Source organism: Colius striatus, chromosome 6 (genome assembly GCF_028858725.1).
Source record: "Colius striatus isolate bColStr4 chromosome 6, bColStr4.1.hap1, whole genome shotgun sequence".
Taxonomy (NCBI): Eukaryota; Metazoa; Chordata; class Aves; order Coliiformes; family Coliidae; genus Colius; species Colius striatus.
This window is the reverse complement of record NC_084764.1, coordinates 31,512,387-31,584,475: the sequence shown is the minus strand read 5'-3', so window position 1 is coordinate 31,584,475 and position 72,089 is coordinate 31,512,387.

Below are 72,089 nucleotides of genomic sequence, written 5' to 3'. Positions count from 1 at the left end.
GTGGAAAAATCTTCTCTCAATAAAGAAAACTCAACACTTAAACTACACAGGTCACTCCCATGGAGAATCAGTATCAAGTGTCTCACAACAAGGTCCAGCATAGGTTGCACCTTTATACTGAAGGCTTAATGAGAACAACTCCTAAGGACTTTCACTGGTGTTCATAAGCTGAGCCCTGGGAATTGTGCTGCTGATGAACTTTTGAGCTGTAAGTGGTAATTGGGTAAGAGATTCAGCAGAAGCAGGTGCTGTGGGGAACAATCCAATAGCAAACATGGTATCAGACAAATGAGGAAAATGCCTCTCCTAAGACCAAATCTTGAGTTAATGTTTTTCTAAGTGACGCCACCCATCAACTCTCATTAGCTCTTAGAGACCCTCAACTTTTCCCAGCCCTCTGTCTATTAAAACATTAATTACCTAAAAAGGAAACATACAGGCAAAGACCTTGGTGAAGGAGACACTTGCATACCTGATACATCATTCATTTTCCCATTTACATGAAAAGGAGAAAACAATGGGAACCAAGTGAATAAGGTTTTGTCTTTTATAGCTGAATTAATACAGCTGTGCCAGTAAGGCCTCGTTGGACTAACTGAGCAGTTTCCCAGCCGTTTGATGAGCTCTTGATAAAGTGCTTGATAAAGGATTGAGTTTGTCTGCTGCTGGCTGATTAACTGCCCCTAAACAGTTGATAGATAATAAGCAAGCAGCAGCAGAATCTGAAACAACCCAGAAGACGGTACCTGTTAAAGCAAAATAGACAATCTTTTTGTTACCAAAAATTCATCATAATATAAGGATGTTTTAAGATTCAAATACTGGTTATGACACTTAAAACATTTCCTTTAAAAATCAGACAGAAATTCACTTGTGGCTTCAATTTCCTTGTTCTCCTCTGCCCCTAAGAATTCTAAAAATTGCCATTATGCAAAATATCAGCCTTATTTATTTTGAAAAATATTCCTGATTTTTTGAAAATGTGTTTAATATTGAAAATTAATTTAAAATCATTAAATCATGAGACTGCTAAAATATCAGTGGAATTTCAAGACAGATTGTATGAAGGAAAAATTAAGTTTCCATAATTGTTAATATAGTTAGATGTAAATAACATTTCATTTTTCAGCAATTGCTTTATGAATCTCTAAGTCTTATTTAATTAATCAGTACACTTTGCATCAGTGACAAACCACATATTCAGCAGATTTAAAGATGCATATTCTATTATGGGAGCATTAAGTGCAGCTTTATCAGGGATTTAATAAATAACAGCAATATTCTAATATGAAAAACTCATAAAGATCTGAGCGCAAGGGGGTATAAATTGTGACACAAGGGCATTTTTAAATCAGAGCATGCATATTTCTTAGAGTCTTAGGAGACAAAAGTACTGCCTAATTTCACTTTTTAAAGCCAAAAAAATGCATTGTTTTTCACAATGCAAGGTGGAACAGAATGAACCCCAGGAGAGCTCTCTTGGAGAAGGGACAAGTAGAATTGGTGTCACGTTTTGACCCTGCTCTGCTGCACTTCCAAGGAGGACAGTACCTGACACTCCACCTATGTCCTAAAAGCAATATGAACGCAAAAATGGCTAAAAAAAAATCACACTGAGACAAGTGGAAGCAGATTAGTGTAGCAGCAAGACCTCTTTTAGTAAAGGAGTATATATATCATTACAGAAACAGGGAACAGATTTGCAGGAAATCAAAGCAAGCTCCTAAGTCAAGAGATGAGGGACATTGCTAACAGTGGGGACAGAAGTGCCAGGATCAATTATGTATCTCTTATTTAGATGCTTTTGAACAGCTCAGATTGTCAGCATGGTGCAACCTCAAAAAGAAGCCCATGAATGTGTGTTCATCTTGCTCATGCTGTAATTCAGCTCTGAAAATCAGCAATGGAGTCAAGAGCACATCACTGTGCAGGACACGCTGCACTCACCGAGAGCACAAGGAGCGGGTAGCCCATCCAGCAGCACACTTCACATCCCAAGAACTAGAGGCAATACTGACAGGGCAAAGTACCTCTGAACTATGAGAAGTTTGGGTTCCTCATTTGTAGCGTCCCAGTATTAAATACAGTGAGACATTCATCAGTGCAATGACGGCATTTCAGTTCATGCCTCGCTCTAGATGTTGACCTCCAGCACAACACACGGTGTGCCTGCAGGATACCAAACCCCACAACCACACAGGCTCTTACAGAGATTTCCTTCCCCATTATCTGAGCAGCTCACAAATACCAACTTAAGTGTCTAGGAAACAAAAGGCAATGCCATTTCACAGGAGGGAATTGAGTTCATAATGGGATTTCTTGACCATTGATACTGGGTATGGCCACCATCAGGTCACCTATCAAACCTGTAATGACCTATATATAAAATGAGACCTAAATTACATTGTTGGAAACGTACCCAAGGTGCAACAGGCACAGGCTTTACTGTGACTGCAGAAACCCCACAACTCATTACCTGGCCATGGCCATCCAACACTGTCCACTGCAGAGGAAACTTTGGACAAACAAACAAAACACCTGTTGTAGGCGTCCGGAAGATCTCGGGTTGTAACGAGGTGGGCACAGGGTGGAGTGAAAGGAGGTGCTTGTGTTAGCAGATAAAAGCACATGGTATTAACAATTAGTTGGAATAAAACATCATCCATACTGAGTATGTAGTGATCTTGTCCCCTCAGCGGGGGTGGGCTGAGCGATCCGTGATGGCAGCCTGGTGATGTTGCCAGTAGCAGAAACAACACCCCTCCCTTCCATCATTGGAAGTAGAGACATCTGGGTCTAGAAAAGAAGATTATGTACTTTAATCATCACTAATCAGTCATAGTTGCTGATTTTTATAAATGACATTAAAATAAGAGAATGTTTCAGCAATAATGTCATATTATGACAAGTCATTGGTTTGACTGCTATCTCATAAAATAATATGAATAACAAAAAGCATGTAAAACAAACCCTCTGAAAGATTAGAAATAATTTTTTTTAAGTCTGAAAATATTTATAATAGAATTTCAGAACTTGTAAATGCCTCAGCTCATTGTAGCCTCCTTGCATCCTCAGAGGTCTCCTGTGAAGTGGAGAAAAAAAGAGATTTCCTTCCATCTGTTAAACAGATGCTGGGACATCAAATGTCATTACAGACGAGACCCCTCAGGTTACCTACCCTGAAGGAGGAAGAGGCCACCCAAAACATATGCCAAAAAGTCCCCTTGCCAAGTGCTCCAAGTTGCACCTATGGGTACCCTCCTACAGTGCTTGTACAAGTGACAGGCTGCTGACAAGCCCCACTTGGTCAGTAACACCAGTGACACTCATCCCTGGAGTCGGGCTTGCAGTGAATAAGGCAGGCACACTGGGGTGGTTATCTCAGCCCAGACAGTGCCCTGAATGGCATATTTACAGACTACGTCTGTGTGATGTGGATATAGTCACTTCCACCTTGAAGGTCTGGGTAGAAAACTGTTGGTTCCATCTGTCTCCCAGCTGTGACTTCAAGGCAGTATCAAACACCCAGCATGAACTGGCCTCTTTTGCTCACTGGCTGGGCAGAAGCGTTTTCTAGTGCCATTAAATAATCCCTGCTTGACCCTAGTTTGGACACAGTGAAGCATGGACAGTTACTGAAAGCCCTTTCTCTGAGTTTGAGATACACACTCCAAACTCCCACTCACTGCGCTGCTTTGATAGCACTGGGTGTCTCTGGGAGAATGCACACAGCACCTCTGGGAGAGAAAATTACTCAGGCCTGCAAGACAGTCATGCTGTGGACAAATACAGGTGCAATCACACCAAAACCAGAGCTGCAAGTACCAACAGTAGCACTGTCTGGCAGTATTTATTGCTGCTGATTTTGGGTTTAAATTTGAAAGTTTCCAGCCTGGGAGCTGCAGTATGCTGTCAGCATGTTGCTGTTTAAAAATATAGACATTTGCAGTGCATGTTAAGCACATGTGACAAACTGCTAACAATAAGGTTCCTCCTGTTCGCTGCAAGAGGCTTAAAAGCAGTGTCCACAAACAGTATGCCCATCCAGCTGGCTGGGCTCCCAGCTGCTCTTCCAGGCCTCTAGATCCAAATCTGAGAGTTTAGTCAATTCTGTGCCAGTTGTTGTGCCACTGGTGAGCCATGCTGTGCCAGGGCTCTGCTGCCACGGTGCTTCACTGACCTTTTGATAATGGTGCAACAGTAGATGATCTCTTCTGCATTTTAGCAGTGTTGCTGTTTTCCATGCCTTTTGGCCATAAAATGTTCCAATACAGAAGAGATCATCTACTATTGAAAAATGTAGTTGAAGTGAGAGCTTTGTTGGGGACAGTTGTAGATTTGTGGTTTAACCTCTACATGGATTCCCCCTCTGCATTTACCAAGCGTTTTCCTACTACTGAAAAGTCATTCTCCATGCTGGTAAACTGCAAACAAGGTACATACTAAATACCCCTCAGACAAACTAGGTAGGTCAAGTTTTGTAAGTCCCTCCTTTGAAGATAACTTTGACGATTAGTGTTTTTATGAACCCCGCCCAATTTACTAACAGTGTTTTTAAGGAGCAGCAGCATGTCCACTACATAGCTGGTACAGCTCTGATGGCAGCGGAGACAAAAGCTTCCAGGGAAGGTAGCATGTTTTGTTAGGCCAGATGGTGTACCTGGGAAAAGTAGAAAAGCTTTTGGATATCCCAGGTTTTTTCATGTCTATGTAACAGATTTGAGACGGATAAAAGATGCCACCTTCCTCCACAAATCTAGCCTCTTTTAAAGCCTAATATCATCCCAGCTGCAGCAGCAAACTACAACTACTGATGTGGTATTCAAACAAAATGGTTACCTCTGTGGTACCATTCAATATTTATTTACAGATCAAATATCATCTCTCTTAACCCCAATTTGTGTAGGACACTGTCAAAGCCCTGTTCTACCATCAGGCCTCCCAGACTTCAAAACCCAAATATGTGCTTGTGCACCTTGACTCCTACATCATAGATTCCCAAATTCCTTTAGAGTTCAAGAGAGAGGAGACTCTGAAAACTTCCAAGTACAAGTCAGTATAAGTCTTTCCAAAATGTTATCCCCAGTTTGCAAGCCTCACCTGCACCTCTCCTTCCTATATCTACTGTCTTACAGTCTCCCATTAATACAACATTGATCATTAAAACTGGACTAGTTATCAAGGAACAAAACCTTTCCCTTCCCAAGGGTGATTGAAAGAGTAACCTTATTTGCAGTACAAGTAAACTGCTTCACTTTAGGTCTTTTCCCAGAGATGTGTGCCCAAGCTGGTTGTTGAAATAACTGGGTATGAGCAATGCTCAGCATCATCGACTCGATATGAGTGTGATCAGTGACTCTTGTACCGACACTGGTCTCTTCTGTGAACAATGCACACCTACAGTCTCATTTTAAAAACTACAAGTAACAGCCCTACTCCTTCAAACTTTACATAGTTAAATGCATCAGCACAAATCCTGTATCAAAACATTTCTACTGTAGTGAAGAATCCCTGTTTTCCAAATGGACTCTTGGTCCCCAAGTTTTGCAGAGCCATTTTGCAGGCTGCAGCTGTCAGTACTACCAAGTAACACCACTCTTTTATTTCCTATTTCCTCAGCTGTACAAATCTTAACATTTATTTCGGTCTGCCTTGCAGACAGACCCATATGTTTTCTTTCCCTTCTGTGGTATTTCTCACTACTTTACTGCAGAGGTTATTTTCATGGAAGTTATGAGTTATTCTGCACGGTTCATCTCCTATGGAGGAAAACTCTGCTCTAAAGGTAGGTACTGGTGATTTGTAGTCTATGTTGTTAAAACAAACAAAAGTCTTACAAAGAACACCATAAATACAATTTGACCAGGAAAAAGAATAACAGGTTTTAAAATATGGACTTTTATATTGTGACTTCAAGGCTGTACTCCCTCCTCATGTAACTAATAGGCACAGGAGGCACTGGAAAGCCCCAAAGTTCCCAGTACAGCAGCATCACAACCAACTAGGAAAAACAGTGAAATTCCAAACAAAGCAAATCTGGCTTCCTTTACAATTCCTGTAAAGAAAATGCAAAACAGTTATTGCTGCTCCTCTGAGCATAGTGTCTTACATCAAGAGGTAAGTTTGGCAGCTCCTCACTGCAATTGCATGGAAACTTTTCTTTTAAAACATGAACTCCAGCCAAGATGGTTTCTCTCTTGAACAATAATTCTACTGCAGGGAAATTATTTGCAAACAAGTGCCTTAGAAAAGCTGCTCTCCAGGTGATGAATAAAAGACTCAGAAAGGTAAGTCATGGCCACAGAGAGATGACACGGTCACATTTATCTCTTCCTCCTATGCTATGGGTAACAGTGTATCTTACCTTCCTTGAGTTTGTCATGATCCCCAGCCTCTAAAATTATACTTGTTAGCTTTGTAATGAAGAACAAAAACAAGGGGTAAAATGCAAAAAAACCCCTGTGAGTTTCAAACATGTCACTTTGAATTAGAAATTAGTCTGAAAACATCCTCAGCCAGAGAAGTCAAAGTCCTGCTTGCTCAGTGTAAATTACAGTAACTCTCTGGCCTGGCCACCCCCTCATCCTTCTGTTTTGTCAGGTGCAAGTGAAAAGTGAAGGAAATTTTACGGGCAACAAGCTGAAGTGTTTATAGACTTCTTTAGAAAATCAGCACCCATCTGTCCTCACATTCACTGAGGATGCTCAGTCCACAGTTTACTCATTTTCCCAAATTGCTCACAGAGGCTTTTTTCTCACCCTACTCATGGCCTCCTCTCAGAGGACATTAGCAGTTGCTCACTCTTGGGAAATATATTGACTTACCACCACCACCACATTCGTTCTTCTGGATTCACATAATCCAGGTCAACTGCACAAGACAGTCAAGCTCTGGACCAAGAAACTGGAGTAACACCTCCTGGAAACTCATATGCTACCAGGAACTAACAGCAGCATCCCAGAGACCTGTCCCCAGTAAAGCTCATGCAGCACAAAGTACTCCATAAAACCCTCTACTCCATCCCTAACAGAATCCAAAACACAGGAACACCAGTAGGGGACTGTGGCACCAGGAATGCTCATCCCAGTTCATGCTTTCAGAACACATTATGTGGAGAAATAGTAACATGAAAACTAAAGCCAAAACCTACATGGATACCGAGTCCACCCAAGTTGGCCACAGCCACAGCCCACACTGTCTATTCATCCATTGGCTCGCTGGCCATAGGGCTCCCCTGGTTGGGCCAGAGTGGTGAGGCAATGCAGGAGGAAAAAGGCTGTTTCCCTAAAGCTTGTCACTTTTCTGCCATCTAACTGTGCCTCCATATGGACTCTGTGTGTGTACGGGGCTCTTAGTCCCTTACCATTCCCGTGGATCTTTGCAGTCATAAAGATTGCCTCAGAAGTGATGCAAGCACAGGAGCGGGGCCTGCGGCTACTGAATCTCCAGGAGTAGAAAAAAAAAAAAAAAAAAAGAAGAATGAAATGATTGTCACAGATGTAACAGTAGTGAATAATGAGACAAGTATGTGATAAACTGACCTGGGTAATACCATCAAGATCAGCAGCCACATGAGATGTATCACTAATCCTATTACAGTCAGAACATAGGTGACAAGCAAAAGCACCTATTTTTTAAACAGACTGCTTAATTGAAAAAGAAAACCAGACACCTCAGACAAGCAACAAAATGACAGAGACGAAGCCATGCTGAAGGAAAGAAGGATGTCCCAATGTGAGCTGAGTTGCAAGTGGTACCCCAGAGATGGTGCTCACTCTCCAAAGCTTCAAATGCACTGTCAGCACTCTCCCAGCACAGCATCCTCAGGGAAGAGCTGGCAAGCTAAGCACACTGGAGGGCTTTTTATTGGGGTTAATGCATTCAAAATTGGCCTCCAAAGAAAGATGTTGCAGTGCTTTGCCCTCTCTCTGCTGCAGGAGCACGATACCTGCACCACAGCGAGGATGCGTGCTTGGAGAGAGCAGCCAGACAGCAGTGCTGGTGCCTCCATGCATTTTCAGCACAACTTTGTATTGGAAAAGACACTGCAGATCTACTGTCACATCTCCATGCCATTGAAACCAAACAAGCTTGCTGAAGTGCATGAACTCATGTCTCGGTGTGCTCGGATCTTCCCTAACAGCCGCCTATGACCTGACGCTGCCCTCACTGATGGTTTGCCTAGAGTCTCACATGCTGTGCCATGTAAGCTCTGATGGAAGCAATATGATGGGAGTTTTGAAGCAATCATGCTAAAAACAGCGGCAGATGTGGGAAAAAAGTTGCTCTATCAGTCCCAGCTTCATGGATAATGCTGTCCTGTTTGGTCTTTATGTAAAGCTCACAGTGAAGTGTGGTTTAAGACTGCTTCTTGAGGTGTCTAATTTAAAAGCTTTACCTATCCTACTGTTGTTAAAATCAATGAAACACACGTAAATAAAAAATCCTTGGGGAGCAAGGTGAGAAACGTCCCTATTCCTGACATTAGTATGTTCATGATAATGAGCTGGCAGTAAAAAATTAAATATTTAAAGGCATTTCAGCTGTGCAACCAGAGAGGAAATATCTTTCTTGGCAGTGTCAGCAGGAAACACGAGGAACAGGGAAGAACACTGAGAACTGAGCCCAATGAAAAAGGGCAGTGTTTAACATGCACTACCATCTGAACGGCTGATGGTATAAATGGCTGCTGCTGCTGCTTTTATAATGGAGATTCTAAAAAATGGCTTTAAACCTCCTTGATTTAGTGAATTCACAGACTATATGAGCTGCAAGTTGTGTTTTGCTTTTCAGCATGTGGCGGTGAGGAAGCTCAGTCACGAGTTTCAGCTTATGGTGCATCAAATGTAACGTTTCCATGTTTATGCCTTTACATCAAGGCTTTTGGCTTGAATAATTACGACATTTTTGAACTTTAATAGAACTTATTTCTATACATTCGAATATTTCTGCCTTTAAATTAGTCAGACCAGCCTCCTCCAAACAGTTAGTGTGATTTATTAATGCATATTACAGTGTGAATGTAGGCGTTAGTTGGTGCGATTAGTGACTGTGTGCTAAGATCCTCGCTCCAGTTAACTCAAGACTCAGTAAGACAAACAAACAAGCTTTTTTTGGGTACTATATTTGTTCTTCAAAGACTAAACCCCAAAATAATATCTGCATCAGTGGCAGGGCAACAGCTTGGCTTGCCTTTTCTTGAAGCCATGACCTTTCCAGCCACACAGATGCACATACACAGTACGATTTGGAAATATTTGCAGAAATAATCACAGTTAGGGAAGAAAAGATCCCCTTTGAACTGTTCTAAACCAGAGGAGGACAGCCCATTAATTCTCAGCCTACTGAACTGGTAGATAAAATCCTCTTTATTAAAACTCCCTATTCATTTTTCCATGCTGAACTGAGAGCAATCAGTAGTGTTTACATGTAGAGGGTGACTCGTCAGCTTCCCCGAGTTCACATCACAACCGTCAGCACAGAAGTGCTTGTGGATGGTCTCTTTGAGGATAATTCTTACACTGGATCAGAAATGTAAGTCAATTGGATCATAAAGCCATGGACTCTTAAGGTAAGGGGCACATATAACTCATTTATTCTGTCTAGGTACAATCAGGTCAGCGTTCATCCAGCTACATTTTTTTCTGAGACCATTAACTCGTCTCACTGCAGCATAGCTCCCAATGGATGTCACACTCATTCTGAACCTGAGGGCATATGGAGAGGAAATATCCAGCTGCTCCTTTGGCAGGGGCATCCGAGTTCAGTCACACTTACTGCTAAAGCAGTTCTTATTTGCAGATTGAATTTCTTGGCTTCCCCACTAAACCACTGATTCCTCTCTGCCCTTCCCTGCCAGAACAAAGCACTCTCTCACAGACAAAATCATCAAGATTTTCTTCCCACAAATGTCCCTGTGGGATATATTCAAGACATCTCAGTCATCTTCTTAAAAAACTACAAGACTGAATTCCTCAATGTGCTCATTTAAGGTACATCCTTCCAGCCCCAGAGCATTTTGTGGCTATGCACTGCACCTTCTTCCAAGCAAGGGGATATTAAACCCACGTGGAGTTGATCTCAGCAGTCCCACACACAAAGGGAACATAAGGAGGACAACTCCTGCCCCTCTGCCCCTCATTTCCAAGCAATGGCTACATTTCCCAGAGCTTTGAAACAACAGCTTGTCCCCGGTTTCCCAAGCCAAGACACAGGCATTGTCCTGTGACCCCAGGCTGCCTGTCCTGCTCCAGACAGAGATATTGACATTTGCACACGTACATCTGCATTTTTTTGAATGAGCCACGAGTGATCCATATTCCTCCATCTTACTGACTCCTATACAGCATTAGCTCAGTGTTAGCTACCACACTTCTATTCATTTTAATCAACAGTAATAGCTTTCAAAATGATTGATTCAAATGCTAGAGAGGCCCTGCAGAGCCTCAGTGCAAGAATTGCTACACAGAGATGGTTTCTAACATGCAGTTATTCCCTTTCATTGCGCTTAATCTATTTAACTTCTGCTTTCATAACTTTTTACTCAATACATTGGAGGATTTTACATTGAAGTTAAGGATTTTGAAAGTCTTTGTGCATTACCCAGGTCAGTGACGTTCTTCAGTTTTGTAACTTCTGTAGTATGTGCAGCCATGATACTATTTTCTTGCACAAGGAAAGGTTAAGAACTGTTCAAACATTTCAAGTCCTGAGTCTGAGTGAAGGTTTATTTTACTTTACAATCTCTGCGTATGTTTAAGGCTCTTCAGAGAGCTCTGGCCAGGCTGGAGTGATGGGCTGAGCCCAATGCATGAGGTTTAACAAGGCCAAGTGCTGGGTCCTGTACTTGGGCCTCAACAACCCCAAGCAATGATCCAGGCTGAGGCAGAGGGGCTGGAAAGCTGCCCAGAGGGAAGAGGACTAAGAGTTTTAGATCAACAGCAGCTGAACATGAGCCAGCCATGTGCCCAGGTGGTCAAGAAGGGCAAGGGTATCCTGGCTTGTATCAGCACTGGTGTGGCAGCAGGACCAGGGTAGGGATTGTCCCCCTGTGCTGGGCCCTGATGAGGCTGCACCTCGAGTGCTGTGTTCAGTGTTGGGCAGAAGGACACTGAGGGGCTGGAGTGTGTCCAGAGATGGGCAGCAGAGCTGGGGCTGGAGCACAAGTGTGCTGGGGAGCAGCTGAGAGAGCTGGCGGTGTTCAGCCTGGAGAAGAGGAGGCTGAGGGGAAACACGATCACTCTCTGCAGCTCCCTGACAGGAAGCTGTAGTGAGGTGGGGGTCAGTCTCTTCTCCCTAGTAATGAATGACAAGACAAGAGGAAAGGGCTTCAAGTTACCCCAGGGGAAGTTTAGATTGGATCTGAGGAAGAACTTTTTCCCTGAGAGGATTGTCAGACACTGTCCCAGGCTGCCCAGGGAGTTGAGGGAACCCTCATCCCTGGAGATATCGCAAAGCCTTGGAGTTGAGGTGTGAGTGGATTTTACTTCCTTTTTGTTTGTTTCTTTCTTTCTTTGGTTTTTAACCCTTATTTTGTAGGCCATTTACTTCTTTGATTATTTTAAAGAAAGGACAGATGTTCTTGGAAATTACAAACACAGATATCTAGGAAACTGGGTGGAAGCACCGCAGATATCCCAAGTCCAATGTTGGCACTGGTCAGGCAGTACCAGTAGCCCAGAAGAGCAACACAAAGTCACTCAAGCCTGAGCTCATGGTCCACCATGACTTACTCCATCCCCAAGCTGCCAAGCCTTATTTCTTTGCTTATCCGGAGGCTTTGCTGCTCTCAGACATGAGGCGACTGCTGCCCTCCAGGCCAGACACACCACTTGCATGGAGCTGCCCTGTCTCCAGTGTCTGCCTGAGATGTCCAAGTCCCAGTACACACCTTAGCTGTCAGGGCTCACCCAGTCCTACACTGTGCAGGCAGATAGGGATAACAGCTTGGAGTTTACCATCATCCAAGGGAGTCAGGGGCATCCTGGCTGTCATTGGGGAAAAAAAAGTAGGGAAAATGATTTTAAGGAAGAAATGTGAATTTCAAGTCAATGAGTCATTTAATCCGTAAAGCTCTCTGATACTGTCGTATCTCCGTGGAGAAATGGAGGCTCAGGTAAGTTAAGTGGTTGCTTGAAAGGTCATGCAGTAAGTCACTGTAAAACTAGGATTAAGCTTTGTGTTCCTTATTAGCTGGTGCTTTGCCACTAGAAACTGTCACCTCAGCCAGGATGTTCCAACAAAGTGCACACACACAGTTATATTGCTTGCACTGACAGACTGAGTTGCCATGATCTGGTCATCTACCTCACATCCCCAGACACTCCAGCTGCAGGTGCCATGGCCAGGTCAGGGAGAGGAAAGCCTTGTCGGCATTGTGGATAGATTTACAAGGAGAAAACTCATTTTTGTTTGTTTTACACCTGCCAATGTTTTGGAATAAGTCTTGTATAAAATGCATAAAGACAAAAGGGGACTTCCTGGTCATTCATCATCTTCAGCAACACTCCTCACAGGCAGAAGATATTGAGTCCAGAGTAAGACCTGGGAGGGTCTTACTTAAGACTTCCTGGCCTCCTAATGGAGAATCCCACAGAACTCTGAGAGATGATGTTCCTTGCTCAAGAAGCCTCAAACCTTCCTGCACACACACCAGAACACTGGGAAGAAGATGCCCAGGCAGCACATGGGAGTTAAATGCAATATAGATGAAGATGAAAGTTACTCACTCCAGGCATCTCCTCCATTCAGGGGCCAGCTGAAGCCAGAAAGGTGTCTATGAAACCACCTTTGAGGCATCAGTAGTGACTATTTGTCAACACTAGAAACACTAACACAGCCTCATATGTTGTGCTTGGAAAAATAGTCTAATAAACAATAAACTACACACAATTCAGACTGATATAGGTTCCTCTTGAGAGCTAGAGGCCAGTGGAAACACTGGGGCATTACATTTGACACCCATACTAATACTAAATCTTGCGGGCATGTTGATAGCCACTGGCTGCCAGATGAAATCAAGAAGGGAGCTGACATGTAAGAGGCTGTCATTGTTACAGTGTTTCTTGAGGTTTTGTATTTGCACCCTGGCCAGGGAAATGTCAGTGTCCAGATCAGGGTGTTGCAAGCCAGGGATCATGACATTCCCATTTTGATTTGCAGCAGATTTCAGAGAGGATCTCCAAATGATAGAAAATGCAACAACAGTCAAGAGGAAGGGGGCAAGTGATGAATTACTCTGAAGCCAAGAAATAAAATCATAGCTCATTCCCTGCCCTGGAGAAACTGAGATGCCACATCTCCAAGGACGACATGAAAACAAGGCAGTCAAAGGAAATGACAGACTCGAAACATTTGAGACTCTCAGAAAATCTGCACTTTGACAACACAGGAGCAGCACCATGTCCCAGAGGAAAATTGCCTGGGGGCTTGGCCCTTCCCCATGCCAGGAAGCCACACTGCACTGGAAGGCAAGCTTCTTCAGAAGCATCCCTGCCTAGAGCCCCTTCCTGAGTGTGAGGTAGCCTCCAGCAAGGGGTGGGAATGCAGCAGCCCCATTTAGATGCAGCTCTCAAAGGGGAGCACACTCCTTACTGCAAGAACTTTCAGCCCCATGCAGACATTTTAATCAGCCTGGTTTAGCATGTGGAAATGATCCCAGTGACATGGACATATTAACAATTAATGTCAAGCTAATTACTGACAAGCTATGGTGGTTTAGCCAGGTGCCCACCAAGTCATAATATCACTCCTCCTCCTAAACTGGACAGGAGAGAGAGAGAAACATAACAAACAGTTTGTGTGTCAAGATAAGGACAGAGAGATCACTCAGCAATTAGTGTCACGGCCAAAACAGACTCAACTTGAGGGGAAAAAGGTTTGATTTATTAAAGGAACAATAAGAACAGGGAGATGAGAAATAAAACTGATTCTTAAAACACCTCCCCCCACCCTCCCTCTTCCCAGGACTCTCCTTCTTTCCCTCCCAGCAGCACAGGGGATGGGGGATGAGGACTGCGGTCAGTTCATTACAGATGGACTTTGCCGCTGCTACTTCTCAGGGGGAGGCCTCCTCACACTTCCCACTGCTACACTGTGGGGTCCCTCTCCATGGAAGACAGTCCCTCATGAACTTCTCCAGTGTGGGTCTTTCCCATGGGCTACAGCTTTTCACAAAATGTTCCTCTCCCCAAGTTTCTGTTGCTGAGCTGATGTCATATGCTATGGAATATCTCCTTGGTCAGCCTGGGGCAGCTGCCCTGGCCGTGGCTGCTGCCAGGATCCTGCCCAGCCACAGCTACTGGTAAAAGTGGGGAAAGGAATACTGGAGGGACCCAGCCTTGATGCTGCATGAGCAGTAGCCAAAACATTGATGTGACATCAGTTCATGCTTTTAGCTAAAGGCACAGCACTACAAGGGCTGCTGTGGAAAACCACCACCACCCCAGACCCAATACGCAAGTCTTTCATATTCATAGGTGTGTTTTAAAGACACCCTCCAGCTCATGTCTTCTGCTTTCTTGTGTGGGAAATGAAGGGAATGTGTGTGATTAAACACATAAGCAAAAAAAAAAAAAAATCAAAAGCTGTCAGGCATCTCCTTCCTATTTTGCAAACCAATCTTTGAGGTAGGAGGGGTTTTAAACCATTTAAAAGAGTTGAATTTTCAAATAAACCATTCTGGAGACTGAAATGGAAGTATATAACCTTGCAGGGGGAAGGGGAAGAGAATTACTTTAAATGAGGAACTTTGCATACAAGTCCTTATGCTTCATTGAAATGTTATGCCTACACACTCACATACTTCTTGGTTTTGTTTTACTTACAGTAGCCTGAATTTTAACTGAAAGTGTAGTGATCCTCCTACATATACCTGGACTGTACTCTGAAAGGAGATTACAATGTATCACAGAAAAACCCTTTTCTAAGATATGTCTTTTGTCAGCAGCATAAATGAGAAATAAATATTTGTGAGACGTAAATCAAGCATAATTATATCTCTTCACAGTATCTTTTGATTCAAGAACAATTAAACTGCAGGAATGGGAACACAGAGTGGCAATCAGCCTAAATCTCAGAAATTGTCCCCAAAAGAAGGATCCCCAGCCTCACAGAGCCCCATGGGCTGGGCAGAGAGCAGGCAGAGGGGCAGGGTGCTGCAGGCAGCCCCATCCCTCCACTCCTATGTCCTCTCATCACCTTTGCAGTGTGCTGCCAGCAGCCTGTCTCTGCTTCAGGGAGATCATCCCCCATCCTACAGCAAAAGGGTTCAAACTGGAAGCATGTGTGAGCCCCAACACCTTCCTCCTCCTTGCAACTGTCATGTGCAGACCCTTGCCCAGCAGGTTATAATACAGGAGCTAAATTATATCATAAAACATCCAGAACAGAACATTTTCAATGGTCCAGATACACATCAATATGGAAAGGCAACATCTTGTAATTTCTAAGTTACTGCTGTAATTGTTACCAGTCTCATTTGGCTTCCAGTAATTATCCTTCCCTTCTCTTAAGCATTTGCCTTCCACTGCTTTTCCATACAAGCAGTAAGACAGGGGTTTGCACTGTGGCTCTCTTAAACAAGTGACTGCAACCAAACGTACAGCTCTGATTTCAGTCTGAACCTGGCTGCAGATCCTCTGCAGCACGGCTGTTGGAGCTGCACTACTGAGCTGGCTAGAATGACTCTGGGATGCAGGGAAGCAGGATTTGCATTTGGAAATTTCCAGGATTCTGACTTTTGGCTGCTCCAGCGATTAAAGGAACTTTGAGCATATTCTACCCAGTGTTTCTTCCTTCCTCCTTTAAAGCACTTCTGGTATGTTTTATTTCATGCATGGGCCAGGTAAGGTAAAGCATTTCAGCAGTGCACCCAGGTGGCACACCTCAAAGAGAGGGCAGGGGTGGGCACAAAGGAGACTGTTGCTCCCGGGACTGTGGTGAGTAACACAATCTATCCCAGTGAAACCCATGGCAGAGCCCATCAATGCAGGTCATCCACCTTTTCATCCCTTACTGTGAGAGCAGAGCCACAGAAACTTCGGGGAGGTGAATCACTTCTCCCCATTGTGAGCCATCAGCAAGGTGTCAGGGTGGCCATGGCTGCTAGCTATGGGCTATGGCTGCTGACTGTGCCAGGGGAATGCTCACACCAGCCCTGAACAGTCATCATTGTAAGTCCTGTAAAAATATGTAATGTCAATCTTTGCAGTGTGGTTCATGCGAGAAAGGAGAGTGACTGCACTCAACTACCCTTGAGCTACGTCTTGAGACACAAAGCCATGCACAAGTTATCCTCCTCTGCACTGAAAGTTCCTAGAAGGAAGATCAGGAAAATCAAAAAAGCAAAGCTATTAATAGATCTTGGAGAACAAGAACACAGCTTTGTTCCAGAGATCACTGCCAAGGAGTCAAGTTAATGCCTTTCCTGAGTGATTTAATGACCATGTGCAAAGTAACAGAAAAGGAATTGAAAAGGAGTGGAAGCAATAGATAAGCTTGTAAAAATTATCAGACATACCCTTTGAATTCAAAACTCTAAACCAAAAAAGTCCTAAATTTTGGCAATCTTTATGGAGAGAAAGTGAACATAATTCCTTACCTATGTCTGTCTCAGGAAGCAAAAATAGTTGTAAAAACCAAAATAGAAATGAGGAGCCAAGGAATTCTCAGTATAATTTAGAATAAAACCCTGCAAACCATACTTTAAAACCTTGTTAATATAATAAAGAGTAAACAAAGGGGAAAAAAAGGCCTAAGGTATATTGCATTAAACATTATGTTCTTTAAACAGTTCTGAAGCTCTCAGAAGAGCACCAGTTTCTCCTGCTTGGTGGGGTGGCTCATGCTCACAGTGCTCACGGTTCATTGGGTACCTCAATTCATCACCAACAGTTCATCAAGGCCTCAAAATTTATTGACGTTTTGGAAGTCCTTTAAAAACAAGCAGATTACTCTCTCAGCCTCCTCGAACTCCCTTTGGTGGAAAGGAAAGGAACATTGCGGCCATAACTCAGCTTCGTTGCCAGAATTAAGTGGGCACTTCTTCCTGCATTAGTTTTCGTGGCAGTAGCGCTCGCGGGTCTGTTTTCTCTAGAGATCAAAATGTTCCTTCATAGTCATTTTTATTTTAAAAATCTTTACTGAGGTCTTACTTTCTGCTTTTTAGTGAGTAAAATTAATGTCTCTGCATTCTACATTTTAAAAATGTGTCCTCCCCGGTCACTTGTGCTTGTGCCCACAGGTTTCAACCAAAGCCCTTTAGCCTGAATGTGGAAAGACCTTCTGCTATTTTAACATCATAATTATCATACAAAATGCTTCCTGACCACAAACAACAGCATAAAAGCATCATTCACGTGGGAGCTTGCCTCCCAGAGAAAGCAGCAGTGGGCATTTCCAAAGACAACTCCTGTGGGTGACTCTTTGTCCATCACCTACAGAGCCTGTTTCTCCACTCCCATGTGCTGAGCTGTTGATGGGCACTTGAGGAGTCTCACGTTCAATCACAAACAGAACAAAAATAACCAGCACAGGTTTCTAAAAACAAAACCCCCTCCATCTAAGGATCTAACATCATCACTCACATTCACCTCAGCACCCACTGCCCTGTGCCACCTGTAATGTTGCCCGATGGAGATATTCCTGTCACAAGACCCATCCTCTGCTGCTCCTCCAAAATACAAAGGTATCCTTCCCTCACAGCATGCTCTGCTCATGTGAGGCCAATGAAGGGAGTTGGTCTGGGAGGAAGAAGAGGGTAGCTGGCAGTCATCTGTGCTACTATCATTTTGACGTTTCTCTGCCAAACTACTGAAACTTTTTACATACACTCTTGCTTTTGCCCAAACTGACTCTGAAAGTCAACAGTCTGCTGTAGCAGCGTTGGGAAGGTCTCTCTGAGAGTCTGGATGGAGAATCCATGCATCAAAACTCTATTCCTTCAAAGGAGATGTGCTATACAGTGGTGAGCTCATCTTAGAAGGGTTCTTCCTTGCCCAGGAAGCAGATGATATCATTTGTACCTGTTCTCTCAATTTACAACCTGCACCATCACACAAAGCTCCAAGACCACAAAAGCAATTTCAGGAATGCCGAAACTCCTTGGATTGGTACCTCAACAGACAAACCTCTAGCTTTCTCACAACCTAGCAAAATATGTTGCACTGCAAATGGTGCTACAGCCATAGCAGTGGTTTAGTTTTGATCCTGGCTCACAGACTCAACTTCCCAGCTTGGCCCTAGATCTGCTCCATGCTGGGGACCAGTCTGGAGAACAGGACCGGGAGACAGCCCATCTGTGCCACTGCTCAACTTTCCCTTTGCTCAAGAACAAGCCTTGCAGTAAGAAGTCAGAGGAGAGACACTGGGGTGAAAATCCAACAAATGTAACAGCAAGTGCAGTGTATTCTCATATTGAACCTATCCCTCTGTGTGAGTGATAAAAGGATAACACTCAGACAGAGATAAAAGTCCATATGGGTAGCAACAGATGATATTACATAACATGATCGTATTTGCATTTCTAGTCTCTCAAACAAGTAGCTATATTGGGATTTCAGATATGTTTCAATTTTCAGCCAGAGATAGTAGAAGAGCAGATCTAGCTCTTTGCTTTTGATACTTCACAAGTTCCCTTATTTTATTAAGAGTTTTGATTTGAGTAACTGTCTAGTTTGACTGTCTATATCAAGTTTCAGACTTTCACCTCTAGCTTCCACCTTCCTCCCTCCCTTTTGCATTTCCCTTTCTTGTGCAATTCAAGTGTCCTTTCAAGTTCTTTCTAATGGATTTATTAAATTAATCAATTAGGCAGAGAAAGAATGCTGATGTACTTTTGCATAGATTAGTATTTTATGTTTGATGTACTCACTCATAACCTAGTACTTATGGCCATTTAATATTTAACTTAATGCTATGCTGCTTCAGTGAGGAACCTGTAGAATACCACATCCTTTTCTCATTTTCCCTCCTACTTGACTAGCAAGCTCTGAACATGCAGAAAATGGAAAACAACAGGAAAATATTCTCTTTTTAAACTGAGTGTTATTCCACGTCTCATAAGGGAGTGCCTGCTGCTGAGATGCAGCTTCCTATTCTGTTCCTTACTGATCAGCTCCTGAGCCCAGACACACTTTCAGTCACTCTGTGATTTCTGCAGTGGAAAGAGTAGTTCCTCAGCTTCGAGGACTGATAGCCGCCATGTATACAGAGAATGGGGTTTGTGAGCTGGCCCTTATAACTCTTTCTGCCTCAACAGCTGAACTGTGAGGCACTGAGCAGCCAAGGACTGTGAGCTTTGCTGCCTAGAAGTGAAGGGCTTTGTCAGTTTAAGGACACCAGGTCCTAGCAGTGGGCTTGTAAGGCTGCAGCTGGCAGTTCTGATGAAGTACCAGCACAGTTTTGCTCTGTCTGACCTCTCTGCTGCTGCCTCTGCCACAGCACTCACTGACTGGGGCCAGTCAGACAGAGCTGGGAAGGGACAAAGTAAACTGAAACTTCTCACACAACAACACATGATCTTTAACTCTGCTCACTTCATTAAATAACTGCTGTTTTTCATGGTAAAAGTCTATGAAGCCATTACTTGCCTTTGCAACCTAATGTTTCACTAACAAGCAGTCTCTAATGAGCTCCACACCTTCGAACTTCTAATAGATGGACAAAACACAGATGAGTTTGGCTTTCCAGTTTTTCCCTGTGCCTCTTCATCTATGCAGGCTACACATTGAATTGATAAACATCCAGGAAAAGTATCAAAAAGTGATACAGGAAAAAGTAACAATTTTTATCAAAATAGTTTCCTTCAAAATACCTTTATCTAAAGAGACACTGGTAAGCCCTTGCTTGATTTGAATTTTAGTTCATTATTTGAAGATGCAATTGGCTTAATTATCCAACTATCACCAAAATGAAAACATGTTACATTTTACAAGTATGTTTAATTGAGTTGAAGATCATTATGTCATGGAACAGGTGAACATAAAATCAAACTTCCTTTTAAGTATGGAATGTCAATGAAGCATCAGTAAAACAACCAAGAAATTCCAAAGCCTTGGAATGACTCCTGAGAATGGGAAAACACTCAGTTCCTATCCCTCAGCTACAGTACTTGAGTGAAAAAAAAAAAAAAACCAAAATCCAAAGATAAATTAACATATTGTCTGTTGGCAGGACATGCTGAAGACAGCATGTGTTTTGCAAAGCTCTCACATGAAAGCTGATGCATGGCCCCTGCTGAAGAAAGTGGCTTTTCCTGATGTCCCTTGCCTGTTCTCAATTATAGAGGTGGTAGACAATAAGAGGACCCACAGTACCTGCCTGGCACCAAGGGCTGCATTGGCATAGGAAAGGTGCAATTCCCACCAGACAGCAGCTGCTTTATTTGTCCTGCTCTGTGGAGATCTACAAAAGCTTTTGTCCTTGGAGTACCAGGGTTCAGAAAGCCCTCTTACTCAAATGGGTGTCTCTGTCCGTGCTTGAGCCCCTCATCTCTTTGCTGGTGGGAGCAGGAGGGTGCTGACGTTCAGAAACACCACAGTGCCAAGCCAGAGAGAAAGGTCAGAGCAGGGAGAAGGGCACAGGAGGATCCTGCTGAGGTGATGAGCACAGAGGGACACAGTGAGGGCCTGTGGCAGAAAAGAGATCACAGCATCTGGGACTGCACTTGTTCCACGTGCACAAATTCATCTCTATATCCTCTGGGAAATGATAAAGTGACATCAGGCTGAGTGACAGCAGAGGCAATTTAGGCTGGATTTCAGGGATAATATCGGGTCCAGTGGAACACTACAGCAGGCCAGCCACAGAAGTCTGTCTTCTGTCATCTGTCTTCTGCTAGGGCTTGATTTGATCTTGTTTGTTCACTTTTTTATGTAGATTAGTCTAATAACAGCCAGAGGGGCTCAGCTGCATAAGCACACGTCGCTGAATAAGTTACCAGAGAGGTTAAACAGGAACTTTCCATGGGTCTTTTCCCATCCTTTGGCAACCTGAGTTAATTCAGCTGTGCTAAGCTAATGCTCTTCTGGGTGCCCATGACACATGCCTGAACTTCTATTGTTGTCCAACCACCTGTGCTGCTGAGCTCGAGTCTATGCAAAAAGATAGTCCAGACTTAACAACCTTTGATCCTTCGCAGCCATAGGCCTCTGACAAAAGGAAGAGGCATCACGAACAACCTGTAAAACATCCCCATGTGTGTACAACTGGGAAACACATACCACACTTCAGCCTCTTGTCCCTGTGGCCCTGGGAGAGCCATTTGTGGGCACATTTAGTCTTTCCACACTAAAGAGGCAATTAAATAATGGGAACATGAGGAATCACATCTTGTGGTGGATCCCACCAGGAGACATGGTATCCATCTACCACCTACCAGCAGCAGCAATAGCAGCACTGACCTGGTGCCTGTCTTTCCCCAAAACTTTGTATTTTGGGTGAAAAGTCAAATTAAATGGTGGCTTGTTCTGTCTTTGAAAGTGTGTCAAATAGACAACAGATTTATTTCCATCTATTCTTCCCCCTCCCCCCACAAAACTTCAGTTACTTTTTGTATAATTCTGTATTATTTATATTAGCACTCTTTTGTACTATTCTGGGAATACTGGTAAGACACTGGTTTTAGGCAAAGAAAGAGTAAAAAGAATTCAACAAATGAGAGATAATTATTGCACCTTTCGCAGAACTGAAGCATGCTACTGATGTATTTTCAGTACACATTAAAGTGAGAAAAGTGAGGAAATAAAAGCGAAAAGAGAGATATAAAAAGAATATTGCTAGAGATTGAAATACAAGCATTTGGTCATACTGCCTCCCATTTAACATCTCTTATCCCTATCTATATTAAATACAGTTAAATTAAAACATCAAAACTAAACCCCAACAGTCACTGAGAACACCATTCTCAGTTAAAATAAATAATAAGAGTCAGTATTTTGATGCATATACAAACGCAGGAATAAGAAATATCCAAAGCACCACATCACAAAGGAGCATTAAAAATTAAAATGGAGTAAATAAAAACATGAGAGTCCTGAGAGTTGATTAATACAAAACACACAGGTGCAGATAGAGAGGTGAGTAAATACAACCACACAACTTCCATCTATTTAGTTATTGGGTGCCTCTGTCCTTTCTGACTTTCTATTTTCTGCTGTGCAGTGGAAATCTCCTCCTTACTCCTCTTTCCAACATGCATTCCAGTGTCTGGGATGTTGAATTCTAAGGGTCATCCTTTCTAGTGGAAAACAGTACACTGAAATCTGCTTCCTGCACTGCAGCTCCACCAGCATCCTTCTTCTGTATAAGACAATATTCAAAAATTACCCAGGGATAAGCTCTAATTGCAATTACAGACGTTTCCTTTGCTTTCTTTTATAGGCAGTTTGAAAACTAATACCTTGGGCTGATTCATTTATTTAATTTCTGTTTAATTTTAAGTGTACACTTTTCATCCCAGTCCAAGGATAACTGTGAGCTAATGTCCAGGCTACCGGATATATGGATTATCAGAAATCCCACAGTTACTTAACTGCATATCACACCCCTTCTTAACAGATTCTCCTTTTTGGAATTGCATTCAAAACTTTAACCTGTAGTTTAAACCACAAACTAAAAATGCTAAGGTTTGGAAAGCATTTCAACAGTAAAAAAAAAAAAAATTATAATGTATTAAAAGTGTTGCCTGATTGAGAAACACTTTGAATTCATGGGATTAGAAAGCACCAATGTGGGTTTTTTGCTGTTTTTGACTGCTACCACCTCACCTCTATCTTTTTAGGACTTCTAAGGTCAAATGTGCTTAACGTCCACCAAAAATCAAAGTTTGGGAAAACTTTTTACAGGAAAATTTCTCTCTCCAGGGAAATAACCTGCTCTCTCTCTCTCAGTGCACCCATCAACAGCACAAATACCAAGAGCACAGTGATACACACGATTCCTTCCACTACAGCCTGTCTCACATTCAAGCAAATTCTGACCAGTGGGATTTTCAACGCACACTAGTAACTGGGTGCAGAACACAAACCAAAAGGTCATTTCAGCAGTCGGGAAGGTCTGAGAAAGGCCCATGATGCCTCAAAGCCAAATTCTGTTTGCACTAGAAAACTGCTTGGTCTGGGAAACCTCATAACTTCACTATGGATCTAAAATTAATGTAATCCTCCATAGCAGACAGCAAAAATCCAGATAGTGTCTCTTATGTTAACTGTTTTGTGATGTTCATCTTCTCATGAAAGGTCACTGAGAATTGCTGGAGTGAAAAGAGGGAGTATTGATGCCTGAGTCTGCCTAATTACTGCTACACTACAGAGTGCACCCTCCTCCCCGCTACCTCACAGCACAAAGCGTTCAGATAAGAGACAGGATGGATTATTAAACGGTACAAAATACCTGGTGGTTTTTGAAGTCCTATTCAATAGAAGCTACAAATACTCTTCAGACAATGGTAATCCCTGCACAGGCAATTCTGGAGCAACCTTGCGTGCTACAGCCCTCCTCTCCTGTTTATGCATACCCACCAGGACTGGATGCAGCTCTGAACAAGCAGGGAAATCAATACAATGTCGTATCCACTCTGACACAGAAACGTGCTGCAGCATGTTAAAAACAGAAAAGAAAGAAGAAAAAAACCCACAAACCTAAATGTCATGCCTAGAAAAGTTACCAGGGGTATTTTTTTGCTCTAGAAATGGGCGACTCTCAAAACTTCGCTCTCCATCCCATCATGAGAAGCTGATCACTAACACTTTGGTTTTCAGTGCTATATGTTTCACTGTGCTTTTTTTATAAGTATGGATCGTCAAGAGTGAAAAGAAACTCAGGATGAAGAAATTGGTATCTTCTTTACACTCTGGGGAGCAATTACTTACATTTCAAATACAGCTAACCTTAGGCCAGAGCTCATTGCAAAAGCAAATCAGCAGTAGCAATGTCTCTGGTAATGCAAACATGCTTTTGGATGTGGATCCAGCCCCGCTGCCTTCCCACATTTCTGTGTGCCACAAGCATCATCTCAGATAGCAGAAGGAAGTGCTTGTCTGAAGGATGATCTTTGGTTTCCTGTGGGTTTGGGACAAGCCTGCACTGTCACTAAAGACACACATCAATCTAACATGTATGCCACCATTTTTAATTCATAACTGTCACTTTATTATTCTGTGCTCCCTGGCTGCAAGTGCTCCTGGAGACCGATGTCAGGAAAATTTGATAACAAAGCAAGAATATTATTCCTTCTTTAGAAAATGCAGATGGTGCAGAAAGACAAAGCAAAATTCGGCAAAAGAAACCCCAAAACAACTTGAGGAAGTAGTTTAGAAACAAGTCTTATCTACACTGACCCCTGTTTCTTAGATCAGTCAGATTAGCAGAGCTGCTCATGGTCTCCCTCTCCACCTCTGTGAGCACATCTGGCTGCTCACTCATAAAAACTGAAATTTGTAGAAAGATTTCCTACTGAAGCCTCATGAGAAAGAAGTTTCTCAGGCTGTTCTGCTCTTTCAATCTGCATTCAACACAGGCACTTACAGAAATTGCTAAGGACAGCATTTCCAAGCTCACCTGACAAATTATAGCTGGCCAATAATACTCCCCAGTATCTGAACTAGCTGATGTTTAAAGGTGCAACCAGAAGTCCTACCACAGCATCTGTTGCACAGGGGAGAGGAGAGGCAAGAAGATGCTGGAGAAGGAAGAGAAGAATCAGATAAATGGCTTCAAGTTGTACCAGGGGAGGTTTAGATTGAAAGTGAGGAAGAACTTTTTAACCAAAAAGGTTGTTAAACACTGTCCCAGGCTGCAAAGGGAAGTGGAGGAGTCCCTATCCCTGGAGCTATTGCAGAGCCATGGAGCTGAGGTGCTGAGGGCCATGGGTTAGTGATGGGTTTGGGAGTGTGAGGGGAGGGGTTGCACTGAATGATCTTAAAGGTCTTTTCCAACCAAAACGATTCTATGATTCTGAAGTCAGAAATTACTTACGAATTCAGGTGCACAGGTGCTATGCAGAGCCACAATACTTCATATAAGTGAAGGAGAATCAGCCGTGGAACAAGAGATGGTCACTCAGCACAAGGAGACTATGCTTAACTGCATTTGTCAAATGTAAACAAAGTGAGGAAGAACGAAACAGTGATCATGCAAAAGCCCAGACGTGACTGGTATGAGTCACAAAGGCTTAAAGAAATAATTTTATTTTATATATTGATTATAATTCTAATGATAACCACATAATTTCATTTTATTAATTATATATTATATTATATTATATTATATTACATTATATTATATTACATTATATTATATTATATCATATTATATCATATCACATTATATTATATTATATTATATTATATTATATTATATTATATTATATTATATTATATTATGTTATGTTATGTTATGTTATGTTATATTATATATAATGATTTTATTATAATTAACGACTATAATGATAATTAACAGCTGATTAAGAACAGCTCAAAAGAGCTTTTGTGCCAAAAGGAGTCTCTCAGCCCAAAACCCAGCCCTGCACTCTGGAGAAGCAGAGAAGAAAATGGAAATACAAAACTATGTATAAACACAGTAATTCAGGTATTTTGACACGAGAAGCTGTCATACCTGAAAAACATCTACCTGCAAAGGCAATGTGTGTGTGTTTTCAAAAGTTCATTCGGGATCTTGAAAACTGTATTCATGAATACACAAACTGCATAATTGTCAGTAAGACAAAAAACAGTGTTACCAAGTATTTTTCCATAGTATTTGAAGAGATGTGTGTGTGCACATAATAGCTGATAAGCTACTTAATGCTTTTCTACAGTTACTGAGCAGGCTGCTAAACAGCACCTATGAAAACACTTTTAAACTATTAGGAAATCACAGAAGAGTGTCACAAAAGCCTGAAAGGCAGGAAGAAAATTGATCATCTATTGCTATTTTAAAAGACTGGAAAAAAAAAATCTAGAAAATATAGTGTCATGTTGATCTGAGAAAAAAATTATTCAAATAACGGAAAGGCTACACATGTAGCCAAATAATTATTTTGAACAATACAATGAATGCCAGTTCAATGAACAAACAGTTTTTTGCAGAAGAAATGGCCTAACAGCTTTCTTGACTGAAGAAGGTTCCACCTTTTGGTGACAGGGGAAACAGTACTGACACAATATACTTAAGATTTGAGTCAATACCATGCAGTTTCTTAACTAAGAAAGTAGAAAAATACAAAATCAATACCACAGTCTTTAAACAATTAAATGCTATCTGGGTGATTGATCTCAGGGTGGAAAGCCCACTGAGCAATCTCATCTCTGTAGGAGTTGATGGCTGGCTCTAGGCTGCCCAGCACTTTAATCATTGCCTTGGAAAAAAACATAAAATCAGTACTGATCAGATTTGCAGAAGACAACAGCATTAAAACAATGGTAAGTAAGTAAAACTTATTTCACTAAGGCAGTGCAGTGGGAATCTCATGATAATTAAGTAATATTCCTTCCACTGCTTTTAAACACCTGACCCAATTCCTAGGAATTAAAAGCACACATTGGACTTGCAGGACAAAACTTTTATGCCATGTTCACCTGGTGACCAAACAAAACAAAAGGAAAAATATTTTTGTGACTACTTTCAATAAAAATGAGAAACTGTTCCCATAAATCCTGCTATTTGTAGCAGTACACTGTGCTGTAAAGGCCTTGTAGTGGTAGTCGTCTTGGTGATATGATTTCTGTTCTATGAAAAATGATCATTGGAAAGGGGAAATGGTGTGAGTTCATGGAAAGGACATCAACTGGAAAAAGCCATGAAGCCCTGAGCGGCAAACGATGAGAAGCTGGAAGAGAATTAAAGCAAGATCCCTAAATGTTTGCTTGTTGTAATCATGTCCCCAAGCACCCATCCCCAGCCATGGCTAGAGCTGGACACCCCTTTGGCCACATCTGTACAGCTCCAGGTGCTGCAGAGGTCCTGTCCCACCCGCTGCCCCTCCAGTGCCAAGGACCCAGAGTATCGCCCTCCCCACACTGCCCAAGGCTCCCCCCAAATGGTGGGGGTTGGAAGGGCCCTGCAGAGCTCATCCAGCCCAATCCCCTGCTAAAGCAGGTTCCCATCCATCAGAGGTCCAAGCAGGTCTGGAAACCTTCCAAGGAGCCTCCACACCTTCTCTGGGCAGCCTGGGCCAGGGCTTCCTCATCTCTACACCAAAGGAATTTCTCCTTGTTCTTAAATGGGACTTCTTGTGTTCCAGCTCCTTATGACAAGAAAATCAAGCCTTTGCTCTCTTGCATTTAATCATAGCATTGCATTTTAATTTTTCTAACTGTCTAATAAGGAGGCTTCAAGTTCTGAAGGCTGTTTCCACCCACATCCAAGGCACATTCAGCCTCGTCAGCTGTGTCACAGACGGCTGAACAAGCTTCCCTTGGGACAGGCAGTGACTGCACCCTGGTCTCATTGCTTGCCTGACTTTAACCGCTGCTGCTTTCTTTCTGCCTCTTGGCACTGTTGGTTTTATTGTCAGGTTCTTGTACATGCTGAAGAGCCAGCACACACATTCACATCGAAGACAGAGAAGGCAAACCTTTAGGTAGTAATAACTGAGCTTTTAAGTGTCACATTTAAAGAAGAGTTACAATGAAAAGAAGGATAATTATACCTCTTTTTAACTAACAGATGACATTAAAATAGGAGCTTGCTTTTGTTTACAAGCTTTCTTTACTTTTCAGTAGCTTGCAGCTATAAATTACTGCTGTTAAATAAGAGCAGAACAAGAGTGAGCTTTCAGGAGCAGTCACGTTGTGCTGCTAGTGCCCGAGGCAGCCGTGGGCAGGATGTCGCCCTGCTCACACGCCTGCAGTTCAGCAAGGTTCAGCTGTTTGCACTTTGTAAATAATATCTTTTTTTTTTTAAATTCTAGAGAAAAACCAAGATTCGATGTCAGCTCAGCTCACTTATGGAACTGAGAGAAAGCCTGTCACAAGTGAAAGCCTGGTAAGCTTTCCTCTGTTGCTAAATAATTCAAGACAGAAATTTGAAATTATCTTCTGAAATTAAATTCTGCAAAATAAAACCACTTGATTCCCATGAGCATGCCCCAAAATATTATTCACCCCAGAAATAGTTACAGCTTGGTGGAATTTGAGGAGTTTTTTTCCACAGTCTTGAGGATAAGTACAAGTTCTGCTTGACACACAATTGCCTGACATCAGTTCCTCATTTCCATATTATCTTCAAATAGACTGCATGGCCACTCATGTCCCCAAGGGATTCCCCTTCTTGCACCTCTCCCTATCTATTACTTGGTATGTCAAACATTTTCCTCAGCTTAATTGTGGATCCAGCAGAACATGCTAACTAATAATCCCCCAGGAATGTCAAGGGTATGGTCACATCCATTTGGGGGAATCTCTGACTCTGTAGCCCACGTTGGGCTTTTCTACTTCTGCAACTCACTGAAAAGTCTCACATGGTTCCCTGTTCTAGGTGTTTGCTGCTCTGCTTGACATTACATAATAGTAGGGGTTGGAAGGGACCTCTAAAGATCACATCCAGTCCAGCCTCCCTGCTAAAGCAGGTTTGCCTAGATCAGGTCATACAGGAATCATCTAATCAGGTTTTTTGTTCACATAAAAAACCCTCATAAATTCCTTAAAAAATTGATTGTTATCCATTAAAAAACCCTAACACTTTTCCAGTTTCACAGAACTGACAGTGTGAGCAATTTTGTAATATGCTCCATTTTTGGCCACTTCTTTCCACTATCTCTTTCCATCCCATTTTGAATGGCCTGGAAATACTGACCTCCTCATGTTGTGCAGTGGGAGGAACTCAGAAGCATTTCTAGCCTTACTGTAAGTGTTTTGCATGCCATCAGGTTTGCATTTTGAAACCTTCAAAGGAGGGTTTGTCTTTCCTCACTTGTAGGCCCTGCAAGGAGGCTGAAGCAGGTTTGCAGGGCTTTCCCCTGGTCCCTGCATCCATGAGAAGGTGAAGGTGTGATGGTGAGAAATGAGTAGTGTCCTCCCAGCACATCTGAGAAAAGGTTGCAATTCAAAACCTGAGTCTATTCTTAGAAGTCAAATGGCCTCTAAATGGCCTGAACAAAGAAGTTCTGAGGTTGGGAAATGACTGTATTCCTGCCCTATTGTATCTGTTAGGGCTGAAGCTCAAGAGAAAATGAGAGGTTATTTTTCCATCTGTCCAAGTCTTTTTCTCTGTGTTGATACAATCTGAAGAAACAAGCAGATGCGCCTCCTCAGCACAACATCACCTACTCAGGAAGCCCAGGAAAAAGCACCAGGGCTGGTGTGTTAGCAGGCAGTGAAATCCCACATCATAAAACACCCAAGCAACAGAACAACTGGACTAATTAGCAATTAAGTTCTCCATAAGGAAAAAAAAAAAAAAGAAAAAAGAACAAGTTATTTACTGATAGTTCTAAGTAAGGAACAATTTAGAGAAAAAACCTATCATGCAATTAGCAGGGGCTAGAAGAGAGATCTGTGGGAATTACCTGGTGTTTCTCCTCATTATGTTATGACTGCTGAAATACAGTTGTGTTTAAAAAAAACAAATTAACAGAGGAAAAAACAAAAGGGATAAACAAGCTTGTTTTATTCAGTACCCACTTTCCATGCTTAGGAAGTATTTCCCACATATAAACTTCAGGCACATTCTATTTTTTTAAATGAGATAGTATTATAAAGTATTTTATGTTGCAGCCTGACACACTGGTGGAAATGATGACTCACAGAGGGTAAGGGCAGGCAGTGAGCATAGGGGCAGGCTGCCCTGTATCACCTCATGTCTGCACAGCTGAGCTGCCTTTGCCATCAGCATTTCCAACTTTAACATCTGCACTCCCCTAATGCCTTTCTAAATGTTAAGATAATGTACCTGCATTCTCCAGTGTGTTGCAGCACGGTGTGATAACCCTAACACACACAAGAGAGCAGATCTTCAGGCATTGCCAGTGCCATCGCAGCGCCACTTCACCCACAGGCATTAGCAGGAGATGGAACGGAGAAGTCTGTGCAGTGCTCTGTGGTGCAAAAACCTTTCCCCTCCTCTCCTCACTATCAAAGCCCTTCACTCCCTTTGCACCAAGCCCAACTCCACACTCCTTACACAGCCCCAGGCATACTCCACATGTTTTACGTTAATCCTTAAAGGATATGACCTGGAGAAGCAGCAGAGGTACAGAGCAGGGAAGGGATTTGTAGGCCTGGGAAATGGGGCTCCATGTTCTACAGGAGGAAAGCAGATCAAACCCCCTCCTCTTCCCCTCCTGAAGAGGAATCCCTCTACTTGGAGCCATATATAACATGTGAAGGGGAGGCAGTGCTCTGGAAGCACAGCCACAGCCCAGCATCTCAGGGAAGCCTACATGGAAGATTTCATGCTGTTAATCTGAATGTTATGCTGAGGGAAACATTGCCATTCACAAACTTTGCTGTCAACAAGGAACCAAAGATATGAGTGATGTTTATCTATATTCAGGCAGGGCATGATTATGGCAATCTTTGTGTGTCACTTTTTTTCCACTTGTTTTAGTAAAACTCAAGTTCAGAGGTCACTGTCAAACATTAGGGGCAGCACCACAGCTCCTGCAGTCCACAGGTGGGTTTGGTTGATGAGTGATTTCTGACTCTCGTGTGTTTTTCATTTCTCAAAGCAAGTTTTCCACAACATATTTTAAAGTAAAAAGTATTCACAGTGATCAAACAATACATTTAAAGTGAACAGCATTTGGAGGGAAGCTAACAGCACTTTCAAATCTTAAAATTAAAAAATTTAAATCCCCTTTCAAATGTAAACGCCACTTTCTTGAGCTGTTCCATGAAGAGACTGCACAAACTTGGCAGTCTGCTGCTGGCAGCTACAAAACAACATACCAGGCCAAAAGCATTTAAGTAAATTGCACAGTGGCCTTTGTCTGTGATGCTCTCCCATAGTGCCTGAGGTGGGCAGATCCCGCCCCAGCACAGAGCTTAGGGCCAACTGGTGGTCTCACAGATGGCAGGAGAGTAAAATGCCTTTAGGGAGAAAGACGTGGCCCCAGAAGGCATACAATTGGAAAAGAGCTTCAGAGTTGGGCTGAATCTTCTCTCCAGGACCACATTGAGGTGTTGGCCTCAACGTTCATGGCCTTACAAGAGCCTCTGGAGTATGCCCTGTGAAGGAGACTGCCTTGAAGAGCTATTCCATGCAGTCAGCCCACAGGTCACCCTGCCCTGACCCTATCAGCTCTGCCCAGGGCTATCCTCACTGAAGAGGTCTCACAGCTGACCCTCAGAGATGCAGAAACTTCCCAAGCAGATAGAAGAGAATGGTGATGCTGTCAGGAGAGAAGCATGCATCAGCCAACATGTGGGGATGGCTGCAATGATAGAATAGGATCATAGAATTGTTTTAGTTGGAAACGGCCTTTAAGCTCTTGGAGTCCAACCCCTCCCCTCACTGCCAAGCCCACCACTAACCCATGGCCCTCAGCACCAGGCTTTGCAATAGCTCTAGGGATGGGGACTCCCCCACCTTCCTGGCCAGCCTGGGACAGGGGCTGACAATCCTCTCAGGGAACAAGTTCTTCCTCATCTCCAGTGTAAACCTCCCCTGAGGCAACTTGAGGCCATTTCCTTTTGTTCTAAACCCAAAGGTTCAAACCCAAACATTTTGATGGAGTAGGGGAGTATGAGATGCCTCCAGGTAGCTCAGCTCCCAGGGACAGTCCTGGGGATCATTGTCACCAGAGTGCTTTAGTACCTGGAGAGGCAAAGTGCAGTGTGTCAAGTGTGATTCTAAACCACCTTCTGCTGCCTGCTCTCTGTATCTAATGATGTGGCAAAGTCTGCCAATGAGCTCCAAGGCACCATTTCTTGCAGGAATTCTGCTGAAGAGCCCACAGTCCCTGGATCCAAAGGGATCTGGAGTACTCAAATGTTGAGCAGAATCCCCAGGAAGGAGCAGCCACTACAAGGTGGCACCTCACAGGAGAGAAGCTCATCATCTGCACCAGTGCCCAGTAGCTTCCTGGAAATGCAAAAATCGGGGCTTTGTCTCAGTGGCAAACCCCGCAAGAGACAGGAGAGCAGAAGCAGCCACTGCTCTCATCTCCTGGCCCTCCAAGGGAGGTAACGCCAATAGGAGCAGCCAGAGGAGAAAGGAAATCTAACAAGCTCCACAAGGCAATAAAAGATGTTTACTAAACTTCTGGGGTGGAATAGAGCTGTAGCTAACTGCTGTTCTGATCAAGTATTCAGGACTATCTTTACCAGCACACAGGAAATTAGAAACTCTGGAGTCCGAAGCACATCCTTGAATGTTTGCCAGCATCTGCTGTTGGGTGCAGTATTCCAAATGAGACAGTCATGTCAGGAAGCTGAGATGGTCCCCTGGCTTGGGATGGTTTAGGAGTTCACTCCAGACACAGTGGGAAATGTATGAATAGAGTAGGGCTAAGACACTGGCACCAGCTTCAGTGTGGCTAAATCAGACCAGATAAAAGGCAGTAGTGGGGGGAGTCACCATGAGAGGAGTAACATACTGGGGCAAGAGGCCAGAAAGATTTTGGATTCTCTATCATTAGAGATACTCCACTGGACAGCCCCTGAGGAGCCTACCCTGGCTTTCAGGCTGACTATTCTTGAGTAGGAGGTGGGGACAGGGACTTCCAGCTCTCTTCTCTACCCAGGGTTAGGGCATCATGCTGCAGGTCTGAGCACCACATCAGGATTAGTGACAAAACATGTGTTCTTGTAAACAGAAATTAACCTTTTCCATTAGTTCTGTGCAAAGAAACCTCTAAAATAATATTTTAGTAGGAAAGTGACCCCCAAAAATGTCTTCAGAAGACATAAGCAAAGCTCTTTAGACATCTCTACTCAGTGCAGCCAGGTACCCTGAAAACAGACATAGTGGTAGGAAATGAGGCCCTCACCAGCATGACAAATGCCTTCACATCATTACCCTACCAAGAAAATCCATCACTATCAAATTTCTCATTTATATTCTCCTTCACAGCAGAAAGCAATCCCAGTCCAGGGAAAGGAGGACATCAGCATGGCAGCCATGAGCAGGGGGTGCACTGCAGACCCTGCTCACCCCATGAGTCACTCTCCCTTCATCCTCTGCCTCAGATAGGAACAGCAGATCCCACCTCTGCTCAAGCACCAGCTTGAGGAGATGCTGGTCAGAGTGTTTAATCATGCACAAACCATGTCACCATCACCTCCAGACCCCAGGAGTGAGGGGCACTATGAGTGTGACCCACAGGTAAGGCAACCAGAGATGTGGGCACAAGGCATTGCCTGAGGATCACAGCAACTTTCACACCTGACATCCCATGCTGTCAACCAGGTTCAGTATCACACAGAGCAAATGAGCAGACAAAACTCATGACATCTTTTTGTAAAACCTTGCTCCCAATTAGCTGTAGTGAGGTGGAGGTCTCTCTGGTAATGAATGACAGGACAAGAGGAGATGGCCTCAAGCTGCATCAGGTTTAGATTGGAGAACTTTTTTACCAAGAGGATTGTTAAGCATTGGAACAGGCTGACCAGGGAGGTGGTGGAGTCACCATCCCTGCAAATACTCAAAAGACACATAGATGACTTGCTGAGGGATAATGGTTAGTTTAGTAATGGGCTTGACAGTGAGAGTTGAGTGGTTGGACCTGATGATTTTAAAGTTTTTTTCCAAGCATAAAGGTTCTATGATTCTACAATTCAGAATTTGGGACAAGACTGGTTTGCTTGAAGTCATGATAGCCCTGAAAATGAAAGTCTGAAAATTTAAATTTGATTACAATGAAAAAAATGACAGTAAAATCCATGTGGTTAGTCATGAAAACTGGAAAGTAAGATCTGACTAGGGAAGGATGGTAGCCACACACTGCCACTGTACTCCTCCTTCAGCACTCATCACTCTCTGCTCCTGAGACAGAATATTGTGGCAGTGAGACCTCCATACAGCTCTTTGAGAGCTACCACTGATTTAAACAGAATAAAAGTCTTCTTGTCTCTCCAGAGACGTCAAAGTTGTAATGGCAATTCAGGTCCCCATAGGAGGATTTCTCTTTTCTCAAATAAACACTGTACAACAAAAACACAGTAAAGATGCTTAATCTTTACACAGCCATGACCTATAGGCTGTTATCTCAATGGTAACTGCCACTGTCCATGTTCAGTTTAAGCACACTGCTCATTACTGGCTCTCCCTGCTTCACTTATGCCTGGTCTGTAAATAACTTGGAGTCATATCCCCAGGACAATAACTCTCTGAATATCTTCTTGATCTATTGTTCAATGCATGAGGCTAAATTAGCTGCATACCAGCACTTCTCTCTAATGCTTCTTTGGAAGTACCAGAGAAGTCAGTAACTTTTTCATCAAACACTCTGAGGAGCAGCAGATTGCAAAGAAGAATTAACACTTAACGCTTAGCATCCTTACCACTGTCAGGAGAAACCAGCACGGTTGTTTAACACTATTAAAAAGCACATAGAAGCAAACAGAAGTTACTTGGAGGTTGGGTTTTTTTCCTGCACTTTGTTGCTTAGAAACCATTGTAGGTGAGCTTTTTTGGTTTATTTAAAATACAGAAAATAAAAATAAAACCAAACCACACAGATACTTTCCCCCTGTTATTTCTAGTGAGGATAAAAGAATGTGAATAACAGCAGCTTTATATCCCTGAATCCCATATTCAACAAGGTTAATGCAAAGAACTAAAGAATTTCCATTACCATGACTAGATGATGGATAAGGATCTAGATGTCAAGAGTTTTATTACCATTGCTATATTCTAAGCACAATTTTTTTTTCTTTATCCTAAAATCTTCAGATTGTTTTGACCTTTAGCCCTTAGAAAACTTAGAGTGAAACATAGAACATACTTTTAGTAATAGCGTCATCATTTAATCCTGGCCTACATGTTTTCTGCTGCAACTGCTTTCCTTGTCCAAGCATCTGTAGAGCAAATAGGAAAAAATGCAACTCTGCATTACTATTGCTCATTCATTTTGGGTCCAGAGTCTTGATTGAGAGCCCAGGTTTTGCAGGGAGAACATTAGAAAGTCCACAACACAACTAGAACTTGATCTGTCTACTGCTCTAAAAGCCAATAAAGAGGGTTTCATCAGGACAAAAAGAGAGACTCTGCTCTCTAGGGCTATGCAGGGACTCACGTTTCTTACCACACTTCAGGAAACTCACATTTTTTCTCTCAAGAATCCTTCAGCCTGTTGGCTGAGTTGAACTTCATGTTGCCCAGAAGTATCCAGGTGCCTCAAAGTGTAACAACTGCTTTGCTTTTTTTTTTTTTTTCAGAATGTAACAATAGTGATTGGAAACAAGTGATACAAGAAGCACTATAAACACATCCAGGCAGAAAGGAGTCAGCTAAATCAAGGCAAGGTTACACAAGGTGAGGTTGTATGATGGAAAAACAAGGGATGGTTTTCACTGCCTGCTGGGGAGAGATGTCCACAACCACAGCAGCTCTGGATGAACGGGTGTCCCTGCCAGTGAGCAGGCAGGGTCCTGGGAGCACGTGCATAAGGAACAGTGCATGTACACACATCAAGTTTCCAAAGACAATAACATGCCTCACCACACTGAAGTAGTTCCCATCCAATAGAAATTGCATTGTTGGCAGATGTTACAAGAATCAGGCATGGCAGACCCATTGAGTCCACAAATCCCCTCTCCCTATCAACACGTATTTTCAAGAGTAGAAAATATCTTCATTTGCTTTTGGTGCTCTCTTTCAACTTGCAAGAATTACAATAAAAACTGAAAACTAAATTCTGTAGCCATTAAAGTACAAAAGATTAATAGCAAGCAATGCTGAGGATGTTTTTAGAGCCATTGCTAGAGCTAGTCACATGAGCCCCAAGAGGAGACAGGACCTCTCGGTAATTGCCAACTGCAAGCCCAAATTAAGAAGCAAGTCCTGGTACAAGTTCCCTACAAGACTCAGAAATTAAGAGAAGTTACTTGAGATTGCTTCTGAGCTCTTTGCTGCATCTCATCTGGTTGCTGTATGCTTTCTCATCATCTCAGACAACTGTGATATCACATATGAATGTTGAGAATATTTCTGTAACATTCCCAACCAGAGCAGGCTAAATGCTTTTATTAGATCCTGAGATGATATCTATCCAGAAAAGGAACACGTGTCTGCACTTTAGGGGCTCAACTAGAATACAGACAATTGCGAGGGTTTAAACAACTTCCCCTCCCTACCCCCCCACCCCGTTCACTGTAGTAGAAATACTTTAAATTTGATCAACTGGTGCCGTTTAGCATCCATTAGGGGTGAGGAGGAGTAAGCAGGCACACAAGTGCCAAGCACAGACAGCTGCCTTGGGAAGCACAGCAATCCATGGTTTCTCCACAGTTTACAACTCTTCAGAGGTCCAGTCCTCCAAAGTATAACCTTCCATTCCTGAGACAAGCATGAATGACTTTTGTCTTTACTCCCACCTAATCAAAGAGTATTAATCCTCAAAGTCCTCTCTGAAATGATGGCACGTGGCAGCATAACAGTCTGGCAAAAATAAGTTTAAAAACAGTAAACAAAGCAGGAGAAGGTAGAGCCTGAGATGTCACTCTGGTTTTAGGAGGTGCAAATGCTGCAATGACAAACACATCTGGCACTGGTGAAACATGGCCTGCAAAGGCATGCACTATTGATGGATCCTGCCAAGGACTGAGCACCTGCAACAGGCACCAAAAATGAAAAGGAAGAGCACAGCAGCACTTTTTCCAGAGCTCAAGTTCCTAGGAAAGCTTCCCTGCTCCTGGCACATCAGCCAGGCTTCACTGACCCTTTAAAATAAAACTAATACAAATTCTTCACCACAGACCCTGTGCCTAAAGAAGAAACCAATGGTTTCAGTGCAGTGCTCAGATACAATTTCAGCAAAGCATTCGTGTACAGATACATTTGAAACCGAGTCAAAATAGAGTTCTCCCATAGGCTGGTCGCCTAAAAATAGTGAAAAACTGTATCTAGATGTTTGTTGTAAGCATTCATTGCTTCTTATTCACGTGGCTCACAGTGATGTTACACCAGTCACTTCTTTCCCAGTTTTTCTTTTCCTGCACGTTCAGAAAGCTGTGCTGTCTCAGAATAAATATTGTTATAACTATCAGCTTTACAACACAATGCCATGAGCCATGAAATTTTAATGCCCTGTCTGTCTGGAACTCAGAGAGTGTGCTCTCTGGGAAGAAAGCACCAAACCCCCTCATTTTGGTAAATTTTGGCAAAGACAAGGGTGGTATTTATTCACCAAACACTCGGTGTAAGACAGAGCTGCTTGGGAGACAACTGACCACATCTCAGGTGTAAAACAAACAGGTCTTACAGGAGAACAAGGTTTTATTTACCAGAATGAAATAAGTGTCTTTAAGTAGTGAGACAGCTTGCAAGGTTTTATTTGCCTCTTTGCCTCCTGGCAGATGCCAGGGCACTTCATTACCCTCAAAGCTTTATCAGCGTTGGAGAACAGTGCAGCCTTGCAGCTTGGGAAGCTTGCAGAGCAACATAAGGAGAGAGATGCAGTAAAGACACAACAGACAGTGCATGAAGAATTGATAGCTCCTCCATCAGTGCTTGGACACAGCCACCATAAATACCCCCTGGGCTATTAGAGATTACCATGATAGCTTTCACCAACAATTTGTGCATAAGACAGCCAGTGCATAAATCAGTCAGTTTTGGGGGGAAAAAAATAAAATAAAATTATAGATTCAGACGATGTTAGGGCTTTATGTAGGTTGTCTGTACTTAAAAGCCTCCTCAGCTCTGTTAAGGATGCTGAACTGCAGCCTTCTTATTGATGGGCGAGCACACACTGCACTGCAGCAGCAGCTAACAAGACTGAGATTCACTTCTCAGCTAACAAGATCAGAAAGAGACAGGTCTTTTTTCCTCTGTCCCAGAGAATTAGGATCACTGCTAGACGCTTGGGTTCTGCCTTATGTAAAAGAAAGGGGGGTTAAGCCCAGCTCTGCAGGAGCTGCCTGCAGCTGGTGCTGTGGTCGTACCCAAGGCATTGGCCACCATCTCCACCACCAGCATCCCATTGGCATGGTGGGGAAGGTGCTGCACAAGCAGGTAGGAAAGGACATTTCCACCCACACACAGTCCCGATCTCTCTCTCACTCCAAATGTCCCTGGGAAGAAAAGACCAAATTAAAGCTCCTGCTATGGCATCAATACCACAAACAAGGGCTGTCAGAAGGCTCTATTTTGTTCAACTTGAGTTGCTCTTTGTGTATCTTAAATCCTTTAAATCTTTATACAGAAGTATTCTGACATGGATTTTTTAACCTTTAAAAATGCCTCCAAAAGAAACTCCTTTAAATCAAATAGCAGTAGCAAATTATTTCAACAAAAGTTTGTAGAACTTCTCTGGTCCATTTAACTACCGCAAAGGTTTATTTCCCATAGCCCTAACAAAGCAAAATAGCAGCTATGCCATTCATTGCACGCTTCCCTCAGCTCTGCCGCCTTCTTTGTGATGTGAGAAATATGAGATATAAGAAAAATAGGGCCTTATTAACATTGAACAGCTTTTGGAGGCAGCAAAGGGATTCTGATTCATCAGCAAAATCGTTGACACAAAATCCAAAGCTGTTGGAATTAGAAGTGTTGAATTTATTATGGCAAGATAATTAAAGGGAATTATCATGACAAGATAATTAAGGGAAAAAGCACTGTGTGTACCACCAGAGAAGTCTCAGGACACACTTTTGCTAAGTTATAGCTTACATACATTACATCTACTTTACATACCTGCTGTATGTTACAGTTCACACAACAGTATCATGGGAACTAAAGAGTTAAGAAAACAAACCCCTGTCTCGGGAAGAAAGTATACCTCCATTAAGTAAAGCAACATTAACAGACATTTCTGGACCATTAATGTATTGTTTACCACTGTATTAACAAGCCACTGTATACATACACACAAGGGCAAGTGCAGAGTCCTGCATCTGGGGAGGAACAACCCCATTCACCAGTACAGGGTGGGGATTGACCTGCTAGAGAGCAGCTCTGCAGAGAGAGACCTGGGAGTACTGGTTGATAATTACCTAAACATGAGCCAGCAATGTGCCCTCATGGCCAAGAAGGCCAATGGCATCCTGGGATGCATCAAAAAGAGTGTGGCCAGCAGGTCAAGGGAGGTTCTTTTCCCTCTCTACTCTGCCCTGATGAGGCCTCATCTGGAGTCCTGCATCCAGGGAACTGCTGAAGAGAGTCCAAAACAGGGTTATCAAGATGATCAGGGGACTGGAGCATCTTTCTTATGAGGAAAGGCTGCAGGAACTGGAGCTGTTTAGCCTGGAGAAGAAAAGACAGGGGTGATCTTATTAATATTTACAAATTTCTAAGTGGTGGATGTCAGGAGGTTAGGGCATCATTTTTTTTCTATTGTATCTAGTGATAGGATAAGGGGTAATGGGAAAGAAGCTGGAACACAAAAAGATACATTTAAGCATAAGGTAAAATTATTTTACACAGCCTCACATGGAGCCTACTGTGGAGAGCCTGCAGGAGGCACCTCTGCCCCCAGCCCAGTTCCCCCTCAGCCATGCAAACAGGGACTGATGATGATGAAGAGGGCATCTCAGCTTGGACCTGGTCACATACCAGCATTTCACTTCTTATTTTTGTCTTCACTCCTTTTATTCCATCCCTTATCTATTATTTCTTCACTTAAAAAGATAGTTACAAAGCTGGGCCAGCGTGACTGTTTCCTGTGCACCACTTCTGTGCCTTAAATGTGTTTCAGCAGCAGTTCCTGTACAGTCTGACATTGATTCATCTTCATCTGCTCTCAGAGAAAGCAGTGAAGCCACGTGCTGATTCAGACAAGGACTGATGGAAGGTGCTTTTAACCTTGCTTCTCTTTTTACTTTCCCTCCTACATTTTTCTTGTTCAGTCCTTATGGAAATTGTTAATAATTAGCATATCAGCCAGCTTCTCTTTTTTTTCCCCTGAAGAAGGAAACTATTTTTATGCTAAGATTATCAAACAAGGGTTTTCCCCTGTAAAAGCATGTTTTGGCTAAAACACAAACAGTAAAGGGATCCTAAAATGAAAGCATTACTTAACACAAGTATCTGTTTTAAAAGTTGCTTTTTCATAATTACTTCTAGCATAGGTTTTTGCAGGAAAGGTTTTTTTCTCTTCGAGAAGCATCAACCATACAGATCAGAAGATACCAAAGACCCTGAGGCACCTTGTAGCCACAAGTCACAAGGGTGCATTTTGCTCACAGCTTCACTTTTGTATTGGTATCAGGATGAGCAGGTTAAAAACTGCAAATTGAACAGCAGTTGGCTGTGGGGACATGAGCTCCCAGCTGTGCTCCTCTCCCAGCTCCAGCTACATGCCTCAGCTCTCCCAGTCTCCAGGGTCACCTCCAAGCTCACCCCATCACCCTTGGAGCACCACGCTGGCAGCCCAGCCTGTGCCTCCACCCCAAGAATCACTGACCTTCCTCATGGGAAGGAGGTTTCACTCAGAGGGAAGCTCAAATCTTGAAACAACATCTGTGGGAACAGAGAAAAGCACCAACCACTGTGCTGGGACACACAAGTCAGTCATTCAGAACCTCAAAGTGCAGAAGACAGATGGTGGAGCTGCTGCAGTATAAAGTTGCCAAGGTGGTGGCTGCCCTTCCAGGAGCACAATGGCTGCAAGCAGGAGAAAACAGTGGAAGGGATGCAGCTGAGCTTTGCCCACTGTGGGTACTTGTAGGTATCACAAACATCTGAATTTGGTGCACAAAATTCCTCCTCTTCCTATCCCTGGTCATGGGTAACATCCCCTAAAACTACAGGCTGAAAGAAGTTGACGTCCCCAAAAAGCTTTCTCATTCAATCACATGAAATCTTTAGGATGCAAATCACATTTGATACATTTTCTAACATCATCCATCATCCAATTTATTATTGCTATTTCAATGGAAACTCTCCTGAAAGTGCAGTTACATGACGGAACCCTGGCTGCGGTGTAAAGACTAAGTTGAGTCCATGAGGTAAGCTGTACTAGTTTTATTTTCAGTCATTAACTACCTACACAAACTGCATCTTGAACAGAGAAAGCCCAATTTTGTCTGTGCATGCCTAACAAATGGTGTTGCTCTACCTAGAGAGAAACATAACTGATCAGAGCAGCCATGGCCTGAGGGCATGATGCACTTCAGAGGGCTGAGCATCACCTAAACAAAATACAAAACCACATTATCAGGGCAGACCTGACATTATGTGGAGACAGATTTTGTTCCTGAAGCAGATCTAGCTTGAATTTTTGCCCTTCTAAATACCAGCATAAATCAGGTTAGGTTATTTGCCAATGCATAATAATTCCATATAAAGACTATTAGTGAGGTTGCAGTGCATAGATTAGCATAGAAAGAGAAGCCCTGTTTTGAACAGCAAGAGGGAGCACCACTGGCACATCTCCCATTTCTCCCCATTTTTGGCCTTGCCAGAAGCAAGCAGATAGGAAAAAACTGAAAAAGGGAACAGCAGCTGTTAGGATCTGTGGGCTCTCTTTGCTGTGCAGGTTATCATCAATATTACATTAGAAACATTAGCAAGACCATACATAACGGCAGTTGGCCCAGAACGTTTAAGCCTCGGGCATGAAACAGAGACGCAGCAAAACACTTTGGTGTGAGGATCAGCCCCCATGCAGTAAAGTGGGAAATTAAGAGGAGAAGGGAATCTTCCTTTGTTCTCACAGCCTCAAAGCAGAGAAACTTCACACCAGTCCAGTAGAGTAGCAAGAAGTTACAAGCAAGTGGATTCTCAGGGAAAATAAACTTGGGAGATGGAAGCAGAGATGAAGAACCATTGAAGTGGGGTTGCAAGGCCCAGCATGGAGCAGAGGATGCTGAGGCTCTCTGCCACTCAGTAGTGCTGGAAAACAGTCTTGTTTTGCTCTACATCATCCTCCACTTGTCTCAATCCCCAGAGAAGAACGCAGCAGCCCTCTCAGCCCCATGGGATGCAGCTGGGGTGAGTGAGGTCAGGGCTGAACATAGACACAAGAAAGAAAGGGTGGATGACTGCAAGGCAGAGGTCTGGGGGCACCAGCAGCTCTCCTGCCAAATTCCTGATCAAACATAGGAACTGAGCACCCCCATAACCCCCGATGGGAGCAGGGTAAGGCTTTACTCCCACCACTTCTAGGCCTAACACAGAGTCTGATTCCTGAGTGATTTTTGTCTTTCACTTCCAGTCTTTGCAAGATGAATCATACTCACAAAACAGGAAAGTGGCCACTGGGCACACAGCTGCTGCTGCCAGGAGCAGGGAGGGCTCCTTGGCATGGCCCAACACCAGGCACTACAGCTCAGAGCAATCCAAACAGCTTGGGATGCAAAAGAATATTGGCTAGAAAATTGTTGTGGTTTTGCTCAGCCAGCAATGAAGCATCACAACAGTCTCTTGCTCACTGCCCTCACCCTCCTTAGGGCAGTAGAGGCCCCAGGAAGATGGGAGGAAAAAAGATAACCAAAGATGCTGTAGATTGAGACAAGGGCAGGGAGGGCTCTGCCAATTACAGTGCTGGGCAAAACAGACTCCAGTTCGTGACTTAGAGAGGAAAGTTTATTCTATTACCTACATGAAGCAGAACAGAGCAAAAAAAAAAAAAAAAAAAAAGAGAGTAGGATGATTGAGGAAAATACAATCAGTACTTTAAGATCTCCCTCTCCCATCCCTCCTTACTTCCCAGGCCCAGCTCACTGCTCCCAATATCTCTACCTCCTCCCCTCTCAACAGCTCAGGGTGGCAGGGAATGGGGAATGTGGTCAGTCTCTCACAGATGGGCTCTGCCGCTTCTCTCTGCTCAGATGAGGATGACCCCTGGCAATCTTCCCCTGCTCCAATATGGGGTCTCTCCCATGGGACACAGTCCTTAATGAACTTCTCTGGTGTGTGTTCTTCCCAGTAGCTGCAGTTTCTGCCAATACAGGGTCCCTCACACAGGACACAGCCTTCTCTGGGCACAGTCACTGACCCTGACACAGGGCCTTTAACAAAGTGCAAACAAATCTCTGCTTCACCAGTCCTTTTCATAGGATACAGGAGTGTCTGCTCCAGCACACCTCCTCCTGTCTTTCATTATTGACCTTGGGGTCTACATGGTTACTTCTCTCTCTCTCTGCCAACTCGTTGCACCACCACCAGCCAGAAAAGAAGGAAGGAACAGGAAGAACCCTCCTCATCTGGCTTCTTCTTAAAAAGGAATCATGGAAGTGCCTAATTGGCTCAGCCCCAGAAGTGGGTCTGGCTCAGAGCCAGGTAGAGTTTTGAGCAACTTCTTACAAGAGCCATCTTTACAGCCCCTTCCCCCCTACAAGAAACGGCTCCATGTCAAATCATGACAAAAATACATGCAAAAAGCTAGTTTCTTTGATCATTCTTATGAGAGGTTTTTATTTGTTTTCTTTTTCCAACTCTCTATTTGTACCATAGAATCACAGGATGATTTGTGTTGGAAGGAGCCTTCAAGATCATCCACTTCCAATCCCCCTGCCATGGGCAGGGACACCTTCCAACAGATGAGGTTGCTCCACGGTCCATCCAAACACTTACAGCAATGCGCATCCACAACTTCTCTGAGCAACCTATCCATCAGGAGGGTTGCAGTGGTCTTAGTAGGAGATCTTTTTCCTTTTCTCATTACCTGTGTTGCACGGTGGGTCAGCTGTTTTGTGTGTTGCCATGTCTGGGTGAGTCTTTTGGAGTCTCTAGGAGCAAGAAACGGTAAAAAACTGTAAAAAATCAAGGCCCATTCAATTTCACTGTAATTTTTCAGCCCTGAATCAGTAGAGGAAGTACTGGAAGGTACAGACTAAGATAGGAGCTTCATTGCAAGTACACACCACAAAACCCCTTAAGGTTGTGGGGAGGGTTTGTGGTGGTAGGCTTTTTTAAGTGAAATCACTGCCTACAGAACCACGTAGTCGCCTCTAACAGTCAGCACAGATTAAATCCAGTGAAGCAGATAAGCCCAAGAGCCAGAAGGAAAAAAATAAAATCCAGTTTAAGAATGATAGAACAACTTTGCCCTAATGCCCAGAGGAAAAAGCAAGCAAATCACTCCAGAGGAGCTGAACATGAACAAGTTTCTGTCCTGAATGGATACACACAGCTAAGTTACAAGCCAGGGGAAAGGGGGATTTTCCAATGGTAACACTGACAGATGCTTACAGAAGAGACAGTGGGAGCTGCCACAGATTAAAAAACGAAGGATAATGAATGCAAGCTGCAAAAAGTCTTCTCTATGGGATTTTACATTTTACTTTTCCAAAGGAAGACTAGAGAGTGAAGATTAAATTGAGAACAATAATGCCACAAAAATAAACCCTAGCAAGGGCGTTAAGGAGAGAGCAGTTTGGAGGAGGAAGCCTATCACTGTTTCAAACATCAACCCTCCTCAATTAATGGTGGCGATTTCACAGTACTGCAAAACACCTCTCGGTCTAAAAATGAATGAGGTAATCAGAACGTTAGTAATGGAGCACTTTAAGGCACATTTTTCTGCAGAAATAATCATTAACTGTGTTATTTTGCCCCAGTGATCTTCAATTTTCTCCTCTTTTTTTTTTTTTCCCAGTTATGAGCAGAAATAGTCCCAAGAGTCACATGACTAACTGAACTATAGTTTGACCTAATCAATGATGAATTAGAACAATAACTACAAAACTCCTCCCAAAATTCAGGATTAGATCACCTGCTGCCACAGCAATGAACACCACACTAAGCTGGGAAAGACCTCACCTCATAGCCCAAGCTCAATCACACCAGAGCTATATCTGGCAAGATGAAATAAAACATTTCAGGAGAGGGGGAAAGCATGGTGCCGTTAACACCGGTAGCATACAGCAAAGGCGGGTGTAAGTAATATTCCAGTAGCTTTTGATCTCATTTCCATAAAGATGCCAAGCTTCTGAGTTTAATTGGTCTTTCCAGTGAGACACCGCAGGCTCAGCTCCCATCTCCTATTGCTCCTAACAAAGTATTTCCTTCTCACAGAACCCTATTCAAATAATCCCATTACTCAAATACAGTTGAACACCACAGAGAGATCTGGGACCTTTACTGACCCCTTTGCCTTCCTTCTCTAGGAGGAGCACACCTGAAAACAGGACACATACACTCCAAGGCAATTTTGACACAAAGTCCCTCATTCCCAGGCCTGAGCAATCATGTTATTAACAAATTGAGACACTTTGGCTCAGCAACAACCACAGCCCACCAGATGTGGGAATGGCACACAGGAACTCCCAAGGACATTCAGCTTTGTTTCTTTTTGAGTTCTTTGGGAGTCCTCAGCTGTTGCTGTTGAGCTGTCTGTGAGATGTGAGCAGCACACACAGTGATCCCTGCACCATGACAATCTGCCTGCAGACTTGTTTTCCCACAGCAGTAGTATCCAGGGAACCAGGAGTTGGGCATCAGCGACTCAGCAAATCAATAAGGGGAATGGAAGAGTTGAGTTGTTCTCTGTTATCTTGCAGCTGGAAGAGCCCCAGCCATTTAGCCCTCTACAGACACATGGTGGCTTTGTTTTCTAAAATCCTCTGTAGCCTTGTTAAACTTTGGTTGTAAGCTCACGAAGCAGCAGTACACAGGGCCAGTCAATCTGTCTGATTGTAGCTACAGTTCCCTCCCTTGCTCCTCCACTGACCCCAGAGCAGAGGCTCCTGCCTGAGTAGCTTTGCACCTTCAGAGAGATCCACTTCTTTGTATTTAGATCCCTTCTGCTCTCAGATAACTCGACTTTAAACACGTCATACTCAAAAATAGGACATAGAACAATTACTTGAGTAATACAAAAGCAATTATTATAAAGGTGCTTAATGCTACTGTCTTTTATTTTGAAAGCAAGAAAATGCCTGAGGCTACCATAGCTATGGAGAAGTGTCTTGCAAAGAAACCCTCCTTTAACCTCTTCATTGTAACACTGAACACTGGTACATCAACATGCAACCTTGAGCACTATCCCAGCCACCAAGATACCAAATTCCTGCCATTACTTACAGGCAAGTTTACCTTATAGGCTGACAAATTTACTTACACTTGCCAAGAAAAAAAAAAAGTTTATATTTGGGTAGAGAGGACAATGAGTTTTTATTTTAATTTTTACTCAAGTGGAATGCTTCACTGTTGCTCTCTGAAAATGAGAGAATAACCAAAAGAATAAGAAGTGTTTTTTCTCTTCTCAGTATGAAATAAATTCTTAACATTAATTGCTCTCCACTACGGTTCTCTGCTTTGGCACAGTGAAGCAAGAACATAATACCTAGTTACCTATGGCTGTTCCACAGAATCATACTGTGGGGAGTTTTGTGGAGACTTGTTGCACTACAGGGTGGGCTTGTCTCCTGTCGTCTTCAGCATCATACAATCCCAGAATGGTGGAGGTTTAAAGGGCCCTGCAGAGCTCATTCAGTCCAACCTCCTGCTCAAGCAGGTTCCCCTCGAGTAGGAGGCACAGGAACATGTCCAGGTGGGTTTGGACCACCCCCCCCCACCCCCCCCCCCAAGAGGACGACTCCACAATCTCCCTGGGCAGCCTCTGCCAGGGCTCCCTCACAGTAAAGAAGTTTTTCCTTAAGCAGAACTTTTTGTCTTCCAGGTTTTGTTCCCTCCAAATTTAGTGTCCAGATTCCTATCAACTTTATTAAAATCAGGATTTTACCCATAGAACAGGAAGGAAAACAGACATAAAAACAAGGAAGAGTTAGAAGACATCACTGAATGTTCTTCAGAAGGGACGATGAACACCACCAGTTTTTCTTTTATGTGTTGGCAATAAGATAGAACAAGAGTTGCTTATGAACAAAGAAGAGTTCACTGTACAGCCACAGACTACTGAGTCCCTCTGAGTCCCAGGGTCAGCTTGCCAATGCCCTTGTGCACTGCCATAGCCCAAGGAGACACGGCTCAACATAAAGTCATTACAGCAGCTTCTTCACATCTACTATACCTTTCTCAAAGTGATTCCCAGAACTGAATAGGTGTTCATGCAAAACAGACCAGAGAGGACACAAGAAGCAATTCCAACAGGTACTGGCTTGTAGATGTTCACTTGGATACTGTGCTACAGCCACACTTCCCTTGGCATAAGTCAGGAACACAGGAGACTGCAGGGGAAAGTGTCATTACATCATCTTGTTAGTGACCTTGTACCACTGAAGGAGCTCCCAGCAACCAGGCAAGACTTACTGTGAACAGCAAGTCAGCCCAAAGCGACAGCTCAGAGAAAAGAGAGGAAGTGGCAGAATCACAACCACTCAGAGTAGCTACAGGACTTCCTAGTAAAAATCATCAGTATAGTAGTGGGGCTCAAAAGAGAAGCTCTCAATTTAGGATCAAATTATCTTTCCTTCATCCAGGCTGTCCTGTCAGAGCTGACAGCAGAAGTCATAGCTCCATGTCTGACAGCATTAAGAACTTGAACAGTTTGATAATATCTTACAATGCCGAAATCTCCATTCAAAGGAGAGGAACCTTACAATGAACAGATAGTGCTCAACTCCTATATTTTGGCAAATCCTGAGACAGCATTTGCAGCTGATGACAGCTGTGATGCATAGCACAATGTTACAGCCAACAGACCATGTGATATTCAAAACACAGTATTAATCTGGAGCCTGAATGGTACTGACCCATGTCACAGGGATATCAGTCCCACCTATAATTTTCTGTAGAAAATTGCTCACATGCAATTTTCATAGTGCCAATTAAACTAGGACTCCCATTTATTAAACTGGATTAAAAAGTATTTTTTTTACAAGCTCTACTAATGGCCCTTAAGTATCTTTAATTACAGCCTGGACAGCACTGATTTCACTGCTGCAGCCTCACAAGGCAGTTGTATCCCTGACATGGCACATCCCACCACCCAACTCACCCTGAACCTGAGCTTACCTGAACCTGGCTTGGTGCTGCAGCGACAGGCTGCTCCCAGCCCCAGGACAGCCTCCTCTGCACTGTTTTCTATTAACACTTTTTGGATTAGCACAATTCTGCTTCTGCACATCCTTCACTGTGAGGGAATGATGAGTGTGTCAAGATGCTCATCCATAACTCCCCCACCCCCATGCAGCAGTAGCACATGGACCTTCCCAAGGGGAGCCTCTCTGGCTCTTTTCCCACCTCACAGACAAACAGATTCTTCCTCCACTTCAAGTGACAACCTTAAGGATGAGCAATGGTGGTGTTTTGTGGAGTGCAGGTACTGCCATTAACTGCTACACAACATAAGTTAATATTGCAAATAACTCATGTTTCCAAGTGCACTGATAAGGCACTTTAGAGTAATAAAAATAAGAATTATTCTAGAGCAATAAAACAATAGTTTAAGCAGTCCATCAAGATACAAGCAGCCAGAGAGGTATAAAACTCTTTCAATCAGTTGCCAATAAAGGTTTGGTTTCTCATGTTGTGTTTTTTTGATGTTTCTTTGAAAGTCACCAACTAACAAAGCAAAAGCTTTACGTGTAACAGACTCACTTATATTGCATTTAAAAAATTGAGGTAGGGGTTAACTTTATCTGACAGACCAATGCATGCAGTTCCCCCACACTTTTTTTTGAAGTCATAACTCTGTAGGTGAAGAGAAATCCTCACGCTAAACACTGACACTAGGAGTTTGCACTCACTGGTTTGGGTGTGTAAGTAAAGACACAGGGATGGCTCAGCTTTCCAAAGGCATATGGGCTAGCTGATGCAGGCTGAGCTGGGTGGGAGGGTCACACATGAGCCTCACAGCTCAGTAATGCTGCTGCTCTGATGCAGGGGGCACACCACCAGTTATTTGTATAGGAAACTTCTGTGGAGGATATTTTAAAGATATTAAAAATTAAAATAAAAACTCACTGTGGAAAGCCCAAAGTGTACAGGTGTCATCATATGAAATACAGAAAGAGTGATCTGTGCAAGTTAAAGAAATAAAAAAGCCCTGATAATTTGTGACTGAGGAATAGAGGGCAAGGAGACCCAAGTACAAGAAGGGGTTAAACTGATTGGAAGCAGGGATACCAAGAGGCAGTAAGGACCAAAGTTCCCCCAATGATAGGAAACAGCCACAGTCTAGTCTAGCAGCCATCCAGGAATAGTAGGCTCAAGGGTCCCTTTTTAAAACCTGAGATTCCACACCATCGGCCCATACACCTCAAGCACTTGCTCAGTTACTTTATTCATATTCTAAACTCCCAGTCACTCACTTTCAGTAGCATTTACACAGTTCCAAATACAAGTTTAAGTGACAGAACAGGACATTTCTGTGTTTGTACACAAGGTGACTACTTGGTGTCAGGTGCCTTATCAAAGCCACTCCATCACTCCCCTCCTCAGCTGGACAGAGGAAGCAGTGTCAAGATAAGGACAGGAAGATTATTCAGCAATTACCATCACAGGCAAAACAGACTTGACTTTGAGGAAAACTAACTTATTACTAATCAAATCAGAGTAAGATAGTGAGAAATAAAACCAAATCATAAAAGCACCTTCCCCCCACCACTGCCTTCTCCCCTGGCTGAGTTCTGCTCCGTTTCCTCTACCTCCTCCCCCCTTGCAGTGCAAGGGAATGGGGTTTGTAGCCGTTGTACAGTAGATTGTCTTTACTGATGCTTCTGAGTGGAGGGGAAAGCAAGAACAAGACTCCTCACACTCCCTGCTCCAGTGTGGAGTCTCTCCCACAGGAGACAGCCCTCCATGTATTTCTCTAGTGTCCTTCCCACGGGATGCAGCTCCTCACAAAGTGCTCCTATGTGGGTGTCCCATGGGGCCACAAGTCCTGACAGAAAACCTGCTCTGGTGTGGGCTCCTCTCTTCACGGGGCAATGGGAGAAGGCAGGGTCACACTCTGCCAGGTATAGCTCTTGTCTCTCCAAGAGACAAACACACAGTTACAGATGTGCCCAACGGGCCTAATGCTGGTGCATCAAGTGCAGCTGTTTCAGATTTGTGCAGCCAATTGAGATTTGTGCAACCAGCAGAGAAGAGGAATTGGCACCTCAGGTGAAGGCTGGCACAAGGCAGGTGATTGGAGATCACATCTTCTGAAGAATGAGCTGAGATAATGAAAGTGTGCAAGTATTTCACTTGGAAGATTTATGTGCCTTTGTGAACCAGGCAACCAATAAAGAGAAGAGCACTCTGTGGTAATTCATCCTATTCTTATTACAGGTCTAATGAAGCTGCATCTCTCACAGTGGAAAGAATAAACCTCTCCAATCTAAGAGCTGTGTTAAATCAGCATGAGCTTGATGTCCAATTTTTCACATCTTGGTTGTTATTTCCATAAGAGTTTGGAAATAAAAACTAACACATTTTGAATCACATGCAATGAAGACAGTTTTCACTGGATACTTATCTCGCTGTTTCAAATTCCAACTTGGAGCAAGCTCAGAGCAGAAAGGTACAAGGACCTGTGCACTCTGGAAGTAGTAAAATAAGTTCAGGTCTAAAGAGTTTAGGAGTGTCTGACCATGGCACATCTTCCATGTGAATTTGAAAGGGACATTTTAACATAGCAACAGAAAAAATAGATCCCAGAGGCATCTCTTTAAAGGGGAAAATTTGCCTGAGGTAGAAGTAAGAGAGGCCCTGCTGAAATTACTCACAAGCATTGTCTTGCTGTGTGGTGTGGAGGATACCTGTGTCATTAGGGACATGGCCCTGGTCTCTGCCCCAGTAGCCCCACATCACCAGCCAGACACCCCAGCGCTGGCTTCATGCCAGAGAAGAATGTGTTCTGGAACACGGTATGGAGGTGAGGGGCAGGTTTAGCAGTGCTGTCCAGCTGCAGGCACTACTCTCAGTCCCTCCAATTTATCTTCATCTACAGAAAAATCTGTATCTGACTGTTGCTTTCCAAAGTTCACTAAAGAGCAGGAGAGTATCTGCCCACAGGCTACCTAAGCAGAGCCATGGACAGATCTGGCCTGAGTGATCATCTAGATGATAGACATCATGGCTGGTCTAGAGATGTCTTTGTAGTGACCAGCAGTAAAGCTGAGCCTTCAGAGACCGCTGGGGCATACCAAAGCCATACAGGCATTAGCCTGCCCTAAGTAGGACAACTCAAGTGCTGCCTGAAGCTGTTCATAGTGCCTGCTGCTGGCTGACAGAGTCCTGGAGAGCACGGTGTCCTGCACAAGGTCTCACAGTTGCATTAGCATCTTTCACTTGTCCTCAAATACAGGGCTGCCCTCTGCTCCCCCTCCAGTTAGGTAGCAGAGCAGGAAAGATACACCCAGATTTTCTGGAGCAAGGACAAGCAGTATCCATAGAGGAGACAGACTGTACATAGCAGTGGATGCCCATTGCCCTGCAAAAGGTGAGCAACGTTTCCTGAAAGACTAGCAAAATAATCCTAAAAGCAGGTCTGATGAAAGTCAGATTTGTCAGGTATGAGATTTGTTCTCTCCTTGTCTGATACATTTGATACTTCAGCTTACCACCACAGTAGACAGACACCTCATCATTTCCTCCTTACCAGGTTCTACAAACATCTCCTTTTTTCACAAAAGTCATGCATTTGCTAAGAGAAGCACTTTTCAGTTGTACTTTTCACACAGTATATCTTAACTGCAAAAAGGAAACAAGCTCTTGCATATCTTTTTCTTCATAACACCTATTAATTTGTTCTTCAAATTAATTAATTTGTTCTGACATCTCCTAAGGATCATGGCTATTATTTTAGTATTGAGATTAGATCACTTTTGTCTCTATGTGAATTTGCTAGGGAACTCAAGGATGGTTTCCACATTTACACAACTGATGAGGTTTCAGATGACAGAACCACCCTGCAGTATCTAAGGAGCAGGTTTGCCAGGGTATCCTGATGCCAGATTCTCTTTTACATTCACATGTGTCCCTGGTATAGAGTAAATGAAAACCAAGGCTATTTAGCTCTCTAAAAAGGAAGATATCTACATTCCCTTCCCTACAACATCTCCCACCATCACCAGATGATCTGGTGACTAGGCAGAGATCATATCATCGATCTAATAGTTCCTTAATTATGATTCTTGCAGAGGCATAGTGATCAAAGGAGGGGAGAGGGGGAGAAGGGGGGAGGGGGGCGCTTTTGACAAGAACAGAGAAATTCATTCATGGTCAAAGCACCACAAGCCCAAAGCTGCACACATCTTCCACACCATAGGAGAAGTCTCTTCTCGTTAGGGTCAAATAATAAGAAATCAGAGCAGACAGAAAGAAAATAGGCTGTAAAAGTGTCAGGCTGCTCAGACAAGAGAGGTGCAACTCTGGTAAAATATAAAGATTAGAAATTGAAATAGAAATAAGTTAACTGCTTCTTCCACTCTCACATTGCCTGTTGTGGCAAGGGGAGTAGCAAAAGGGAACTCACAGGCTTTAGAAATAGAGAAGCCAGACCTCCTGTTAGCTCTGCTCCTTCCTTAAACACAGGAGTCTTTGTCCTCCTTTATGCTGATTTTGGCTGGGAGAGTTAATTTTCTTCCTGGAAGCTGCTAGAGGACTCTGTTTTGGGTTGACACTGAAGAAAATGTTGATCACTCTGGGATGTTTTGATTATTACTGAGCAGTGCTTGAACAGCTTCAAAGGCTTTTCTGCCTCTCCCCCTGCCCTGCCAGTGAGTGGGCTGGAGGGTACAAGGAGCTGGGAGGGAACATGGCCAACACAGTTGAGCCCAACTAGCCACAGGGCTATTCCATCCCATAGAATATCATACCCAGTGGATAAACTGGGGGGAGTTGGCTGGAAGGAGCAGATCACTGTTCAATCAGCAGGTGGGGAACGATTGTATTAGGTATAGCTTGTTTTTTCTTGGGTTTTGTTTCTCACAATTATCATTATATTTTCTGATTATTATATTTCATTTATTACATGGTTCTTACCTTGACCTACAAGTTTTGGTTTCTACTCCAATTCTCCTCTCCATCCTCCAGGAGGGGGGAGTGAGTGAGCAGCTTCATGAAGCTTTGTTACTGTCTGAGGTTAAACCATAATAGCCGTCTAAGTCTGAATGCCATCAAGTCACTGAGAAGTGATGGACTGGGTTGAACTGAAGAACACATGTTTTCTGATACCTTTCCCCAAAGCTCAGTAACATGCACAGTTGCAGGCAGAGCAGCAAGAGGAATTTCAGCAAAGTTGCTCCAATATTATGGCTATAACTCAACCTAACTGAGCCTCTCATGCTTTCCTTCAAGGCACTTTACAGAGAAAGCCATCAGACTAAGTGGCAGTTTTAAAAAAGCCCTAAAGCCAAGGGGTGGGTCTCATCACAGCAAAGTGGCAGGGGAATCAGTAATGGGCAATCATCCATTGAAGTAGGGTCCTCAAGACAGTATCCATACTCACAGGCAGTGCTGGATACAGCCATTTTTTCCCCTCCAGCTTTAGAGACATTCTTCAATTTGATTTCTTCTTCCTAAGACAAGTTTCCTCCAAGACCCTTTCCTCCCACCCTGCACACACCATGAGAAGTTGTTTCCACTGGTTTGACCTCTCTTAATTTCTGCTGAAAGGATATGAAAATGCAGACATTACCTCCTTGTTCTCATTGTGACAGCAAGAAGGTCAGTCACTTACTACAAAACTGACACAAAAAAATATCTAACAAGGTAAATACCCATTTCAGGTGATGTTCACAGTCACTCCCTTCCCCTGAAGTTGGTTTACAAGCAATCAGAGGCACATACATGCCAGTGCAATTCCTCTCTCTGTGGAAAGAGAATACAGAAGTTTAAAGACATCAAAGCAAACACAAAACTGAATCTGCCTCATTCACGGCAACAGGTCCTCACCAGAGGATGCCATCAGCTGTACCTGCAAGACTGGAAAATCTCCTTCACATAGCTCTAAACCCAGCAAAGACCACCACTCCTCTGACACCACTGAAATATTTCAACAGTTTAAGAGCTTGACATGAGCTCCTACAAACAGACCTCTTCTGAAGAGCCACAGTGCTGATGTAACCAGATAAAAGATCATAGATTAAAAATAGTATGGTATTAGGTAATAGCATCAGGTCCCAATGCACAGGTGCTTTGTTGTTAGAACAAACATTAAGATGGTACTGATCAAAACAAACATAGATGTACTCAGGACAGATAGACTGGACTCATAAAGAATGTCCTGGAGTAGCATTAGATCTCTCTTCTTCAGGAGAAATGACCATTACCAACAGCTGGATGGAGTGGGCTCAGTCACTTTATATGCATGACTTATAGAACCATAGAATCTTTTCAGCTGGAAAAGACCTTTAAGATTATTGAGACCAGCCTTTGTCCCAGCCCTATCAACCACTAGACCATTTCCTTAAGTGCAACATCCACCCGTCTCTTAATCATCTCCAGAGACGGTGACTCCAGCACCTCTCTGGGCAGCCCCTTCCAATGCCTGACAACCCTTTCAGCAAATAAATTTATCCTCATATTTAGCCTGAACCTCCCCTGGCACAACTTGAGGCCAACGGCATTCTTGAAGAAGGATCAGAGACTGATAAGACCCAGACCTCTTAGTCACCTGTCTATATCCACCCTGCTGTGCTTCCCTCTTCTCATTTTTTATAAGATTTTTTTTTTTTTTTTTCAAGTGACTTTTCCCCAAGTCACACAGTTTCTTGGAAGAGTTTTGTTCCCTCCCTGAGTTTTGGCACACCCTTTAGTCAGGCTCCTAACAGGAACTTCAAAAGCAGCTCCAGCCTGCTGACAGGCTCCTTACTTTTGGATTGGTCTTAAAAAAAAAAAAAAAAAAAAAAGATTAGTTGCCAGAGATTTTCTTCCAACCCTCTCCTCACTTTGTTTATCTGTATCTGAAAGTATTTACCTTATATTCTCCTTCTGCAGTGCTGGACCTCCCTGTATCATGGGTGCTGCTATCCGGTATACCAAATACTTCCTGAAACACACTGTCTTCCCCTCCAAGCCCGACAGCAACACTGCTTAGGACTCATCAGGCAGCACCATTTGATGCTTCAGCATCCAAAAAAAAAAAAAGTCTTTACACCTTGTCCTGCAGAGACTCCAAATCTGTCAGGGAGACGTGAATTCCACTATTAAAACCACTTGCTGTGTTTCTGCATATTCTCAGTATCCCTTGACAGCTGGACAGTATCACATCTGGATGGCACGGCCATCTCACCTGGGCCTTTTCTGTACAGCCTTGACATCACATTATTTTATCTACAAGAATTCCATCATCCTTACACACCCCCACAGTACTTTTATGTTTTTCACACCTCCCCATAGCTCTCACATGCCATACCCATTCCTATTAATTCTTTTTACACTGGAAGTACAGTCACACACTCTAAAGCTGGGTCAAAACTGTTACTTTTCATTTCTCTCTTAAAAAAGACACAGAAAGAAAATATTACTAGTGTGCTGAAAGACAAAATAGCCTTGTGTCATCAAAAATAGCTGTATTTCTTTTTCCTTAGCATTTAAGTCTAAATCCCCAAAACTAACTTCAAGATTAAGATTTTTTTTTTCATCGTCACATCTACAGCAGCTACTAAAACATAGAAGTAACTCAGGTGCATAGCCACACTGAGTCAATACACCCACAGCCTTCCTCCGTTTCATTTTTAAATGTACTAAAAAGCACATCAATATCAGCACAATAAAGATTACGCAATTTTAAAGAGAAAAAGCCCCCTGCAAGTAAGACACTCACCACGTAGGATAAAATCCTCTCTCCAGAGGGAGCACAAGTGTGCACTGCCTTTTCACTTACAATTGATTGAAGAGGCAAACTAGTCAATAGCAGGAAGGATGGCAGGAATTGAAGGCATTGCATTAATGAAAAAGTAAAACAACAAAAACATCCTCATAGAGTGCAAGTTTAAATCCTAGATCTCTCTGTTTCACCTGTGGCATCATTCACCATCTGGAAATACAGTTCTCACCTGCTCTAACTTGCTCACATATCCACTCTGATCAGTAAACTCAACAGAAGTTCAGTTGATGACATGGATATTATGCAGCAGATACCATTTCTTAAATCAAAAGATGACAGAAAACACTGTTCAGTTTACACCTGCCTTCAGCCATTTTAAATGGCAACAAACAAGACTCAAAGGCAAACTCAACAAAAAAGCCTTAAAAAGTAACAGGCACACATGGAGTCTTTGTGATCATGAGAAGGGCATTGTTAATAACCCTCCCTTCCCACAGCATCTAAATGAAGGCAGCAGGAGTAAAAACCTCCAAATTTACTGCCATTTTCATAAAAATTGTTTTAAATTGTAATTGCACTGCACCTGCTGTGTTCCCAAGTGTTGCATCAGAAGGAAAATAAAGGAGGGTTCCCCTCCTGCCCCCCCCCCCATCAGTTAAATCCCCTTGGTTTCCAGGGATAACAGAGGTAACAAAACAAAGCATCCCCAGCAGATTTAGGCATGCCTTATCAAGTACCTTGTTGTCTTCAGTATGCATAATATATCACATTTGTGTCTGTCTCACAGAGATCAAGCAAATTGCTTCTGCTAAAGGCATATCCCACTTACTAACACACTGTCCTGATAACATTACTATTGTTGTCTAACCTTGCACTGCATCATTCACCAAAACCTAGTGTTTAACAAGCAATTTGTAATTTCTCTCCTATATATGCCAAGACCTAATGCTCTAACTTATTGATGAATGCACCAGACCTCCCTGGGAGCTGCAGTCATTACATGGGTAGATGGCAGTGTCCCTTCAGTGCCATTTATTTATGGCAAGCAACATTATCTGGCCTCAAGTTTTACTCCTTGCTCGACTATGAAAGGACAATATTTCAGCCAATTTAACACAAGTCAAGGTGCTTCCTGCAGGAACAGGCAGGGTGGTGGCAAGGGAAGCCAAAAGACTATTTTGCTGGTCTGTTTTGGTGATGAATATTGCTGACCCTGTAGCTGAAATCACCCCTAACCTGGTCTCAGAAGCATCTTCAGGAAGTGTTGGCAGCTTGTGTGCAAGCACTCTTCTAAATGTACAGCTCTTCAGTAAATTGTTTGTAAAGGAGAATTAGAAAGATTAATTTAGGAACAAAGGGACATGTTTTAATTGCTGTTAGATACTTCAAGGCATGTTTCATGGGACTATTAATAAAATGCCCCAAGAGAATGAAGACACCAACACATCACATTCAAGACAAGAATTAATGACCCTATAAAATACTCCCTGGTGTACCTTAAAGCTAAATTGGCAATATTTATAAATTAAAAACTAACATTTCCAAGCCTCCTACTGGCAGAAGCTGTACTGATGGAGAAATTAGTGACAGCCTTAAAACAACAGACCAAACCCAACCAAAAACAAACAAGAAAGCAACACAGTCACAGCGCTCACAAGATATTTCCCCCTTTATCAGTTCCAGCTCCTGGTAAATGACAGATGTAAGTTGGTATTACCAGCCTGACAACAAACTTGGTATTTCTGAACTTGTTCTCAAGATATAGTATAATATATTGTTGATATTGATGTTATTTTGACAATCCTTTGACCTTGCAAAATTTCAGAGAAGAAAAATGCCGAGGCCATGGACTGAACTGCAATTTTTTTTAATGCCAGGCCAGCGAAGATTGAAAGAGCAGGTCCCAAACATACATCAATCACTATTTTTCCCTGCCTTCAAAACTGAGAAAAAGTGTTTGATAAATGACAGTATTTTTAAATTTTCCCAATCAAAACAAGCTTTAGCCTAAAACCCTAATGTCAAAAATCTCACATTTGCACACACTGTTTTGACAAGGGAAATCATATGTTTTGCAGAATTTGTTTCACCAAAATGAGATGCGTTGAAGTCAGTGAGTGAAAACTCCAGTCAGAGCTTGCTCATAACAACAGCTGGCCAGGGAGCAAGTCAGTTCCATGAAATATGTTGATGCTGCAAATATCAGTAAATGCTAATCTGCATAACAGAAGTGGGAACTTTGGACTGTTTTAGGGAAGAAGTGGCCACTTGCCTCTTTCCCCAGTAGTCAACCTGCTGGGAGGGAAGGAGGTACCATTTCCAACACCATCTTCCTCATTGTGACCAAACATGTCAGTTCCACATTATACACAGAAGAGTGTACACTGCAATGGGCTTTCAAGTCCCACCAATATTTACTCTAGACTCTGTGTGACCCTGATTGCAGCTGCTCCTTCACTATGGCAGGGAATAGAGGTGCAACCCACCCACCACCATTAACAGGCATATTGCTGGTGGTGGAGGCAGCGTGAACCACAGTATATGGGACACCAGCCTCAGTGTGTGGCCCTCTGAAATCCTCCCTAGCCAGGAACAGCAGGACCAGAGGATACTAAACAATCATCCTGTTCGTCACTTCCCAGATAAGTTGCTCTTGCCTTTTAGTCTTGATTTTTCATGTCAAGTTATACATGAAAGAAGGTAGATATAAGGAAGTTCTTCCCTGTGAGGGTGGTAAGGCCCTGGCACAGGCTGCCCAGAGAGGCTGTGGCTGCCCCATCCCTGGCAGTGTTCAAGGCTAAGCTGGCTTGAGCTTGGAGCAACCTGGTCTAGTGGAAGATATCTCTGTCCATGGCAGGGGAGTCGGAATAGATGATCTTTAATGTCCTTTCCAGTGTAAACCATTCTAAAATTCTATGATATTTTCAAAGAATTAATGTATTTTGTCATGGTTCTAAGCAGGTCACAGTCCCTTTATCCACGGCCCCAAGCATCATACAAACATTGTCAGGCAGAGCTGTTGGCTTCCCCAGAAAAAAAGGCCACTCTTCCCTCTCCCTAGGGGTCAGCAGACTGAGCAGCATAGTTGTGCAAAATGGGCTGTCACATAAGGCCAAGTGGCACCAGCATTCCATGGGAATGGCTGCAGGCTGCTGTGTTGAGGGCACAGTTAACAGCACACTGTGGACATCTGGTGCAATGATAAAAGTAACCTGAGAGCCTAAGGTTCATCACCCTATAAATCTCTGTCATAAAGTGACAGTGGCACAAATGACAGTCTTTCACACAAGTGCAATCTCAAAAAAAACCCCTCAATCAGACCCAACTTCCCCCAAAAACAGAAGTGTCCTGCTCTAGCTTAGTTAATAGAGAATAATTGAACAGGGATAACATGGTGTTCTGACTTAAAATGTACAATATTCACATTAAAAGCACAAACACTGTCAGGAAATAAAACACTCTGGATTAATAAATGAGTAGCTGATACATGGAAAAGCAAACATCACTGAGACCTTATCCTCAGGTGTGCTCCTCAACAGGATCCATGATACCTCATACTAGAGAGGATGCTGTAATATCTTCATTAACCATCTGGGAAGAAAAAAGACTTCCCATGACAAAACCATATGTGATAACAGCAACAGAAAAACTATCTAAAACAATTTGAGAAAGTTGAGCCCACTCAAACACAACAGTGCCAGGGCAGCCAGACTCAATCTGATGCCCCCTGAAAGAGGCACATGAGCCAGGGAGAGAGGTTCCTCTGAGGGAAAGAGTACGAACTGCTTTAGAATTTATTGTAATGCAGCACATTTAAAAGAGGAAAAGGATCTTTGGTTTTTTAATTTTTGCTTTTTTCATTCTGTTAATTGCATTTCCTTAGAAATATGGATTTTCTTGCTTTTTCAGGGCTTTCTCTGTTTTGACGCCTCTCTTTATTTTGGCTTTGTTTTAGAAATCACTGTTGAAAGGAAAGTGTATTTATTTGTTCCCACTGTGGCCATAGAGTGATGTGAAAAAAAAACACAGCCAAATGGTGACACAAGTCCAAGGAAAGCCCATCTGTAGGTGAGCTCCACAGTAGCTTCCTCTCTGCCCCCACCTCCCTGCTCCCAAAACTACACGTGTACTCCATGACTCACTAGAGCAGGAAAAGCCCCTTTGGTTCCCTTCCGAGCTGATATGCCAGCAGAAGCAAATTATTGCCTCTTTATACTGCAACACCATCTGCATGTTCCCTTTTTGGTATAAATTATATGTTGAGCACAGAGCTTGGACCACAGATATCAAAATCTCATCAAGATCACTGCATATGCCAACAAACCATCCCGCAGAACCTCCTGTTTCCCAACAGGGGTTTGGCAAGGAGCAAGGACCAGCAATACAAGGAGATGCTGCCTGAAGCACTCTCTTCACTATTTCATATTTTCTCTCTCTGGGAAAGCTGGTGTTTTGTTCTTGAGATCTGGCAGCAATCCCCAAACAGAGGTAGGATCTTTGGAGAGATGAGAAAAAGAGGCAAAAGAGGCCTTGGTACCAAGGTACTTTGTTACAAAGCCCCTTGATTTATCTCTCAGTCAGTCAGCAATAATTTGACAGGGCCACCACACACATCACCACAACAGCAGCACCTCCAGGCACACATTGAATTTCCTTCTGTAACTAAAGCAAGGAATAAAGGTCAGAAAAATAGGAAAAAACTGATCTCCAGTCATGTGCATGTTTTTTAAACTTTTTATTAAAGCAAGGAAATCCATTTTTCTAAGGAAATGCAAAGAGCGGAATGAAAAATGCAAAAATTAAAACCCCCAAAACTGTGCTTGCTCCCCCACTTTAAAAATTACAATGGCAATCAAAAGAGTATGTTCAGAATGGTAATTTCCCTTGAACATCTTAAAAAGGGGTCGCAGATTTCCCTTGTCAGGAGCAGGGCTCCCAGCCTGCCTGCAAGGCCTCTGCTGGGCAGCCACACTCAGCACAGTGGGCAGCCACGGCTCCAAAAAGCCCATTTGTACTGTGAAATAATACAGAGGGCAGGCAGGCTGTCTGAAATAGTCCTGGGGGAGATAAACATGGGAATCAATGACTATAGGAGACTCATGTGGTAATAAGCAGTAATGGACAAGCTAGAGATATGCATGTCAGAGAAAATAGTTTTTCATTTGCTTACTGAAGAGTAGGAATGTTTGCTCACACTGCATTTCCAAAGAAAACATGGCACTTTTAAAAACAAGCCTTTCAACTTACAGAGCAAAGTGTTCATTGCCAATCAGAAAATCAGGCTGCCCTTGTTCTTCACTTGTCCTCCCTCCTGCACCAGCTTCTCACAGCTCTTGGGTGACCCAGGCAGTTCTATGTGGCACTCAGCACTTCCATCCCCATGGCAGAAGTGAGTGACAGTGTCAGATTGGAAATTATGAATCAAGTATGGAATTTGTTTGAGGCCTTGAGCTTCTCAGTAGATCATGCAAGCAGGAGATTCTAAGCTCAGCCCACAGGTAACGTGGTCTGTGAGCTGGTGGGTACTGATGGGACATCACCACCAGGAGAGCAAAGTCTTGGAACTGAACCTGTCCTCACATGGTCAGGACTTTTTCCAGGGCTGTAGCTCACTTACCAGGGCTCTATATGGACATTCCTTCAACTGAAGGGAGGCTTTTTCAATATTTAACTGCTGTTTGTATATACACTCATATATATATATAATACACTTATATATATATATATACACATACACATATATATATACTTTTATGTATAAACACATACATATATATACTTCTATATATAAATATATAGAAATCGATATGTATATTTATATACACACAAACAGTGCTTACAGAAGTACAGTGTGTGCTTACTCAAAAATGGGGAAAGACATAAAAAATATGCTCTACCCACGTTCCTATCCTACCTCTGTGTTTTTATCACCAGCTTTTACTCCAGCAGAGAAAAGCTATCTTGCCCAGACCTGAGGGCAGAGCAAGACATAGGAGGAAGAGCATGAAACCTCTTGGAAAAATATTAATGATCAATAGGATATTAATTATAATTATACTAATTATACTAATTATAATAACTGAGTTTTCTGTTCCTTAATCTGGAAAAAAAGGCCTGTGAATTTTCCTCTCCATGAGCTTAAAAAAGGAAATCTGGCATATTATTTTATGGAGCAGGTAGTACAGGAGATAAACTTGAAAAGAAAGTTTCCCATGAAATTACTTTAACTTTCCATGTCTGTTAAGCTTCCTAGTTGCTTAAAACTCTAAATCACTTAGAACATTCAAACTTCTGCTTCTGACAGGGTTGTGAAATTTGGCATGATTGCAAACCACTGGATGACAGCCCAGACAAGAGGCTCCAGCAAGCAGTTATGTCATCTCTGAAAACTTTACGTGGCAAGCAATGTCCACCAAGCACAATATGACACAGCACACAAGTGAGTTACAGTCATGAAGTATCGAAGGATTTTTGTATTTCAGAGTCTTCTCCATTCTCCTCTGTTACATTGCTCCATTATGAATTTTGCTAAAAAGATTTGCGCATTTGCCAGAGTACATATTTTGTATTACCTACTTGCTGCTTTATTATTTATAGCACTTAGGCAACATCCACTGTACCATATGTTATTGGGATAAAAACAAATTCATACACAAAAAGAGAACTTGAAAATAAATGTTATGTAAAGAAAAATGATTTAACTCTAAAAAGGAAATTGAGTCTTTCTTCTCTTGCATGGTTAGTTTATGTATGTAGCTTCACATCCTCAGCTGATTGTGCACTGACCCATGGAAACAGGGTACATGCAAATGGGAAAAAACAGCTCAATGCAGACCACAGTGCAAGCTGTCCGAGATGGATTGTGTGAAATGACTCGGGTAAAAGAGAGAGTTAAAAAATGAACAAACAAGAAAACCCAAAGGATGTGAGTAAAACTGCTAATGTAAGGCTAGTTTAATGATGTCTCACAGCTCCAGCCTGGGAGGCACACTTGGACGGGACTTACATGGGCCATGGGCTGAATCCAGAGTGGTGGCAGTGCAGGCGAATGGCTGAACTGCAGAGGGTTTTGCTCTTTAGGCATTGTTCATTTTTTCAATAGACACTCGCAGTTTTGAGTTCTCTCTCTTGCAGAACAGCAGACAACCCCTGAAGCCCAGCCCGAGCCCAACCTATGCTCTGACAGAGGCACTGCAGGCAGCACTCTGTGTTTACAGGTAGTTTACATAGAATCAGACAATGGTTTGAGTTGGAAGCAACCTGTAAAGCCCATCTCATTCCAATCCCCTGCCATGGGCAGGAACACCTTTCACTAGACCAGGTTGCTCCAAGTCTTGTCCAAGCTCTCCTTGAAGACTTCCAGGGATGGGACAGTCACAATCTCTCTGGGCAACCTTGCCAGGGTCTCACTATACTCACAGGGAAAAACTTCCTTCTAATATCTCATCTCAGCCTCCCCTCTTTCACTCTGAAGCCACTGTCCCTTGTCCTGTCACTACATGCCCTTGTAAAATAGTCTCTCTCTGGCTTTCTTCTCCCTGGAATCTTCTCTTCTTCAGGCTGAACATCCCTAGTTCTCTTAGCCTGTTTCGACAGGAAAGATGCTCCAGCCCTCTGATGATCTTCATGGCCTCCTCACTCCAACAGCTCCATGTCCTTCTGATGTTGGTGCCCAGTGCTGGAAGCAGTACTACAGGGAAGTCTCACCAGAGCAGAGAGTAAGGGAGAATCCCTTCCCTCAACCTGCTGCCCACATTGCTTTGGATGCAGACCAGGATACAGTTGGCTTTCTGGGCTGCAAGCACAGACTTCCGGGTCATATTTAGATTTTCATCCACCAACATCTCCGAGTCCTTCTCCTCAGGGCTGCTCTTAATCCACTCATCACCCAGCCTGCATCCATGTTTGAGATTGCCCTGACCCATGTGCAGGATCTGACTCTTGGCCTTGAACTTCATGAGATTTATTTGTTAGGGTCCCTCTGGATGCCATCCCTTCCTTCTAAAATGTTGGCCACACCACATAACTTGATGTTGTCAGCAAACTTGCCCAACTATTCCCAGACAGTTGCAAGTGGACTCGTCATATGCTGTGGGGCTGTGCTGCCATGCCTTTGTAACCCTACCACTCTCTTGACCTCTGCACTGCTGCCCCATGTGCTCTAGATGGGACCTTAATCTGTGAAGGTCATAAACAAGATAGAAAATTACACCTACAGATATCTGGCTTAATAAACCCATTCTGTGGAGGGTCACAGCTGATATTTTGTTATCCATGACCTTGAGGTGTTAATTTCTTAAGTGATAATGAGATGTAACCTACATGGTTTACAGCCAAGAGCATGTTAATGGAGAGTGATTCTTTTCACCTCAGGAAGTTTTACTGTAATTTAATACATAACAACCAGAAAATTATCTTGGATTTCACACCTTTTTTTCAGTGCTATCACCTCCTGTAACACTGCAGCAACCTTAAGTAGCTCTTCATATTTAAGGAATAATTCTGCAAAACTGCTCCTTGGCAGAAATGGACAGAGAAAACAAAGCTATTGGACACTACTCTTTTTTGTTGTTTCTTAAATAGCAAGAATTTGGTTTATATTTTCAATAAGAAGCTGTTGTTATATCTAAAGAGACTGAAGGCTGCATTATCATGTATTTACAGTAGGTGCAAAGCAAGCACAGATACACACAAGCACACAGCATCTCAACTGTCTTTTTTGAAAGGCACATTTTATAAACACAGGATTTTGATTAAAAAAATCCCCTTTCAAATCCAAACTTTAAAGATAATTTATTTATTTAACCTTTTCACAAAACTAGAGTGTCGTGTTTCTGTGTGTTCAGCCAGCACTACCCAGGTACTGTGTGTTTGTGTGCATCTATGTCTAGTTTGCACTTACTGCAAATACTGCAATCACCCTTGCCCTGGCCCCATGTCTGGGAAATCAAATGAGACTGAGTAGAAGAGTAGAAATCCTTTTGGCAGTATGATTGCACTGCTATGCAAATAAAAACCTCAAACCACACTGAAGCCTATGGCATTCCCTGTGTTGTAGAAAGGAGGTTCGGGGGGCTGCCCATCGGCCAGGACACCACTTGTGTCCATAGGGGTCCTGCAGCTGGAGTGGAGACTGGGCCTCAGATACAGGCACCTCTGACAGAGCATATAGGGATTCATGCCCAGAAGGGATGTGTCAAGCACTATTGAACAACAACTCTTGGGCAATTGCATCACTGTCATCATCTCTGCCATGGCCCTTGTTGATGAATCAAGAGCTTGTCAAAAGCCCTTCATACCACTTCATACCAAGCATGGCACTGGCCACTGACTGGCCTCACATGAACCCACACATGAGATAAGCCCATAACATTAATGAAAAAAAAATGTTGTTGGAAATATGGCCCATTATGTATTTTAGGCACACAAAGTAATTTTCATTACATTCATGTTTACTTAAAACCTCTTTTTCCACGGCACTGTTTTAACTGAGTTGTCATTATTGCTCCAGAAGAAGGAAGAGATGTGGACATCTGCTCCACAATCAGCCGCTGCCTGCTGCATTTGTACTACTGAGATTTCACTGAGCTTCCAGTTAAATCTTTTCCAGCTCTGCTGTGTTCCTGTCCTCTGCTATCTCCCCTCTCCTCGGGCAGCAGAGCTCTGTGGTGCCAGTGGTGGCAATGCTGACAAACCTTCCTTTCTGCCACCTTATTTGGCAGAGCAGAGGAGGCGATTAGCAAGGGAACAGCACCACTATTTTGCCACTTCTTTTCAAATTTCATACCTCTTCCCGTTATGGAGCCTGATGATCTGTGAAGACTATAAACCATCCACCCAGCAACAGTGGTGGGCTTTTAAAGCCTGAGCTGCTGCCAAGTACTCCAGCGCAGCAAAATACCATTCCTTTCAGCTGCTCAGTGTCCAGCTGCCAAAAGCAATGGTTTGCATCTGTCAGTGCCATCTTGTTTCTCTAAATTCAAGTCCATCACCACTTGGAAGCATCACATTCAACAATAAATGGCCTGTGGGAGGCTGCTGTCCAAAAAAACATTCCAGTTACTCTTTGTTTCAAGTGTGGATTGCAGATTTCTAACTACCTTCCCAGCAAAAGCTGTCCTTGAAGTGGAAGGACCATGAAATGTGTGAGGAATGCCTGCAGTTCAAGTCCTTGCTGAAGTGGTGTGTATTTTCATAAGGTGTCCTTTACTCTGACCCCCCTCAATTGACTGCATTGATTACAGTGGTGAAGTGTGAGATATTGTCCATGTATGCTGTTATATCAGTACCTCCTCTCTGTCAAGACTGCTTTCTTTCCTCAATCCATAAAAAAACCTGATTAGGAGTGGTCTACACTTCACTGAAAATGTTACAGTAATTTCTGTTAATCTCCAAATTTTTAACTAAAGATCTGTAAACAAACCTCCCCCAGAAATATTAAACCATGTTCCCCAAATTTGATGAAACAGATATACAGTGATCATTTCAATCCAGCATCCAAAACCTCTCTTTTTCTAAAAAGCTTCCTTCCAATTGTGAATATGAGGCTTAGGGTTTTCCTGCCAAGCGTGAGAGGTGTCAGCCACTTGCCTCCCACTGCCAGCCCTGAGGACACCATTCATTCAAGTCAGCACTTGTCCTCTTCCAAACCAGACTGGATTATACATCTCTCTTTAAAATTCCAAAACAGTATATCTGTATAATCTGTCCACTACTACAAGTTTTCTCAGGCCATTTTCTTCTCTTTGCTGATGCTTTGGATATTTAGTGCTCCTTTCTATCTCATCAAACCAAAACTCAGAAGTTAAAAGTAGTGCAGGGGGTTGTGCTCAGGGACCATGGCAGGAGACCAAGTTGTGGGTGCTCAACACTCAGGACAAGTTGGGGCAGAGTAGAAGGGTGCTGCCTGGGGCAGAGCTGCAGCAGGAGCCACACAGCCACACACCCCAGCAATCACCTGGCTCATGAGCTCCTACCCCAGAAATATCCTTCAGCAACCAAATAGCCATTAGGTGTGATTATTCTGCCATAATTTGGTCATCCTCTGCAGAATGAATCTCCTTGCAGGGCTATAAGGAACCTGAAGTGTTGCTCTGCCTTCAGAATAACTGCAAAACCAACTGACTCAGTCTGGCTTCTCTGGAAAATTTGCTGAAGACTGAAAGCTGCCCATCGCAGGACAGAGCAACCACAAGACTCTCCACATCTCCCTCTCAGGCAATGGAGGAAAGCCTTGGAAGTGTCACCTTGGCCGGAGCAGCTCACAGCACCAGGAATTGCAGAGAGATGATCCAGGAGAGGCACAGAGAGGCTTTGGATCTGTCTGGACTGCCCCACCCTCAGAGTTAACATGTGTTTGTACTTTCATATATCTTTTTTTTTTTTTTTTAAATAATTCTGCAGTTGTCAGAACTGGCAGTTACTGTGTGGAACCTACCCAGCCTTTCACTCAGGTAATGCTCCATTCTGGTATGGACACAAAAACCTGGCCATCCCAAATGTTTTTTCAAATATGATGGAAGGAACTAAAAGGGAAATCTAAGTATTGTCCCTTTGATCGGCTCTATCACCTCAGCTTGTGCAAAAACTTAGGCTTGCGTGGAAGTTGGTAAGCAAAATATTCCTGACATTTTGCTATGTGAAGAGAAAGATGGGTTCATTACTTTAAGCAGTATCCTATAACCTTATAGGATATTGCCATGATATCGTGAAAAATAGAAAATTTTTATACTTTGGATTTAGCATTTGACATCATTGTGCCCAAGAGTTCTAGCAGGAGGCCCTAACTGAAATACAGGGCAGGGCATGGAACACTTGGGAGAGTATAAAGCATGATGGCAGCAAGAGTTTTACAGAGCTAACACATTTATCACTTGAGTTGTGAGCTCCTGAAGACAGGAATTAGACTTTGAAATTAGACTTTAGAGTGCTTTCATGGCTCCAGACACAGATATGTCCTCATTTCAGATACACAGCAGTCAGTGGAAATGCTCCTGTTAACTTCAGTGAGTTTTGAAGCAAATCCATACTGTATTCTAAAGACATTGTACAGTTGGTAACATAAGTTTCTGCACAAGATAAGATGGTAGATGTGGCCAACAATTTCAAATACGAGGGAAAAAAAGAGACAGAAGAAAGATAAAGATCATGCCTGAAGTGTCACATTATAAAAATCATATTTTAGAGTGGCAAAGAAATTTTAGGTGACGGGTGCTTTAGAAGAACAGTTATTTATCTATATAAGTCTGCAGACAACTGTGCATTATGAGCACTATGCATTATGTTAACAAGGTTATTGGCTTGGTTCTGTTAAATTTTGAGTGTAAAAAAGCATATATTTCTGTGAAAACTGTCCTCCCATCAGCTGGGGAGAAAATACTTCTGTTTGCTTATTTTTTTCTATGGAATATAACATTCAAAATATTTGATTCCAAATATGGAAGAGAAAACCATTTTTATCCAACATCTGGGTATTCAGGGCAGTGCTGCTGCCCAGCTCCCCAGCTGCCCTCATGCACAGGAGTAGCCTCCTCCTACTCCAGCTGCAAAGGCAAAGCAGCTCCCACCTGCCATTCAGCTGGTTCTTTTCTATGTGTGCCACCCTGCTGCATCCCAGCATCCCACAGCATTCCTGCATCCCACAGCAACCCCAAACCCCATAGCATTCCTGTACTCTGTAGCATACTTGCACTCTGCAACACCTCTGCCACCTGCAGCACCCCTGCACCCTGTAGCACCCTGCAGCACCTCTGCAGCCCACAGCACCCCTGCAGCCCACAACACTCTTGCATCCATTAGTGCAGCAACATAGTGGGCAGCACTGTCATGAGGCAGGGGGTGGGATGTGGTGGCACAAAGGGTCCCCCCACCCCTCCAAGCAGGGAGTGCAGCTCCTGTCTCTCGAGGGGGGTCCACAGGGAGTGACCTTGGCCTTAGCACCTGGGCAAGGGGCTATGCCACACAGGATCAGGTTGCAGGTGCTGGGTTGTGTTCAGTCATTTGGTGCTGATCAGTTACCGTTACCATGCTGGCTCACTCAGAAGTTATTAATGGCTGGAGGAAGACCAATTTTCTTCCAGTTTTATTATGACACATCTGCAGTAGCCAATCTGATGCACTAAATATTTATGAAGTATGTCACTTTCAAACACATGCAGTCCCAGTTCCCTCTGATCTGCAATGAAATTAAACCTCTGCCAATTTTGTTGCCATGTTATTGCTAGCTATTGTAATTTCAATTTGTATTAGCAGATCCCAACCCAGTATACCCAAACTCCATATTCTGGTTCCCTTAGGTGATTTTGTAGGTATTTGCACACTCTCTGCATGTGTTAATGCCATGGATTACACTGATGTGTTTCCTTCCAGGCAGCCCAGACAGGAGAAAGAGGCAACTTGCCTCTCATTATGGCCTTGAGGCAGATCCGGTCCACTCACTATGACTCTGTCCTAGCTCTGGACGCCAGAGATGCTGGAAATACTAGTTCCTGCCAGGATGCTGCTGACATGAATCTTGGAGGCCTGAGAAGTTCCCCTTCCCTAGAGTCCAGGGCCTTGGTTCCTCCTCATTTGCTTCCATCCTCGGGTTCTTCCAGTAACCAAAGCAAGCTCATGCTCCCAGTAGGTAGTTCAGACTATAAACAATGCATATCCATATATATCCAATGGGAACAGTGTCATCAGGAGGTCAAGGGAGGTTCTTCTCCCCCTCTACTCTGCTCTGGTGAGGCCTCATCTGGAGTCCTGTGTCCAGTTCTAGGCTCCTCAGCTCAAGAGAGACAGGGAACTGCTGGAGAGAGTCCAGCGCAGGGCTAAGAAGATGCTGAGGTGACTGGAAAGGAACCTTTCCACCTCATCTCTGTGATGAGGAAAGGCTGCAGGACCTGGGGCTGTTCACCCTGGAGAAGGCTAAGGGAGGATCTTATCAATGCTGATAAATCCCTAAAGGGCAGGTGTCAAGAGGATGGGGCCAGTCTTTGTTCTGTGTGGTAACAGGCACAAGCTGAAACACAGGAAGTGCCACACAAGGAGAAACTCTTTGGTGTTGAGATGAGGGAGCCCTGGCCCAGGCTGCCCAGGGAGGGTGTGCAGTCTCAGGAGGCTTCCAAACCTGCCTGGACACATTCCTGTGCCCCCTGATGGAGAAGAACCTGTTTTAGCAGAAGGTTGGGCTGGATAAGCCTAACAGGTGGGTCCTTCCCACCCCCACCATTCTGAGGTTCGAGCATTCTTCCTCCCCAAATCACCTACAGCACCAAAACCTTAAATATGCAGGAACATCAATGCTCTCCACTTTAGAAATGGTATTCCAGGATTGGTGCCTCAGACTTGGTGCTGTCAAAGCGGGTGAGCTACACGCTGTGTGACTCACAGAAGCCATCTCCACCCAACCCTGGGAGGGCCAGAAACCCCAGCACAGCTCACCCTGACCTCAGAGGGCACCTTTCATGTTGCATTAAGTTTCTTAACTCCATGAGGTCAGGTAAAGAAGCAGCACTTCTCCATTGTAAGGAGAGGTATTAATGGAGCTTATTTCCTTCCAGTTTGTGCTGTTTGGTCTCTGACTCCTCTTTTTGGTCCCCGTGTCTCTGGCAGGCATTAACACATTTGATGACTAGTCCAGAGTGACTCGCACTAGCCAACTCACTGGTCAAACAGAGTAGGTAAGGCCGGGCTCACACTGGGAAGATTCCCTCAAAAAAAACCCTGATTTATATGTCTTTCCTTCCTCTTTTTAGCAGATCTGCTTGACATTGGCTCGACTACCAGAGATGCACAAATGGAGAATGCAGACACATGTATTTCATTTCCGTAGGCAACTTGCCTGCAAGATGGAAGCAATTTATGTGCCAGGCACTTTTCCAAGTGTTTGAGAACATTAGATTGCAATAAAAGCAAAGTCCAGTCATGTAAAATTGCCTCCTAGTAAAGCTCAGGCCCTGGCAACTCTTCTGAATGTTCATGCCTGGATCCAGCCTGTGGCATGAAGAAATCTTTCTTGCTGTAGTTGATAGGTATCAGGTTTTTTTGAGATAGTGTTCAAAAGTAATGAGGTACATACAAAAGACTGAGGAGAGTCTGGGCTGTGTAGGGACTCCTCAGAATCTTTGTTTGCTTTGTGATGCTGCAGGGATGTAATTCTGGAGGTGATGGATGAGCACCCATGCCAGAGACTGAGTCTGGGCTTCTGACCAGCTGTGGCCTTCCCAGTACCTGGCCACTTGGCATAACTACTCAGCACTCCCATCCTGCCCTGCTGCAAGTCCAACAGGGTCCATCCCCCTACACCTTTCTGGAGAGATGAATATCTTGCTCACTTTCATTTAGTTCAGACCAGGGAGTTGTTTGTTTCGGTTCACTTGAAGCATGTATGACTCAATACAGTGTTCAAAAGCACTTCATCATTTTTTTTCCACATGACTTATAATTATTAAATGAAAAATCTACACTATCACAATTCATGATTGTAACTCACCTTACATTCTTCAGGTGAGTGCTTTGCATGATGCTCCTACAAAACCCAGGGTGTGGACAATTCAGAGCAGGAGCTCCCCAGGGGACTCTGGGCTGTCTGTGGGAGCCCTTGCTGAGTGATGGCTGTTTCAACATGAAAGAGCTCTTACTCTCTCCTGCACATCCACCTGCCAGTCTCATTCTCCAAATGGAGCTTCCAGGCTCAGCAGCTCCAGCCTGTGCCCTGTGCCCACACAGTGCTGCAGCACAGTCCTCAGACTCTGCCACAGCCCCTCTCGTCTCCTGCACCCACCCCTGTGCCCGCACAGTGCTGTAGCACAGTCCTCAGGCTCTGCCATGGCTCCTCTTGTTCTCTGCACCCACCACAGCATTCTCTGGTTCAGGTCCCGGTCACATCGTGGGGAGGCTGTCACAGTGTAAGTGCCCTGTGGTGGTGGTTAAGAGTTTACACATTTCTCTTTCACAGTTGGAATCACTCAGTGCCCTGAGGTATTTTCATTTCCATTTATTCCTGCTGTAATTTTCTTATTTCAGAGCATTTTTGTCAGGCTGCTGACAGCTACTTATTGCTAAAGGAGAGCACAACTTGCTAACAAGTTAGCTGGTGTATTGCTCCGTACATACATTTTGCCATATGTTTTCTCCATGACACCATTTACAGATAATGCTTTCAAGATCTCAAACTTGCCTGGGACAACACCCTTACTCTGTTGTGCTAAGCCTGTTAAATTACTGAGATCATTAAATCATCAAATATGATAAGAAATGATATCTGTCTGTCTGCTCTCTCAGACACTACCTTTCATTTGTTCTAAGTATGTAGAATATTATCAAATTCATAAGTATGATGTTTATCTTTAAAAAACCACATAGATCTGATAATGTTTCACAAATGTAAGTAGTAGCT